Raw genomic sequence first — 51532 nt, forward strand, 5'->3', positions numbered from 1 at the left:
GTCATGCATGCACAGTTTCCCGTCAATCTAAATTATTCTTTTCACAATATGAGAAAAGACCAACTAAATATATATATAAAGTACCTCAACTTTTATAAATTTACATTCCTCCTCCTTCAGCAATAAAAAGTAGACGTAGGTCAAGTCGGTGATCTGATCGACATGACTTGCTTTGTTTTTTACTGGCAGGTGAACCTCAAAACGCTGGTATGGTGTCAGCGGATATTTTCAGGATGACGCTTCCACACACGGTCCTGAAACAGTAATCATGCGCTTCTATATTGTAGCACGCGGTCGCCATCTTGTTGAAGTAATAGTCGCCCATTGATCTGGACATGGTGGTCTTAACCTCCTTAAGACAATTGTAGAATTTGGTCTCATCTGTGCATTTATACAGTCGTAGGCTGTTGATTTCCACGAGTGCCGACAAAAAGTGCTCCTTGCAACATTTGTTTGTAAGCTGAAAATATGCAAATGAAATTTTATTCTAAATCTTTTTTTTACTTGCAACGCAACATGGAATGTTCCCCTTATCTTGGCCAAATATCTATATCCCAAACGTGTAGTCATATGTAGAGAGTAATGTAAATTCTTGACGATAATTCTGTAGCGGTCGACTTCAGTTAAAACCTAGGATATTATGTGTCTAATGCCAATAAAAGGTTTAATACCCTCAATTTCGAGTAGAATCATATAAACTTCAAATCCAAATTGAAATTTGGAAACAGTTGCAATACGTCAATTATAGATCCTCCGGCATAATATATACGCCATTGCATTGCCTGCATATGCAATGTTCCAATCACTAAACTACGGCTGGTAGCTGACCGGAGAGTAAGTTAAAGTTATAGTAAACGTGTATGTCAATATAGTCATGCCATGCAGGGAGAGATCTATGAGGGTAAATTGATTATGGTTTTATGGAACTTCGCTCGCTCGATATTGGATAATTTTTAATCCACTTTAAAGTAGCTCTTTAAAACTAGATCAGTGGAGCAAATTTGTCAATTAGCTCTGGCAAGGATTGGATCTACGCCTTTGCAACACCGTAGTAGGTAGTAACAGGTGTCTCTAGCGCCTTCGTTAGGATATTTTTACGTTTCCAAATACATGCATCATAGTATGTATCATACCAGATATAGAAAAATATATGTCATTATATAATATATATATATATATATATATATATATATATATATATATATATATATATATATATATATATATATTATAAAACAATCTTTCTGTTGAAACCATGCAATTTGGTTAATGGACATACTAACAAGGAATACAAACAACTTCGGATAGAATTTTGTATGACAACTGCATGCCCCTAAAATAGACAAACAATTCTCAAAGTTTGGCGACGTAATGTCCCTACAAATTCTGCTAACGAGGGCCCTTGACGAGGGTCGAAACGTCGAGAAGTGTTTTTGAAGAAGGTCGAAACGTCAAGAAGCTGTTACTCGCATTTGATGCATAGTATATAATCGTAAACAAATTCTAATTCTAAAAAATCTAAACATCATTTAGATACACTATTAATTTAAATCATTTCCAGCTTATATAGAATTTAAAACAAAATTTATTTCATGCAGGAAGAAGCATAAAGAAGTATTAATCGAGTTTGATTACAGGTTGAATATTAGTTTTGTTCTGTATTTCCGTGCAGCTTTGGAAACACAAGAATTCGATTATAATTTTCTCATTTTCCTAAATTCCCATGTATGTGTTGCTTTATATACTAAACAATCTTTTCAACCGGCAACTGATGGGCCGCAAGTGTTTTTATCAAATTGATCAACACAGATATTTAGAATGCATATGTCGTATGAATGAAAACAAATGAAGAATCCGTTATTATAGTAATAAACTGTATCATGTATTGCATCTTTTTTTATAGGAGCTTCGACGCCAAAATTATTCGTTATTTAATTATAAAATAATAGCGAGGCGTCTTTCTTCACTCAATAAATCGAAAATGGGAAAAAAATAATCTAAAGTGGAAGCACTGGAAGACTAGTTCACTGGATACGCCTGAACTGCCGCCTGCGATGCCAAAGATGACGTAAATAACCAGCCAATCAGAACAATGAATCAAGCTCGTACCAAAATAGTGTCGGGGGACATCAAACTTGACTTCTGATTAAATAACTGAAATATGCTATCCAATTGTTTATTCGTTTCGATGCTTCTTCCTGCTCTATCTAACTGTCAGTAACCGATTTTCGTTCTATGTATATTTAAAGTATTGAATCAATGAAGTCCTCTAAAAAATAATCGCTACGAACGGAGGCAGTATCTGGTGTTCAAAATCGCACTCTAAGACAAATTAAAAGGAACATTGAAACCTACACCAAGAATTCAAAAGATTTCTATTTAAAAGATCTAACGCATTTGAACGGTAAGTGACTAGAAAGACAAAAATTTGACACATTTCATGAATCTTATATTTCGGCTTCAAAATGGAGTTCCAGTCGGTTTTAGCTGTTGTCATTCTTGCGACAACAGCTCTAGAACAAACACGAAGACCGAGTTTTCTAGCACTTCATCTCCATCAATAACAATGATCAGCATGTATATATACGACTTCGCTTGATCACGAATTCTTTGGGGTAATCATACTCCCACTTAACACTGTCAAGGTTTCTGTTATCACAGTTGGAATCCTCCATTGGTGAATCATAAGTTTTAAAGAACTTGCTGGAAATGTTTGTGAAAGCCTTAGAATCTATTACGGTTAATAATTTCGTCGTCGTCCTGTTACGGTTTACCTGGGCAAAATACCAACAGTGCTTAAATAAACATTGTAACTGGTCTTACAAAAAAACCCCAGTTGACTCAAATATTTGGCAAATAACTTAGCGAATCAATCACTCAAAAAGTCTATGATTGGGATCCCGCGATGCTTTTGGTAAAGCCAGCAGGATGTTTCATTTGAAACCGAGCTAAAACTATCAACATTTAATTGTAATGAATAAGAATGGGGGCATAAAGGTGGGTTTTTTCTACGGGGTGAAATCTTTCAGATTGCAAATTTTTTTGCTGAATTTTCTTTCGGCTGAAATGGATCTCCCTCTGTTGACCTCTCGCAATCAGGGCCGATAAAATTGGGCGAACATATTGTTGGATCGAAAATCACCATGTTCAAAACTGCCTGAAGGAAGATTGACATTTAGAAGTGACCAAGTGTACACGATTAGTGCAAATTAGCAGCTTTCACTACCATTAATGTACACGCCGTTTGAATCCGGTTACCTGTCATTTGACAATTGCAATTTACGATCGAATCACATGTTTATGACAGCAACAAAGTGGTTGATATAATTAGCAAACACAATTTCACGACATGATATGTATTGAATGGTAGACATACTGGAGATCTTATATATGACAGTGCGAATGATCACAAATAACACCCATCCGTGAACTAATTGGCGTGGGACCGTGGCTATAACGCTTAGGCTTGCATCTTTGCTCGGTACGTTTTGAAGCTGGCTGTACTAACAATCTTCTAGGCAAACGTACAATTTGCTAATTGGTGAAACAGTTTATACACTGCCTTTGGTACATGCATGCATGGCTTCTACATAGCAGTGCACATTACACATCAGCAAAATCTCACACAAACAATTATAACTTAAGCTGAACTAAATCATTTTGATCACTGCGATTAAATGCTTTACATTAAATTTACATTCTTTTTAACTATACACCTATAAGGAGCACAATAATGTGTGTAGGAACAGAGGAATAGACCCCACCCAAAAAATAAGAGAACGCTACCAATTCATTGCATATAACTCAATGCTCGCTGCCTATATGCCTTCTGGTACGCGTCAATGGGTTGAACTCCAAATTGAACTCTAATTTAATTGTTTAATTATCGTTGTTTGTTGGAGCCCATATGCAATGCCCATGACAAATAATACTCAGTAGGGAAAGGGTGGCACTTCCCGTTACTCATACGGAACCAATAGGGGGAAACATGCTCTATGATGTGCATAACGATGTATAAGCACCATTTTTATTTTCAGGTAGTTCCGATCTAACTGCAGCCTAATTGCAAGCCTTCCGCCCACCCAAATTTCTATGATTCTATTTTTATGTTGTGTTTATTTAAAACCAGACCCTTGCATTGAAGGATTATTCACCAGATCCTTCCAAAATAGGATATAGGGCTTATATAGGCAATTCTTGTTATTGCAGCGGATTGTCTTTTATACCGATCGAACCTCATGTGAAATTATTAACCCCATATCTTTAACCACTAAAACTGACTAATTAATACCTTACAGACTAACACAAGTAGGCAAATCTGAAGAACAAACTCGAAGGCATCGTATGAAGCTATCTGCAACATAACCTTATCGACTTCTCCAAGATTCTTCTCTTAATTGGAGTATACAAGACAGTGGTCATTGATACAACTGGAATGATTAACTACAGATCATAAGAATTTCATACTAAAGTTTTTTTGGGCAGGATATTAAACTAGATCTGCTCGAAAAATACCAATACAACTGGCATTACATGCCATTTTTCTTAAATGAAAAATTCTATTGAAATATTTTTTTTAATATTTCCCTTCGACTATTAATAATAATAAAGCACATCGTCAGTGCATGTTTAGTGTTTTATTTTTTTTCATCTTGCACAAAAACACAAAAATGCAGGATCGATTCAAGGATTTTGAACTCAGGATCAATGTCAGTCTCTCGTTAAAACATCTGGATCGAGTCATTTCCTAGCTGTATTCCATGTGTTTTATAATAATATCGCTGTATTTTATGTGTTGTATTAGTAATTGAATATTTCCTTTCGCAAATTCCAAAGTAATTATCAAAGTAATTATGCCCATGGCTACAATTGCCACTTGTCCATGCAGTTATATATGCTCATGCAAAGTGATCCACAGTGTTCTCTAAGTCACATAAATTTAGTGTGCATGGAGTTGTACCATATATAGGAATGGGGCAGTTACGAGGTTAAGATCAGGGCTAGTTCAGAGCTATTGGTGATGTATTTAGTGAATATAAATTCGGATGTCAGTAACTAACAATCCATTGATAATTCAATCATACAAAAAAATAGAGGTGGAGCTAAATAATAAAGAGCGTGAAATCGCTCATGTTTGATCAAAAATTATTAGCTTTACCATTAAGGATTCGTATTTTACTGACTGGCGCACTTATGTACCTCCTGCGAATGAATAAATACACAATTCGCAGCCCAAAGCAAACGCAATGTAAGTAAAGGAATGTGAACTTTTGTTGCACTTTATTAGATCAATAATTACGATGAATGATTTGAAAATTTATGGCGAAGCAGGCTCGTGTTTAATTAATTTGAAATTAAGTTCAGCTTTCAGCACAGGCAGACTTTACTTCAACGTTACTACATAAGGTTATGTAAAAGCAGGACGCACTGGGCATATTTTGAATAACTTGTATGGCCATGCGGAATGGATATCAGGTATTAAAGTCGGATGCAATTAAAAGACTTCTTTATATCTCAATTCCCAAAAGATAAAAAATCAGGATTAAGAATACTTTTTAAGACAAACTGACCGGTCTTATTTGTGCTACGCAGGACGAATTAGTTTTATATGAAATAATAAGCATACATGATTCCCAAAAATCAAATTGCTCGATGACTATATATAGTCAAATACAATCATATATTCAAACTAGGCCGAGATGTATATGGGCATACGTGCAGCAGTATTTAAAAAAATTCAGATGGCACCAAAAAAAAACAATGACCAATCAGTATATTTCACAGATGTTTCCTTGCCACTGGCAAAGACCAATCATTACAGGAAATATCGGAAACGTAATTCAAAAAATTCTAAAGCTATCTCAATGTGTCCAAATTCTTATAGATTTTTGTACATTTATTACATTTGATACAATTATGTAGTTATGCAATTTTTTAAACAGAATTTACGTGTATTAATTGATTAGTTACTTGTAAAAACGTTGAGAGATCGCTCGAGAGAGAATTCGCGTGGGATTATTGAGTGAATTATTAATTTATTCGCAATTCTTGTGAGAGGTGGTAAGCAAAACACACGGAGCATGCGCAGTCACTTACTCCTCGATAAGATCAGACGCCAATTTATAGGCAATGCTGAATGATTCATTAGCTTTTGTTTTATTTGCTGGACAAATCTTAATGGCCATTTCAACTTCAGTTTCAGTCCTGTTTACTAAAACACGAATTGTTAATTGGCTGTTGACAGTTAAATAACAGTCTTTTTTTCAAATGGTATATGGCATGCAAGCATTCTCATGATATCATGGAACAATTCATGTCAACAACAGTGAAAGATAGAAGGAAAGATGAATACAAGATCACAATGATTATCTTAGTAGGAAACATGTACACACGCACCCTTCGCCAATCACAACTATATAAACCCTTTCTGCGTGCAACTGATTCTTCAAGGTTTGAAACCAATATTGGCGATAAGAAGATAGAACAGACTCGCTTTTTTAGAAAGTTAATAGGTTTTTAAAAAACGTGAAATATTGATAATTTGGAATCTAGCTATATATTTTCAAATCCATTTGTGTTCTTTCAAATTCATATCGTGGGTAATAAAAACAATAGGACAGCATAGTTATGGCTTCTGAGGTTTTTATCGACTGTAATATTGTTGTCCAAAAGACGTCCGCAACATCGGTGAACTGCAATTATACGACATTGCATAATTCAAAATATTTGCACGTTTCAAAATAAAGATAACTGCATGCATAAATACTTGCGTGCGATAGAAGAACACGGTGCATGAAATCGCAATCTGAAAAAGTAAAGCCAAATCTTAAATCAATGCCCAGCATGATGCAAGCAAAAGTCATAACAAAATTTTATTTTGAGCACTCAATAGGGAAGCTAACATTCTATCTTTAATCTAAAACATGCTCAGAGCAAATGAAAATCTCAGATCAAATATGAATAAAGTGCAAGATGTCTTAATACGATATATACATGAATATATATATAGAGGTGGATTGAGTGGCAAAACTGCGAATTTAGGAATTGAATTAGGAAATGAAAAGGCTCTATCAAAAAGAGTTCAGAGTACGAAGCAAAGCATGCATGCATGCGGGTTGAAAGGTTTTAGTCGATGTCAGCAATCAGGATAGCGTTATCATGCTGGCTGGGCAAAGAGGAAAAAGATGCATGATAAAAAATACTATATATCAAATCATCTCCAACATCAAAGAAAGGGTCAACATATAATAATAATTGCGACGGAAGATACAAAGAAAAACACACCATAAGTTTAATACTGTTATTTTCGTGACATCATGCATGCATGCATTTAGAATACGAGTCGCGTCATCAGCTTTCCTCCACAGTTGAAGGAAGGTCGCGACAGGGATAATCAGCTTGATACATATAAGATGCACAACGGATATATATACACTGAAGGTTTCCCTCACAAATATTCCTATTCAGTTCTAGACAATACAATGCTTCTTATATAGTGATTCTATATAAGCGGTTGCAGGAGAGTACAAGATTGCTCTTTAGTTTTTTCATCCATGCATATATGCATGCAGCTTTACGACAACAGTACGAAGGCAATTAGTCATTCTATCCTGAACCATGTCCATAAGTACTTGCGGTAAATTTATTGTTTGCTATACAAGAGATGTCTAACCAAAAATAACAAAGAATTAGATTTTCATGTTGATATAGCTATTAAAAGCGACCACTCGAAGAGCCTATCACTTTTATCTCGATAGCAATAAGAGGCTATATTTCGATCTCAATTCGCATCATGCCTATATATGGATGTATATTTTAGATTACCCTGAAGCTCTTTTCCCCTTCCTTTGTCACTTTACATCATTTTAAATATAAGAGCCGAAAAAAATTATCCACAATTGCAAGTAAGGGGATCATGAATTAAACCAAATTAATATTTCCATTTTTAATTGTTACCCTCTGTAAAATAAGAGCTGGTATCTTTCATAAATTGTCTGAATATATAAATATATATATATATATTTTGTCACCTGGAAATATATATAAATACGTAAATATCGATCATGTGATTGTACTGCAAATGTTAAATTTATGGGAAATCATTGGACATGTCTTGAAAATTTCTTAAATGCCACAGTTAGGCGAACAATATAGATTTGATAAACAACAGAAAAGTGAACGAAATAACCCATGTTTAATGGTCACGTTATTGCTATTTATATATTTGTATATATTTTGAGCGTATAAGCGTACATTGTTAAGCGTATATTTGTATATATATGCTTTGCTCAGTTGTTTTCGATAAACGGCATGAAGTTAATTGGTCACGAAATGAGGCTGTCGTTAGCTAAAATTTTTTTCCTCATGGAAATTAATATAGATACGACTGAGTATTTTCAGTATTTCCGTATCTGTTAACACGACCAAATCCTAAAGCAATAAAGGCTATTCAAGGGTTGCTTTGGCAACTCATGCAAATCAGGCAAAAATCTAGCTATATCGGCAGGAGCAACCGATGAATTCATGAATTGTTGGACAATGCGATTTAAAATGGAAACCGCTTTGAACGACTTCAAACGAATTGTAAATCTTGTAACAAATTCAAGCTAAAGTGGTCCAAGACAAAAAAAAACACATTTTTACTATCGTGTTCGTATTATTCGAGCCAGATATATAATTACGGTCATGCATATATTGGTTACTTTTGCAATTGTTGTTTTATATCGAGATTACGACTGACGCCATGCACTCATATATCAACCATGCATGTGACACGTGATGAAATACGTGGTAACTGGTCATATAAATTTTCAGACAACCTTTCCTAGATCCACAATTCAACTCATCTAACAGTTGCAAGTTCATATATACAATATAGCTATAGTAATACAAGATTATATGGCCATGCATTTATACGCGTAACTTTAAACGTCGGTATATATACCCCCCACATTCAACAAGTCGAACTTTCATTGCCTTTCATGGCAGCGAACGGCGCATTTTCAGATAAATATAGCAAGTCCACCAAAGGGAAAGTATAAAAAAGGTAATCGCGCCTGCATGTTGTATTGCACAATTCAACAGCGCGCCTGACGGGTTCAAGATAAGTTCATGTAAAGTGTAAATTGGAAAAAATGTGAAGTGTGGTTAATCAAAATACTTGATATAACGATATACACGTTATCAATGATGGGCACGCGTCGCGCAATTCATGTGGCTATATTTGTGGTTTCATTAATCCCGCGGATATATCGTCGACTTAAGATGTCGTGGCCCACACGGAATCTTCGATAAACAGAAACGGTTGTCTCCTAACTGTGTACATGAATGTGCATGCCATAAAAAATGACCTGTGAAAATGCGAAATACATGCAGGCCTTTACATGCATTCCTCTCAATTTGTCATTACCTCATAATATACACGTTTGCCGAAGCGCGTTTCATGAAATCATTCTTAGTTATATAGTTATCTTAGTTATATAATGTATCTAAGCCTTTGGTGCACGAAATGATACCAAACGTTTGCAATTGTTGATCGACGTTTCCGTTGTTTCGTTCGAGCATGAAAAAACCGGTGCATTAAAAGAGGCCAGCCTAAAATTTCGACCATTTCAAACAGCCAAAATACAAAATCCACTTCAGGCTGACAAATTAGACTGGTTGTGATAATCTATTAAATCGAAGTACTGACAGCATGACAGCATATATACATTGTAACTTTTCGCATGTCAGTCTGAACACAAGACGTTTCAAGATCAATGGCAGTACATATAGCAGTACACTAATAATTATAATTAAGGGAATGCATGGCTGAATACTTACGGCACTTGAACTGGGAGAAATTACAATGGCCAGAAATTGAAATCAGTTCAAGAACCAAAGTTTAAGCCTGATTTTCCACGAAGTATTTGTAATATAAGATATATATAGGTAATGATTTATAACATGTTATAAGAACCAGTTCAGCCTGTAAAAAATAGTGCTTTTTTGCGGGATTTTGCTGTAATAATGCTAACTATGGGTTTGGATTTATTCCCCGATGACTGAGTCACACACAATTCAATGCTACGTATTCGATTTGAAATCGTATAGTAAATGATATGCATGGTAATAAAAATTGTAATTAATACCATGAATGTTAAATGTTACGTATCTCGGTATGTTAACTTCTTCCAGGCACGGCTGAATGCATGTTTCATCTAATGCGTGAATGACAAACTCGCCGAACGTAGCCATAACAAATATTGTCAAGAAGACGATATATGCACTTCATTATCCATTATATATATAGTATATATCTAAAATTGGGTAGTATATATTTATATATATGGATATCTTCTTAATAATGACATGACGCAATTTAATTTATTCTTACGCTTACGAGCAATACATTCATGATCTTGGCTTGCATGCATGATACAGGATATAAACTCTGCGTGCGAAATGCTCCTTCAAGAAAGAAACGAGGAACTGTATGGAAATCTGTTCTTATATCTTGTCCAAAACATTTTCCATTCGTCCAGCCAGAACCTTGTCCATTTGCCACTTACAACGGGGAAGTTACAAATCACTGTGTATATACCTACATCTCTTCAAGTAAACTGTTTCATTCATTCAAATTAACGTGTATATTTCAAACCTTTACTATAGCAATAAACCGACGTCAGGGTAGCATCTTTTGAAATTCTTTACACACCAGTTTTTCAACAATGATATCGGTTTTAATGTTGAATGATTTCAAAATATTGATCAAATGTGCCTTTATCATTTATGCATGTACGTATGATTCATCAAACGAGGTGAGATATTTTAACTTCGATAGAACAATTAAACCTGTCTGAGACTACAAACTCAGTCGTTCATGCAAACTGTATTGTTTAATATTGACTGATCCACCGTTTAAGATAAATGGCCTCAAACAAGCTACCCCTGCATGGTGTGGAACGGCGTGGGCGATGCATATGCATACATGGCCAACTCTCGGTCAGCTTTCTACATATTTATTAGATTAACTGAGGTTGGAATTTAGTTCTATTTTTCTTATAAACAGTAAGCTTATTCCAAGCACCAACAATAAACAAATGAAAACTGGATAAGCAAACAAGTAGATTTTCCGAACTGGTCACATAAACAAAGCGATTAAACTTGTGTTGACCGACAAGTATACTGTTAAGCTGAGCATCGAAGAATATAAGGCGATTTCTTCTTCTGGTTAAGCCAGATGAAACATTATACAAACATCCTCGGTGCATGATTGCGTGAAGGAATATAGGTAAAAAAGAGGCATAAATATATTAGACACTCTTGGCATTCGATAATCAGGCTTCGCCGACTTTTTCTGACTATTTGAAGTTCCAACAACTCAATATATGTGTTCAAAGGCATGGATTGCGAAGAGTAGGTTACGGAGGATTACAATCATGCTACCAAAATTACGCCCTCTGTTGCAGCTTATAGAGCGAAGGGATCCGCTCAGTCGCTCATCGGAATGGCAGAGATGAGTGGCAGTTTTTGCCAACGTTTCTGGTTCGGTTGACAGCATGCACAAAATTCTCAAGCACTATACAGTCGGAAACAAAAAGCGCAAACGAGCGAAGATCTAGACCCATAATCAATGACAATGACGCAATTATAGCCTGACCTGCGTGATGTTTCAAGGGATGTATATTAACGCAGACCTGACAGATATTATTGAGTTAAATGTGAACTGCGTGTACAAGGTGGCCTGTCAATAAATGCGGTTTTCTAGAGCCAGCCAGATTATTAAAACTGACAAAACATAACACACGACCATAAATAGCATTAGCTTAGGCATGCTGCAAATTGAGGCTACTTCATTTTAAAAAGTTTTGCAAAAATAGTTTAGCTACCTGAAATCTTGAAAAGTTCATATTTTCGAAAGGCACCCCGACATGCATACACCAATTCACGTCTTTCGTGGCTTTTGGACGAACCCTGCTCTTGGCCTGTGACACTTTACTCCAAAGACTCGTCTTATTTTCAGAATCATGCTCTTCGATGTCGACTGGGTTGTCGGGCAACCACTCCCAGTATTCCGTAATGTTATCCCCTTCTATAACAGTCGCAAGACTGTAACTCGGTTTACAAGACAAGGTAACAAACACGGTGAGAATAGTACGTACGTAGATCTGAAAAATCATGCCTGGAGGATTATTTTCTTTTTGTTAAGCAATAAGAATTTTGATCTTTTTTCACCACCGCCACGAAACTTTGCTTCGAAAACCACCTCCCTCAATGCGCTGCTCGAAGTGTTCAAGACTTTTCTCCAACTAGAGTTTCACTCGAATGACGAGCCTTGACTTTACCCGCACCTATAATCGTTCATCTCAGTTGACTAACGTATGCACACGCTGATTGAGTTAATATATTTACCATTCACCCCGAAGTTCATTGACAGACACGATAGGATTAAGTGTAGAACAAAGGAAATTAGTTCGGTTTTATAGAATCCCTCCCATGTACGCATATTAACGCGCGATTTTATAAACTTTTTGCGCAAAAGCAAAGTTTATTTCCAGATGGCGAGTTATTGCGCTTTTTGATGCGAGTTATGTTTGAAATGTCTGAACGACTTGTATTGATGAAATGCCGCCAACATTTTTGCTATACTTCAAATTTCGCTCGCAAGTGCGACAACTTGAAAGACATTTGCATTTGGATGAGCCGATGAGATGAGGAATATTGCGTTATGACGGCTCAAATCGCGAACGTTTAACGTAACAAGACAACCCATTACGCGAGGAGTCTTCCCGTAAACGGCTCACTAGGATATACGCGCGCAGAACCCGAGTTGTTTTCGTACGACGGCTGGAAAATTGCAGTTAACCGAAATGAAGGTTGACATATTTCGACTTCCTGTATTAGTGATTTGATTAAGAGCGTCTAACTGGCGTGGATCACTGTTGAGCTGCAGTGCTAAAGCGTCAAAGACGTGAGAAGGCTCAACGCAGCTAGCAGACAGGGGGCTGTTTATCTTTAATTTTCAATTGACAATTTCTCAGTGTCATTATTTCATGCCCTGTGTTAAAATGAAAGTTTCACATTGTCAATTTTTGCCCGTTGAAAGATCCGGGTGTCTGTCGTGACTTCGCTCAGATGACCTTGGCATCGCATACTGCCTTGTGTCGCCTTCACGTTTCCAAAAAAATTCAAAAGCCTACATTTAGCACTCGAATGTCCTTGCATCTAGCACTGGAAAGCTTACGGGGCTCTACCTTGTGTAGAATGGCTTGCCTACAATGTCAATGCGATGGCAACCGCAATTCTGGAACACTCAAATCTCGAGTATTTCTGCACACTAATCCCGTCTACAGTTTTAAAGCCTTTAAAAATTAAATAGTGCAAAGATTATCATCTTCTCTTGTCAAACATAACCATTTATCACTCATTAATTCAAGCTGATGAAAACAATAATGATGCATGGCTCCACAGACATGCAGGCACGCAAAGCATTTCTTTCGAATCAATCGCAAAAAATAATCATGACTCTTTTTCGGGAAAACGATTCGATTAAATTTCCCTGTGAATCTGCGAGATTTTGCATCGTTTTCAATAATTTTTCCATTTTTGATTATTTCTCTCCCACTAATTAGTGTAGAGATATTTTAGGGATTAACTTTGAGGAATTTTGAGAGGTTTTGTAATTTTTTTACAAGAGTTCTGATAAGATTTTGTGGGAATATAGCTACTTACTTATGAAGACGTTTCACAATTTTTCGAAGGATTTTTCGATGTTGGATTACACTATCGAAATTTTACAAATTTGCCGGAATGGACGATTGGCCCTTTTCTATGGCACTGACTTGGAAAGCACGGAATTTTGATGATATATATGTATGCTATGTGTATTTTTAGAGTTTTTAGCTAGTGTGTGGTCATAGGCAGGTTAAACCGGGTTAAGATATTTGTAGTTTATTTTGGGTGCAATTAATGATACGACTTTTCCATAGCACCTGTTAACCGCTGAATGTGAGGTCTGTAGTGGAAAAACAGAAAAGGGGGCCCTTGACGGCAGTTTCTAAGGGCATACTGCATACATATACGAATTGAGAATTAGCTCTTCTCTAGTATTGAGCTTCAATAATACGTTTTTTTATATTTGTATAGATTTATTGCATGGAATTCGGCCATAGAACATATTTAGGTTACACCTTTTTGCATCAACCTAACCGAGTGTGAGGTCTAACTACAGGAGAATTATCAGATCAAGACTTGAACAATGAGTATACGGATTTCGAGCCAAACCATAAGGTTTCTCTTTATCGATTGAATAGCGCTATCCAGGCGAACAATACAATCGAACCCACGTTTACGCCAGCTTATTGTATCAAAAGACATTTTTAGTTCAAGCAGTGTTAATTGTTAATACCGACGGCGATGGCCACACACCGACTCACACAAAACCAAAGTCATAAGTCCGGATCAAACGAGGACGCAAGTCCATCGCAAGTTTACTTGTGACTTGCGTGAGACTGGTCAAACGATAGACAAGCCAAACGCAAGCCATCGCAAGTAGACGCTCAAACGAGGTACAAGCAAACACAACTGCGCAAAACTGGCGTTTGATTCGGGCTAAAGGTTGCATGGATCACGAATAGGGCAGTTAGGCCCTATTATTATATTTTTATCAAAAAATACATGCAAATGAAAAACTAAGTTGTACTTTTATGAATAAAATGCATGAAATGTACTCCAGCTAGCGCATAGTCCCAGCTAGTATATAGCTCCTCTCAAAAAACTGTGTAGTTTTTTGGCTCACCGCAAGGTAAACTTTCAACTTGACAAATACTAAACATGCAGTTGTTATGTTAATATACTGTGCACGCAGAGCGATATACTAACAAGATCACAAGAGGACCGCAATCTGCATGTTTCTCATCCGCATTTTTGCACAAAATTTTTCCATATTCCTCTGCAACCGCATTTCATTGTAAAAAAAGCCTTGAAAAACATGCAATTCGGCGATCACAGCGCGACTAATAAATTCCTCTGAAACAGCATCGAACAACTTTCGAAGCCACATTATTTTAAACCAAGTTGAAAATGGATGAAATATACTGTATATATATATTGCAACGCTTCTCTGAGTTTCATGCCACAGAGTCATCAGCAATCATCAGTCGCCTGTGGCACGAAACTCAGAGTAGCGATGCCAAAATTTTTAACATAAATTAAAATATTTATATAAATTCGTTGTCGTCGAATATTGATACTTTTCGAGCGAGGTAATGAGCGTGGAAAATGATGTCTGGGTTCGCAGACTAGAAAGGGCCTTAAAAGGAATAAAAATCTACCCAATTGCTTACTTATAGTTATTACCCACATTTCCTAAAATAGATTTTCCTTTCTTTTCACTACCGGACTGCCTTGCGTGATTTGCTGGGTAATGAGGGTTATCCTTTCCGGGCTGATAATTTCAACAAATATAGAATAAAAATTATTCCGAATAAGGTGTGCGCAATACTAAATACACATCTACAAGTAACTGTTTTTATTGATTCTGTGTTATACTATTACGCACACCTTATTCGGAATAGCTTTTATTCTAAATCATAGGTTATTTTAATCGCTAAAGCGTTATTTATACTCCTAACGCTTTTCATGTCGCTACCCTTTGAAATAATGAAACCTACGATAGATGTAACCAAACGATAAGCTTGCGCCAACAGTTGACTGAAGACTATAATGTTAAAGGTTTCGCGATATAATTATCACGAAACAGCAAGCACATGCACTGGCCTGTAAGGGTGACCATTTGTAAGAGCTGGTCAATGGAACTAATAACAAAGTTGGAAGTTGTTCACGTGGAGAACGGACTTGACCGCGCCAATTTATATTTTGTCATAAACAATTCAAAATGCGTGGTTAAGGAGTCTCTATGCAGATTCTCTGAATTGTTACTGATGCACCTTTCGAACAACAGGGGCATTAAGCATTCAAATGTTTCGCTTGAGAACTGGAATTGAATGTATCTTTAAGGGAACATACCAAAAAGCAAAATCTAACTAGAATTTGTGTTTTATGTCTGGCAGTCGTTGTCATAGCAACAGAAAAGGTTCAAAATAGACGCTTTTTTAGTGCAAAAATAACGGGGGTTTTAAATAGAAAAAATCGCACTGTACGGAACTTATCATAAACTCTTCTATCGATAAAGCACCTATTATGTAATCATGCACCAATCTCGTGGAAACATCTCTGTTGCTATATAGAAACATTTGCTAGACGCACTGAGTACTTGATAGTTTTTGGTTCTTTAAAATTCCAAAAGATAAATTAAACGTTCGCACAAGCGAACTCACTCTCTCTCTCACTCTCTCTCGAAGCATCCTCGTTCCCAGGTTTTCCGCGTACTGCGTGTGCCGGAACGAGGATGGAGGTCACTGGATCGAACCCCACTTCATATATTCTTATGATGTGCATTTTTTTGTATTGCCGAAATTATGAACAATAATTATCTAGTCATCTGCAGGTGTTCATGAGGAGGAATGAGAGTTTGTTTGGGTGAATATGGGATCATTTTCCTTTGCCTTTCTTTCCCTTCTTCTTCTTGTTCGTGTTACTAGCAGAAGACTGGGAACCGGACGAGTCCCCTTGTTGAGATTTGTTTTGTCTACTCTTTAACTTTGGAATCGTTTCACCAAGAAAAATAAATAACTGATTTTCTAAATCAAACAAGATACCCTTGAATTAGAGCTAGGTCGCTCAGACTATTATTCAGTGCCTTTTGGAATACTATATCTATATAGATTGGTGTCCGTTTACGCGATTTTCCACTTTTGATAGATGTAAACGAGTGGGTAAGTTATTGATGTGGAAATCAAATAAGGGCCCTTATACGTCAACCGTCGTCAAAGCGATCATATTTATCCACTCGTATTAAATTTAAATTAAAACAAGACGCCGGCTTAGGCGTACACTCGTGCTCTAGGGATTGTGTTCTAGGGACTTAATAGCATTACTTGAGGGACACAATCATGGCGTGTTGTGGGAACCTATAGCGTAAGTTAAGGCTTTATGGTTACCCTGGCCTGGGAGGACTTACACGACAAAAATGTATCACACAAGTATAAAATAATACATTTACATTATTATCACAATTCACAAGTGCCGATTATAGGTAGCCTATAAACAATCCGCACGGCGTGACATATTACTGTTTCAATGCTTCTATTATATCCATATTGACTGCAAACTGCAGTGTTTTAGTTCCGACGAAAGCTTTCAAAAATCTAGTTGTAATAGTATTGATTCGCATTGTTCGTAATGTCAGTCGACGGTTCAAACATTTAGGTATTAATAAGTGTGATTTATAAGCATTTGTAGGTCTAAAACTGCGAAAACATCGATCATATATCTTGCTTTCATATAGGAATTTAAAAATATACATCGCACCAAGGAATATGCGTTAAATGTTGCACCGTAGTAATGTCTTCTGTGCAATATATTTTGCCGTATTGTTTGTAAAAGTGGCTTGTATTGTCGAATAATTACATTTCGTCATACATTACTGGGTCAAGTGCGCAATGCATTCTGGGTCATCGAGGTCCAAAACGCGACCGACACATGACGAAACCTAGACTCGTGCCCTCCTAGAGCACGAGTAATTAAAACTAAAGCCTGTTTTCCACTAGGCGAATTTATTCGCGCGAACAGATAAAAAGTAGGAAGCTATTTCAAATTTTCGCAGCGAATTTTTCAGATATCGCTTGTCGCGCGAATAAATTCGCCTAGTGGAAAACGGCTTTAAATCCATCAAAAGAAGAAAATCTCGTCTAAAATATTACGTCACAAAAGCAAACTATAATTATAAAAAAATGACGGCTGGGAGATGCTCTTACTTCTATTTTACAAAATAAGACTAAAGACCTTTGAAATAATTTTTTCCTTTGTTCCAGCAATTCTTTAGCGAGGCAAAACGTCCCATGCCTAACGGTACTGTATGTTATTTTAAAAAGACGAATTCGACGAACAGAAAAAATTTCAAGAGGCAAACAGCACGTTCAATCTGCCAACATGTCAATTGTGAAACTTTACATGCTGTAGTCAATGTAGACTCATATGTTACTATATGAAATGGTTGACATAAAATGGACATTGCATTAGTCATTTATATCGTCGTTTGTACTAAATAACTCAGCCACTAAATGCATTGTGTTTAAGGAATTTGCTGGAAAAATGTATACAGTTGAAATAATCCTGTTTATTCCATTTTGTAGATAGCCTGTTTAGTTTTATAACAAACATTTCAATTTTTTAGAAAGCGGTTTTTTCTAAGGGGACAAAAGTGTAAGAGCATATATTAAAACTTGATGTGTAAGAGAATGTCATTGCAACATTTCCGCATCCCTGACCATGACATTGGTCACCCCTAATTTTTAAATTTTCCGTATAAGAAACCCAGAATATTTGTGGGACGAAACCAAATTTTTAAAATGTTTTGAATGGCAAAATTTTTAATTTTTCCAATTTTATGTAGTATCTCTTTCCCTCCTTAAAGCTTAGAAATGGTGACTTCTTATTTCAATCCCATCTTGAAATTTTCCAGGGGATGACAAGGAATAGTAGCTAAGTGTTTCTTAGAAACAATAGGTTGGATGCCCCCTGAAGTTAATAGGTATTTCCCAATCAGATGAAGCCATTTCACATGTTGCCCCAGTAAAAGTGTAAAACTACAGCATAATGTGGCATAATAGTAGTGGCCAATTATGACGTTAATGCTAAATAGTTGGCTAATCAATTTCGCTGAATCGAAGTTTTTATGTTATCTGTATTTCAGGTATCGTCCTAATATAAAGCATAAATTGGTATCATTGCGTTCGATGAAGGAGAACGCTTCCTAGCCGTGTCATTTTGAGATTTGCGATGTCAGGTTTGCCTCGCTCTGATGTGTCGCCATAGTAACTGGAGAGCAAGTGCTCGCTTTATTTTGACATTTTTTTGTTAATCAAATCACTGCTGTTAAATTACTTATTTTGCGGGTAACCATTTGAATCACATACGCTGTGTGCCTGTGACGTTATAATGTTAACATTTTTGTTACTGATTGTTAACCGAAATCAACACATTTCGAACGCACATCACTATTCTGTGATTACTGCTGGTATACATAATGTCATATGCATTGCACTCTTCTCCTTAAGTGTAACCACCAATACTTTCCAATTTTGTGCATTGATTTCATCAAAGTGTGATTGCAATAAAGGTCATACAGTACTGTAAGTTTGAGAAATTTTCTCCCAACATGAAAGGATAATTTCACTTACTTGATATTAATGTTGGATTAACTGGCTTTCCATTTGAATCTTTTAGCTGGACTCTTACTCTTCCTTTGCATAAGGCATCTTTGGCACTGTCTCGAGGATACTGCTTATTCTGAGAACATACAAAAATACAATTGTTCAACAAAATCAAAGATTATGAAAAATTTCAAATACACCATGCCACTGTATTTATAATTCAATTCTTCCTATATAAAGTTTTAACTGAAAAAACATACCTCAACAGAGCAGTTGAAGCCTTTACTTTGGCAAACATCTCTTATCTCATTAACAGTAGGGTTCTCACAAGCCTAGAATTCCAGAAAAGTATTAAAAGATACCATTTATTACTCTGAAAGTACTGATTAGACTGGCCTGATTACTTTTAAAGAATCACACAATAATTTGAATCTACACCTTTTTTCTGGCAAACTATGCACTCGTTGATTTAACTCATGAAAGCATATTGGAAAATTTCAGGAAATATTTGATTTGATATTAGCTGTTTTCACAATTTGAAGACCTAATTGGAGTTGTGCCTCTGTATGTTAATAAATTTAAAACTTAAAGCAATATTAATATAGATTATTAATATAATAATAACATAGTTTTAAGAAATAATAATAAATATAAATTATAATATTATAGTTTTAGGAGATAATCAGAACCCCAAACTTTTTTCTTTTAACTTCTGAATGAATCATAGTCAAAATACTAAGTGGAATATATTTAGTCTGTATGGTAAAATATATTCACAATTTTGAACCCCTCCTCATTGCATGCATGGGAAATATAGACATCACATTAAGCCTACTATATCGCCCTTATGCCCACACTCCCTCCTCCTCTGCCCCTCTTTGCATACACTCCCTAGACACAGAACATACAAGAAAATAAAACATAACCATTTAAAATTGTCTCCTCCTACATATTGCATTGTCCTGCAATATTCATTGCCTGCTATTATTCTAGCTGTCCACCACATGTATGCTGATTAGCTTTCTGGCCAAGAAACATGATGAAATGATGAGTCTGCCATTGCCAATGAATTGCTGATTTGAGGGAGAGGGCACCTTGTGTTCTACTTCTACTGTATAATCCTTATACTGTGCTAATGTTGCTTCCTACCACCATGCTTGCTGGTAGAAAACAAGTTGGCAGCAATAAGTTTCTTTTCAGTGCCATTTTTTCATTTTTCAATTTAATTTTAATCAATAGCAAGCTAAGCCATTGCTCAGCTGCCAATTGAAAAGCAAAGCACCACCAGAACTTCCAAAAGATGGTAAGGTGGCAACTATGTGTCAAATATTTCACAAGACTTAATGATTTTCCAGTAACTATAAATCTTGTTTAAATGCCATTCACATACCTTATCTTTAGGTATTCTTCGACCTTCGGCAACTGTTTTCTTACTATTTATATATGATGGATACACTATTGACCATCTATTATATAAATGAAATATAGTCATTCAATTATTCAATGAACACGGTCCACGTACACTATATTAAAAAGCATAGTGACTCATCGCCTTTGCCGTAGAGGAAATATGAGAAAATGATCTCTTATGTTTGGAAATTGATATTTTCAGAAAATCGAGTTACCTTTCTATCTTTGAAGGATCGGTAGGTAGATGAGACATATTTTGATGGCGTTATATAAGCTTTTTAGAAAGAAAATACAAAACACGATCAGATGTTGATGACTCTTTATAGTATAAAGATTTTTTGATTATTGTACATGAAGTATTTCCTCTAGGCAAGTGTACTCAGTACTGCGTGCTCAGGAAAGGGCTTCACTGATCGAGATAGAGGGTGTGTGAGTCTCGGACTCTGGGTAGTGTATCAGTGCACAGTTGTCAATGTCAGTCATCAGGCCGGTTTCCAGTCAGGAAAATTATCCTCCGGATCGTATCGAGCAGGAAAGTTTCTTATCCGCGTGTTGTCAACCAAAACGCATTGTTTTATACACAAAAGGAACCATACTATTTGATCGGGTCCGGAGGATAATTTTCCTGAGTTGAAAGAGAGTCACTGAAAATCGTAAAACCACTGAAAATAGTAGATTCTTTATAAATCCCTAAAATTGATGCAAACTAGGGCTAATCCCTGAGATCTCTAACATATTCCCTAAAAAAAATTTTCAAGCGTCCTACAAAAAATATCCCTAAAATCTCTGACCAGTATATTTTCATTTCGTTTTGATTGGTTCTCCAAATAGGAGGCACTACTTTCTAAGCGTTTGTGGCCTTTAGTTTTGATGTTAAATTTATACTGACCGACTAACTAACTGACGGTTATTGTTTAACCCTCACTATACACTGGTTACGCGGCAAATTTAAAATTCACAGAAGTATCTTATTCACAATAAGCTATTTGCAGCCTTTAGTTTTGATACTAAATTTATACTGACCGACTAACTAACTGACGGTTACTGTTTAACCGTCACTATACACCTTATTCACAACAACGGCCGTAGCATCATATCTCCCTTCTTCTAGCGAGAGTAACTGCGTCCAAGTATTCGACAAAAAGCTGTAACAATCTACTCCGTTTGCTCCACCAGTCTCACCACCGATGACAACAAGTGTGTTTCCATGCAAGACAGCTGAACAACAAGCTCGCGTTGATGCCATCACTAAAAGAAGCTTACTCTTGCCAGTGTTGAGATTATATTCAATTATTCCACTGTCGTATTCTGCTTCCTCGTTGAAACCACCAATCAACAGCATACTTTCATCACGACGGACCGTCGCCATGCCGTAAACAGGAGATGATAATGGTGGCATTTTAATACATTGATTCCTTGTTATGTCGAATATTTCCACGTCAGTTTTGGTTCGCCTCCCACCAGCAATGAGAACTTTGTCGTCGAATAATTCTACTCCATGGACAGACCGCCCCTTCTTCATGTGGCAAAGTAGCCTGCGTTGCCAGCCGGCTAAACACGGTTATATCCGTCTGCGCATTAGCGAACAAATTCATGTTCCAGTACCAGGAAATGAGTACTGACTCCTGATTGGCTCGCTTTTGTGATAGTTATAACATCGTTTCTGATTGGTTATGGAAATTACACGGGCTGGCACCCTAAAAATCAAAATGGCTACATTTCCGGAGCGTGCTTGGAAAGAAGCCTTTTTATCTGTTCAGAAACAATTCCTCATCGATCACCTCCTACCAGAACAAGTATCTGCAGTTAAAGCTTTTATTGAAAAGGGAAATGTCTTTGTAAATTTGCCGACGGGGTATGGTAAATCGTTAATATTTCAATGCATTCCTATCGTGTATGATATTCTGTACTCGAGGCCTCGTGGCACTAGTGTAGTTGTTGTTATTTCGCCATTGAAAGCTCTAATGAAAGATCAAGTAGAATACTTAGCAACTTTTGGTGTTCCTGCCATTGCTATTGGGATGAATACGATGAAGAAACAATACAACAGGTCAAAAACGGGTATTTTTGATCGTGTATTGCTCTCCTGAATGTTTGTTGTCAACGAGTACTTGGAGGGAGATTTTCAACGATGCTGATTTCCGTGAAAAACTGGTTGGTGTAGCTATCGACGAGGCTCATTGTATTACTGAGTGGTACGTTATGTGAATGCTTTATAATTATATTAAAATATCTATTTATACTCGCCAGGCACATAGTCTTACATAGCTACACGTTAGCTAATGCATGCGAGGACGATCTTACCAGTCACCCCATGTGTCATAAAATTATTTGGCATAGTAAGACTATTAAATTTGGACAAATAACAATTTATTGATTACAACAGATAGTATACCATTTCTGCTCAATATGAAAGAATACTATTTGAGATTACGGACAAGTCGTTAAAAGTGTGTGTGTGTGTGTGTGTGTGTGTGTGTGTGTGTGGGTGGCTGATTCAACTATGTATTTATGAATATTTATCATCACTCCTTTTCCATTTTAGGGGTTTGTCAAATTCAAGCAAATGCCCATTCCGAAAGTGGTATGGTTGTCTAGGTGAACTCAGATCACTTATTCCACAAGAATGCAAAATAATGGTTCTAACAGCAACTGCATCAAAACTTACTACAGAGAAAATTTTGGATGCAGTTATATATCTCGATACAATTATGATACAGCAGAGTCCAGATAAAGTGAACATTTCATACACGAGACAATACCTTGATAAAATTACCCCATTGAAAGCAATTTGGTGCACTTCTTGGAGAATGTCAAAGGCTTGGAATAAATACACCCAGAACTATAATATACTGTCAAACACGGAAACAATTGTGCAATACTATTTCGTTTGTTTGAAGTGTGTCTTGAAGAAAAACTTTATCATGGTAGCAAAGATTATCGAAATCGTGTTGTTGACATGTACCATGCAGGCACACCAGAATCTGTAAAGGAACATGTTTCTGAGCAAATGTCAAATGAAAATGGTGTGATTCGTGTACTAATATCATCAATTGCTTTTGGGATGGGTGTCAATTGTAAGCAGGTAAGAAGAGTTGTGCATTTTGGACCCTCCAAAAGTATAGAATCGTATATTCAAGAGTGTGGTCGAGCTGGTCGAGATGGAGTTCAAAGCACATGCATGCTTCTATATAATGGCCTACTCTCTGTGCACTGTGATAATGACATGAAACATTATTTAAATCACGAAGGATGTTTGAGGGAAAAGCTATTGATTCATTTTGGGTACAAGGTGGACCACAAAAACTTTCAGTTTCTGCACAACTGCTGTAGTAACTGCCAGCAAAGTTGTTTGTGTGGCACATCCTCTTGCAGGAAACTTTGGAGTCCACAACTTGAGCAAGAATGTGACCTTGATTTATATACTACTGATGAACAGGAGAAAAGCAAGTTGACAAGAGTTGTGACCAAGAAAGACAAAAAACTATTGAAGGAAAAGCTTATCAATTATCAGAGAGAGATGCTAAAAGAATACAACATTAAAAATATGGTGACATGTCCAAATATGTTACTAGAATTTAACATGTTTCATATTAATCAAGTACTTGGTAGTTGCCATTCTCTATTTACTTTGAATGATGTTTTAAAATCTGTTGAAATATGGCGACATAAGTATGCTGTTGAAATCTTAAGAATTATACAGGATATTTTTGGTGACATGGAAATAGAAATACCTGATGATTTAGAAGACTCAGATGAAGAGGAAACTCTTACTACAGAATGGGAGGCTTTGAGAAATGATTCATCATGTTTGGAAATTGTAAATAGCCAAGATCTGGTTGCTATTGAATCCACCATGGACACTGATACTTCTTACAATAATATTTCAATATGACTTTGTTGACAATATATGTATTTTGAACAGTTATTAACAATATGAATATAATTATTTACAAAATATACAAGTAGCAATTTTTTAAGATCCCAAACCCATTAATTAAAAACTAAACATTATTTACACTTCATCTCGCTTTTCTGTTCAAAATCATGAATTTTTTATGATTGTTTATCCATGTAAACATTTTATGCATATCAAAGCCACTCAACAAACTTGGCTTAACATGTTTAAAAACACTGTATCTCCGTCCTGGTGTGCATGTGAAGGCATTATTAACTACTAATTCATTGACAATTTTCTTTAGATCCCCTTGAGTTGAGGTCTTAACATGTCTTCCTGCTCTTTTGAAAACTGATAAGTTGGTGTCAAAAGTCTTCATCAAAGATGAGGTTACCCCCAGTGAGTGACAGATTCTATCCAGGGATTTATCTGACGCACCTGCTCCTTGATTTTTTATAGCCTCTTTTACCAACTTGTTTAAAAATTCCAACTGCAGGTCTAATGGAATATTTCCACTGATTCCAGGTTTGCTTTTGGTAAAGCGGTTCCAAATTAGATGATGTGTACACTTGGGGCTCAATAAAGCATTTATCTGAAACATCAAATACAGTGCTTCCAGTGAATACTTGGCTGACCCTCCTTGATGTTTTAAGTACATTAAAAAAAATTTCCAACACCGAACAACTCTCTGACCATCCCCTTCTGATATTGCGTCGAAAAAGTTCAACACGAGCATGCCATAGTCACGAGTGATCTCTGGTATGACAACATATCATCATCCTCATGAACAGATGTTGCTTCTAGAATGTGTGCATTAGAGTCTCGCAATGACACAGGTGGATTGTGTTTAGCTTCGTGGTCTGTTCTTAACTTTCCAGCATGAGCAAATGTTTTTGTACAGCCAGGAGCCCGGCAAGGGAACCTGCCATGGATATCTGTTTGTAGATCTTCTTGGATTGAATTAACTGACTCTTCAACATCACTGTTACGCCTTTGATCAATAACAAATTCATCAATGACAAGTGATGAAATGTTATTCAAGTAGGATTTTCTCTCTTGTAAACTTGCACTTGCAGTTGTTGAAAACTTGTGTTTGCTTGGCTCTTCATCAATCTTCTGCATTCCTAAAAGATGCATAGCTGCAGCAATGATTCGAGCTTCCACTTCAATGACAAAAAATCTTCTACAAGCATTGGCTGCTGCAGTCACATCTTGCTTTACATTTCGCCTATTCACCAGGTTTCTGTCGCTAAACATGGTACACTTATCGCCAGCTGATGCAACATTGTATAGTTGAGAGAAAGCCACCTAATAAAACAGAATTTGGCATGGTACACTGTAATGATGTAAGATATTTTCATTTAAATACAATTATGGTAACCTTGTTCTGGACTCAATGAAAGTGTATTATATGCTTTAATTTTACCACAAAGTCGTTTACCTCCAAAAATTTGTTCCCAGCATGCCAATCTGCAATCTCAAAGTGCAAGCCTTCAATTCTTTCATCTGGCGTAAATCCATTTGCAACTGAGCTAAGCCCATTCACCCCACGCTCAACACTTAATTGGTCACCAACGACCCCTTGTCCAGCATATTGCTTATCTTTGTCTTCACCATAACATGGAACATACTTTTGAAGAGACTTCAGGATAGCTAGTATTCCGTCTGAGTCATTTTCATTATCATGCAACATACCAAGAAATGTCTATTAAAAAAATAAGTAAATATAAGCAGTCTCATGGTGTTGGCTTCTGTTTAGGGCAGATAATTTATCTATTTTCATATTTATCATAATTGGCTAAACTGCAGAATACCCTTTCACTAGTCACAGCCGCTACTCATAGCCACCACAATGCTGGCTACTGGCTACAGGTTTAATTAAGATATTTGAGAACGAGGTTATACAATAATGATGTAATGTTAAATGTATAGCAGCTATAAATTATTATTTCACTGGCTACTGGCTACAGGTTTAATTAAGATATATCAACTATCAGCTTAATTAAACCTGTAGCCAGTAGCCAGTGAAAAAAATAGACCTACATTTAGCATTACATCATCATTGTAATGCCTCGTTCTCGAATATCTTAATTAAACCAGGTGTAGCCATGTAGCCAGGTATTTAATGATTATTAAATATCAGTACTCATAGCCAGTAGCCGCTTTCTTCAAACACAGCTTCAAAAATGACAAGGTATTCGACTACAATTGCTTCGTCATAATTTATCATATATTCAATAAAATTAATAATAACTTGCAAGTGTGTTTTTCCATAACTTACCAAATCTGATTTCATACACATTTCTTTTGTGTACATATGGGGAATATGATGAACAGCAGCATCTGATAAGAATTCCAAACTTTTTATATTGGTAGAAATAACACGTCCCACCAGAGCAATATAGTTATCACGTTGCTTTTGATTATCACGACAAGATGGGAGACATTTACCATTCTGAAGTTTAAGAATCCCATCCTTAGGCTGCTCTTCACCAAGGTGATTCCCTGAAACACGGTTTTCAATTGCCATTACTGTTACACAGTGCTTGTCTACATTTTGGTGGTCCTCTGTCATACGGTGAACCTCTTGGTGATAGTCAATGTTGTCAAACACAAGTTTTCTTCCAACATCTTGAGTAAAACACCTGTTATTCTGTTGACCATGTGCATCTGGGTTTATTTGGGCTGCTCGTTGTTCCATAAACTCCCCTTGTTCTTTCACCGAATGTAAGATGTCCTTGTTGTAATCTTTTCCAAACTCGTCCAACTTCTTATATACATAAGTATGACTGGTTGTGATTTTCAGTGGACATAGCCGGGCAAGTGTATTCTAAAATTCATAAATTAGATATTACTTGAAATATCCCTTTTAATGCATTGAGGTTAATAATTAACCATCCTATGCACATTATGATGAGAAAAAACATGTGACCAAAATCAACTCCCGCCCCTCCCCCACCCTTACATCCGGTAAAGCTATAGAGCTTTGATAGAGCAACAAAGGATACTTTGTGTGAGTTGCATTATTTGTTAGCACTTACCATCCAGTTAGAATGATAAAGAAATATGGTCAACAAAAGCTGAACGGCAGTCATATATCTTGACCTGTTCTTTAAACATATCGAAGCTGCCATTGCTACAGCTGCAAAATCTGGTTTATCTTTGGTTGATTTACTTCTCTTGTTAATACTTGCTGCTGCAAGAACAGAATGAAAAAGTGGTGCTCTGTCTTTTATCTCATTTGACAGATTTTCCATGGAAAATGACAGCATGCTTTGCTTGTCTGTTGCTCTGAGACAGGATGGGGTTTTCTTTGAACAAAGTTTAGTCACCTCATTTTCAATTTCTTTCACCATTAGTTGCTTAAGTTCTCTTTTTAGATCAGAGCTTTTCCACGCCGCATTAGCTATTTGTTTGTATGTACCCCTTAACAGCATCTTGCCAAGTGACTCAAGTTCAGAGGGGAGTTTTCGCTCAGCAGTTTTGGACGGCCAGTTTATCTTTACAGTCACATCGACTTCTCCCTTTTTTTGCTGAAAAACTACGGGCGAGGCAGGAATTTCGAGACGAGTATTTAACCCAGAATTTGGCGTGTTTTCTTTTACTGGTGTGGGCATGTTGTGGGCACAAATATACGCTGTCGTTTCGTCGGGGAGGCTTCGCCAGCAACTTGAGATTTGTTATCCTCACTTCGTCTCTTCGTTTCGGACGGTGTCTCGTCGATCTTGCAGGCATTTTGAATAGCCTTATCGATTTCAGACAACTGTTCTTTCAAACTTTTGCGTTTTTTCAGTTTCGCGAGACAATGCTTACAAATATACTTCACAGAACTTTTCACCGGGACAGTGAAAGGGAGATTTCTTAACGCTTCTTTCACATCGAATTTTCCTTTTCCTTCTATAAAATATCTTTCCGTGTGTTTAACTATATCTTTAATACACATGAATAATTCATGAATAAGTAGTCTTTTACAGTCTTTTACCAATATGGTTCTATTCTTCCTGAAGCCTGCGGGCAGGCTGATATTGTTTACTGCTTCAGTAACCAATCAGAAACGATGTTATAACTATCACAAAAGCGAGCCAATCAGGAGTCAGTACTCATTTCCTGGTACTGGAACATGAATTTGTTCGCTAATGCGCAGACGGATATAACCGTGTTTAGCCGGCTGGCAACGCAGGCTAGTGGCAAAGCAACTTGGATGAATAAGGAGGCACAAGAAGCAACTCGTATATTGTATCCAAGATCACGTTTCCACCACCGCTTCCGCCAATAATCAACAAACGATTCTCGTAAACGACGCATTTATGAACAGCAACTTTAACAGGAAGGTTGACGGGGAACGGCTTCCACTCTGACGAATTACCATTCAAATCCAGAACTTCTATACTATCTGTAGTATTATCAAGAGTGTGCGTAATGAACCCACCGCAAACAAGTAGTTGGTTCTCGAATATAACAGCAGCATGACCATATCTTGCTATTTTCAACTCTGGTAGCGGGGTCCAGGCCTGGGTGAACTGATTAAATCGCTCGACGGTAGAAAGAGGCTTCTTGGTCACGGGTTGTCGACCCGCAACGACGACAAAATTGCAAAACATAGGGACCGTCGCGCAGCTTTCTTTTCGATACGACTTTTCGAGCTTTTCCATTGTGGCGGTCATTCGTTTCATGCCTTCTCTCATTTCGCTCATCATTTCATTTTGCGCGGCTTTCACTTCTGCCAGCTCTTTCTTCATTTCATCGAAATCACGACGTAACACACAGCCGTGTGCCCGGTACTTGTGATGAGCCATTTGCTTGCCACATTCCATGCAAGTTGTTGATTTGTAATGGCATAACTCGTTCTCGTGTTGGTCGACATCTCGCTTGTTGACTACGTCATTGCATCCTTTGTTCGAGCAAGAAACAGGTGTAAAACCGCAGTCCCGAACGTGTGCTTGTAGAGCTCCGATCTCGATGATTGCCGTACAACCTCGCTCTGCGTGGTCACAAGTGAGCTTATAACGCGAGACACAGTCTTCCACAATTCTCGGTGCTTTTCTCAGCGTTTCTACGGTGAGTTTGTCTTGACAGACCGGACAAGTGTGCGAGGTCTTCTCTAGATGTTCTTTGATGCATCCGGAACAAAAATAATGTTCGTTGCTTTCACATTGTACCGGATCTTTTAAAACACAAAGACAAATCGAGCAAAGAAATCCTTCGTCAAAGGTCGATTTGAAACGATCTGTGTCGTAACCACAAGCCATATTTTTCTTCAGATGTCACATCACAAAATACAGCCTCGTCTTGTTGTTTAGCTAATTTTCAAAGCAAAACTTTCCACGTCTTTCTTCCCAAACAGAAAATAGAAACGATACTAAAACGCTCACAGGATGTGTACTGTATATAGTCCTTCCAGGAACATTCACATTAGTCCGAAATACGTCTCGTGACTTGAGGTCGTAACCTCTAGGGCTGCGACCGGATAGCCGCTCCTGTGGTAAAATTTTGTCCTCCTCTGATAATTATTTTAAGAAGAAGTGAATCATTGTTATGCCGTCAATATAAAAAAAAATCATCTTGCTCATCTAAATTGTCCATCATCATTATTCATTAATGCCACAGAATTCTGCAACAGAATGTTCTGCAGTAACTTTGTCTCGACCCCCATTGAATGCCCAAATTTTTGTTGGCCCCCTTCCTGAAAATCCTGGATACTCCTCTGGTCGAGCCCACGATAACTTACCAACAGTAAGCAAAACAATGCTTTCTGCAGAAGTCAAATTATGGCCTAAGGTTAAAGGAAATCGTAAGGAATTTGGGTACATAATTTAGGGAATTCTGAAAGGTAAGAGCCTGGCAGCCTGTATGTCCTCAGTTCAAAGATGTGCTGAATTATTTGTATAGAGCTAATAAATTTTTATTTTCACAACAAGTGTTTGATCATGAACCTCATGATAACAAGTATTTATTCATAAAATTTCAGAGAACATATTGTATGATTTTAGTATATATAAGGTACTCCCTTTGCACCTATATTGCAAATTGAAGAAGTATGTCGGATGAATTTATTGGTACAGATGTAACTAAAACTTCAGGGGACCAGAGCTCCCAGAGGGTGAATTCAAGATTTGGATTGGTAGCTCTTGGTGTTACGGGTACTATTGTTGCTGGTCTTTTTGTTGGTACATTACCATTCCTAACTCCTGCACTCCGACGGATATGTCTTCCCTATGTTCCTGCAACCAACACCCAGATCCAAAATATTCTCCAAATGTGCAAGGGAAGGTCAGGACTCTTAGTTGATCTTGGCAGTGGTGATGGAAGAGTGGTAAGGGAAGAGCTGCCATCAATTGCGCAGAGCATGTTTTCATTGTTTTGAGTTTCCAGCAATACAATATGATCCCCACCACGTGCTTTCAAATCATTACAGTGTATGCCTGTATGGGATGCTGAAATGAAACACTTTATCCTGCAATACTTGACATTAATGATATTGCTAGTATGAAATTAAACATAAAAGCATTAAGTATACTAATTTTTCCATCAATAGTATTAGCCTTCTTTCACCCTAAACATGGCTGTCAATCACCTTTCCTTTTTCATCATGGTAATGTCAAAGATTTTCACAATGTAGGTGATGGCAGCTGCACAAGCTGGATATCAATCAGTAGGATATGAACTGAATCTTTGGTTGGTGTTATATTCCAAATTAATGGCTAGACTCAGAGGACTTCACCATAAAGCATCATTTTTCAGAGCAGATCTTTGGAAGGTTGGTTATAGGGGTTACCCCAAACGCACTTCATATTTAATTGGTTCTAAGGGTGCACTAATATAGCATGTGGCTAGCTAGTCTGCTGGTGTCTTGAGGTTTTCTCAAATGACAGGCATGAAATTTCATTTTGAAATTTCAAGTGTTTTTCATTTTTCTGTTTCAATCATTTATGACTAATGCTTGCATTGCAACATGCTCAAATGTACATGCTGCCATCTTTTACATATATAGTCAATGAGTGTATTCTCATTTATTCCAGACAAATCTAAAAGATTTTGATACTATTGTTATTTTTGGAGTTGATGAAATGGTAAGTAAAAAACAAGTGGCTAACTTGAAAAATAAATTGCTTAATTAGACAGTCATACTGTTATTTCAAGCTATCTGATGAGGGCCCGGGCTAAAAGACCAAAGCCAAACGAAAACTTTGCACTATTAAGTACTTATGTGCACCATGGAAAATTACAAGAATATATTTACAATATTCAAATACAAAATGAGCGCAATAACCACCAGGTACCTTTCTTGTCTATAATTTCCTATTCCATATGCATATTTGCGAACATCCTTTAGATGCCCAAGCTACAAGAAAAATTTTCTGATGAAATGAAGTGTGATGCAAAAGTATTGGCATGTCGTTTTCCATTGCCTGACTGGCAACCTGAAGCTGTTATTTGTGCTGGAATTGACACCGTATGGCGCTACAGGAAGCGCTCTGCAAAACATTGAAATAAGTGTTTAGAGAAAATTTGATGAAACTAACATTCTATTACAATAATCTTCCAAAAAAATGAAGGCACTGACTGTGGGTACCGTATACCGATGGCAGACCGCCGAGTTCAATTTTTCGTGGAACGCACCTGCCACCAGTCGTCTATCTGCTCGTATGGAATCATTTTGTACACTACAGTATAAGAAAGTTCACCACATTTTGTTTCACTTTTTAAGACAAATCAAATTAATCAATAGAAAGGCATCCTGTGCTTCGGTCCAGTGAGCTACAGAGCTCACTGCTTCGGTCAGCAATCACTATTATACGCTATATGTTGACGAGTGAAGTTCACTATACTGAAGTTCAATAAGGGGTATTGCCTGGCACTTGGAATCTATGCGCACTCCTCATGCTACTACGTCCGAACAACGGTTAATCAGTACGATCTTAAAATATAAACCTACACTCAGTGATGAGGTAAAATCAGTTGTAAAACCATTTGTCGAAAAAAAGCGTGCGACACGTTAACCTTATGCAACAAGGTTTTTTTTCTTATTGTATGCTTTACATTCCTCCTATTTATTGCCTGGTTCACATTAATCGCAATTCATCGACGATGTCCATTTACAATGATCAATCATTAAGAGAGAAAATTTCTGCACTGACCACAGACGATGGACCGTTGAAAACTCCGAGTAATGCTAACCAACTACCAAGTTTAGCACTAAGTTTACAATGATGGTTTAAAAAATGCACGTCGCAAAACGACTCGTAAATATGTGTAGTATAATGAAACGTTCAAAATGTCTTATGTTATCATTCTAATTCAATATTGTCAGTAAAACAGATGATTCCATATATGGTAGCCTTTTCTTCACTGTTGTAAAATTCCGTCCTTTAAATATCGTTTTTCAAAGACTAACCAAACGGTGGCAATTCACCTTTCCCCGCATGCATATTTCGCCGTTGATTAACCAACACAGCATTTGTAGTTCATGAAATACTCATGCACAGTACTGCTTTTTATAAACCGTAGACAGACCAGTATAGACATATGTATACTGCTAAGGTAAGGTACAGTGTGTTGTCATACGGCGCTATAAGCTGCACGCGTCACCCAAACGCCGTATAACAGCCTGCTACTTCCTTCGTTGATTCACAATCCATTCTAAACCCGAGTACAGTCTAGAAAATGAGACGAGAACAGAGCATTAAAAAATAGGCGATATACTGTTGAAGGAAGTAATGAAGTATATACATATGATAAATAGATCAGTGACTAGATTCAGAGCACTGCATGGGATTGGGTCTGGAAAATTGATCTCGAGTATACTGTATGTAGAACATAAATTTGCTTTGCAAGCATTTGCTTTACTCCTTTAGTCAGTTTGCTGGCTCGTGCATTACAAATTAATGGTCTACGAAACATCCATCACAAGTTGATTGGATTCTCTAAAATTGGATCAGTGAATACAATAGGGCTTATTCCTAAACCTAGTATCTTTTATAAACATGCAATGTAGCTACGTATATTTTTTACCCATGCATCCTTTGTAATAATGTAATAACACCTACCCTTCTCCGGTTAGCGCACAACATGCCTACAAAAGGGATAAATCAGAAATGCTGTCAAAGAATATTGCATGCCAAAGGAAAAAACACTTTAGGACCTGGGGACTAGAATTACAAAATCCTAGCTGTCCTAGCAATCCTTGGCTTTATGCTTATGCTTGTTTATTTATTTCAAGCTTAGCACTGGCTGTCACTCAATCACCATTTTTACTTTTAGACATACACGTTCCTCGCTGTTCTCATGATATAAACAAGCACATTCACGAAATCATAAAAGTAGAACGCCAACCAAAATTGGCCTATGTTCGATATATACTGTTCATACTGTTCCAAATCTCCTGACTATATTTTTATGACGGCACACAAACCTGTATATGCCAGCCATGGTCTTTTATCGATGTTAGATTTAGTTGCTGTGAAATCTCTGCCGATGTCATTGAGCCCTGAAGCACAAATATGGCAGATTAAACTAATCTAAACTTACCCATGACCATGTGTTCAGGCTGGAGTTGCGGGGGGGGGGGGGGGTGTGAACTTAGAGTACATTCACCCACCAATGCCTTAGAACTGGGTGGATTTAGCACATAAAGAACACACCTTTAAGTCTTGTTTGTTCGCAAATAATAATACACTTGCATGTTTCAGTTGCTAAAAACAAGAAAAATATTTTGATTTTGTGAACCCCTAAAAAGCCATGAAACCAGAAATTATCGAAGGAGATAGGACTTACTTCATCCGCTAACATTCTATATATTTCTTCTTTTATCACAGCTAGTCTTTCCCTATCGGTACTATCTATTACTATAATTACAAACTGAAAAGGAAAAATACAGTCGATGTATAAAATACAATCCATGTATAAAATACTGGGCTCATAAATAAATACTGGGCTCATAAATAAATGGTCTCATACCATCAGAAATATATATACAGTGTATGTGAAGTGACATGAAGCTGAAAAGGCTTATAGCATTAAGCATTTGGTATGTAATTCCAGGCAATTTAGCTAAAAAAATGCATATTTTCTGAAACTCCCACAGGTGAAAATATATGCACAATCACACTTACTTCTGTATTAGCGTAATATGTATCCCACGAAGAGCGCAGGGCATCTTGCCCTCCAATATCCCACATTAGGAAATGCATGTTTTTCCAAACAATCTTTAATTGAACACATTAATAGGTATGATTAGAGCAAAATAATTGAGGCATACATTTAAGTTAGACCCTCATAGAAATTCGACACAGCTTCATATATGTACCTCTTCTACATTGCTTCCTATTGTTGGGGATGTGTGAACCACTTCATTCATTAAACTAAAAAAAAATATTCACGGTTGATAAAAAATTGTATCTTGAAAGGTTGATCTGTTGATGGTTTTAATTAAAGAAAGAAGCTGGAGGAACATGTGAGAACCTTAGTAAAGTGTGAGAACCTTAAAAATTAGTAAAATACAATTCATAGTTCTACAACAGCTTAATTAAATTACGTTGAATTGGTTCTTCCAGAAAACCAATGCTAATCATGCTTTCAACAAGCAGCACCTTCATCAAAGCCCTGCATCAAAATACAGGGCTCAAAATAACAACCGAAAAATCTCTGGTCAAAGTGACCGCTCAACCCAATTTTAGCTCGGTCAAAATCGCTTTTTTTCTTCTCACTAATTCACACAATTTTTGAAAATTGAGATGACGAATTCAAGAAGCATTTTTGGCCAGTAGTTGTCCGTTGACCGGCTGTTATTTTGAGCTCTGGAACACCAAGATATTTTTTCTCTCATTAGATCCTGTCACATTTCTCATGTTTCTTCAGGTACCGTACTTAGTTAGGTTCTTAGGTACTTACAATTGATAAAGTATTGTTGTCTTTCCAGCATTATCTAAACCAACTATAATAACTTTGTGTTCTAAACAGAAAACAATATGTCTTTTAATAAAACCTTTTTTAATGCTTACTAAGAATTAATAATAATCCAAGGTGCTAATAAGATTTGCAAGGGTGGAGAATAAGGAAATGTGTGCTGTTTATGTCTGATTTTTGTAAACAGCCTTTTTTACTTGAGAATTGTACTAAAAAGGAATGCAGTTAGTCTTTTTCACATGTAATACAGACTTATACATGAAAATTTAAAATAATTTTCATTTTTTCTATATTTTGCAACCAAACTTGCCAATTTTACCAACCAGTGCCGTAGCTAGAAGCCAAAATGAGGTGCATATTCAATACTAATATACTAGCTTATGCCTGACTGACTTACTAATAACTATTCCTAGTTTTAAATTTAGCCAGTTAGACAGAGGAATAATACATTTTATGCTTGATATACCGAGGTATAGAGCTAATAACACAAAGATAAAAAAACAAGTGCTTTACTTTACTATCAAATAAAATCATATGAAGTAAACCAAGTCTATCGTTTTTTTATCTTTGTATATGAAAACACAAGTTACTTAATCGTACAAGCTTGTAGCAAAATTAAATTTCGATGAGCAAAAAAAATTTTGATGAGGTGACTTGTGTTTACATCTTTGTGTTATGTCACTCTGCCACTCTATCCATAAGATTTTGTACGCAATATTTTCTGTTACAAGGATAGGTATATATATATATATATAATATATAATGATTGCTTTGTATCAATATTTAAATTAAAACATTTCCATGCCACCTGTATGATAAAACTAGAAATGAAAATAATTTGCAAATTAAAATAATCACCTGATTACAAGCTCTTTTTTACAAGCAGTGTATATAAGGGCTTTAGCTAAGGATTTTATCTACTCTTAAATACATACATTCCTGCACCTGACTCGTGTGAAATATATGTCTCATTGAAGAAAATCATGGTCAATTTCAAGGTTTTCAGAATTGCAATAGAATCAAATCAGGTTGAATCAATTTTTCTTCTGATAAATCATTTTCATACTTCATTAAGATTCTTTGATTTACAGCAGTTCATTATTACACCATGAAATTAGGTAACACACAGTTACCTTGCTATTAAGTAAGACAATTAACTTCATGCTAATGCTCAATGATTTCAATTAGGGAATGTTGCTATTAACCAAGACAAAGGGGACTATCCCTGGGTCCCAACGAAAGGAGCCATTTGCAGTGCAATAAAACTACCCTTTTTATTCAAAGATGGGCCCTTCATGTTACTATTCATACCCTCGGGTATAGAAGCCTTATTGAAGCAAAAAAATACCTATACAATAGGACTACATAATAGTGTTTATATAATGAATTAATGTGACATGCTTGTTGAACCATCGGCAAGGTTGATGATATATTTGAATACTGTAGTTTATAATAGTACCTAAGACTGTTATAAAGCCATATGAAATGACAGAAATGAAAGACAACAGGGTTTAGAAAGGCATGCCTCGCTTGACATCGATACAGACCTAAACCCGACTAACAAAGCGCGTGTATGGCCTTGTTTCAAGTCGAATTACAAAATATTTGAGTTCGGCATCATCGCCATTTATAAGTAGCAAATTTTTAATAGCCAGTTCGAAAAGAAAAAAGAGTTCAAATGAGAAACCGAGGATGAATAACACTTACCTTCAGAAGAGAAAATAAGACTGCATAACTTTGAAAACAAAAAGCCCATTTCACGAAGGGCTTGACTGATAAATCACAGGAGAATTGTAGCTTTATATTGTAGTCGAAGTTGTCATATGAAGTACATGCCAGCATTTGTCGATATTGTCTCGGATTTTAGTTCTTTGTGTCCCAATAAAACAGACAAGGCCCTCTTTAAATTATCCTTTACGCCAAAGATGGTTGATTTCCGTTCGTACAGCTGGGATGAATCTTTTCAGGATGCAAAATACAGCGACAAAACAATACTATAATTTTTCAATAACATATGCCCTTGCTTATCATACATCATCATCAATGACGTCGCGCCGGCCTCGGTTTAGGACCGAGCCGGAAGTTATTAAAGACCAATCCAGATTAATCGGCGAGATCAGGAAATCGCACTTGCATTAAAAATTTCTCAAGACAAGTCGTTTTAATTGGAACTCAGAACTCGTTTTAATTGAGTTGATATCGATTCGACTTTTTAACCTAAACCTTTCCGATCTTATCTGCATGTTCATTCTATTGTAAATTTTCGTTTGCTAGGCCCAATAGACCTTTTTCATAATGACGTCAAACGCGGAAAGTCTGATGTTACACAAAGTTTGATTGGCTCGACAGTTTTGTGGAGCCAATTAAATTTCGTGTAACATCAGACTTCCCGCGTTTGACGTCATTATAAGAAAGGTCTATTACAAGCAAAATTCGCTCATGGACTACAAGGTCGCAATTGATATTATTTCACCTTTTCGCAGGCATTATTAGCAAAGCTGCGCGATATTGCAAATCAAACTATCAAAGTAGGGACATCCGACATCACAAGGTACTGTGTACCCCCAAACTAGCCTCTTCCTATATACATGTATACACGCTTAATACCGCAGTGAACAGCTCATCAGTGTGGTCAATGTGTTTGGCATCACGACATCACCCACGCAGTCTTGTAAGAAAATGAGACTTATAACAACGGTAGGTGCAAAAAAACTAATGGATAAATTTGGTAGGTAAGAAAGGTATCATCAGTTCTTGTCAAACCAATTCGAGAATAAAAACCACCTGTCCCAATACACACGAGAAGGCAATGTTGATATGTCAAAACTGAGTCGATAAACTTCAAGGAGTTTTCCTAATCTAATTGGATGCTGAGGGCTGATGCTGTGGTTTAAAATTAACGGTAATGCGCAAACATTTTATCGTGGATCGATTATAATCAAATGGGTCATTGCAACCTCCCAAGGCAGACTTTTCCACCTACGCTGGTCCATTAAATTGCTTTAAAGAAGTAGTAGACTCTTCACCAAACATGACATACCAGGCTTACCAGCACATGAATCAACGCCTATGTTGTGCAGTTCACAATTAGAACAATAACTGACATTAGCAATGGCTACAAACTCCCGCTTGAAAATGTTCCCTATTAATCGCGAACAAACCGATTTTTTCAAATCACAATTAATTACATTTATAGCTACAGTATTTACTTTTATTAATAATATGATATCAGTGAAGTGTCACAATGATATCGCTCAGTGGAGTGTCATATTTCTGCAGCTGTGCATTGTACAAGTACATTTTTCTCCTTAGCTAAAATGTGTTTTATATCAGGCAATAAACAACACCAACGCGTGTGGTCAGCTCTCGATACGTTTAAAAAAGCCTCGTGCTTAAGTTTTAACTTTTAAACACAATCTCGTCAGTTATCAGAGCCCCAGCACACTGCTAACGTCAAAATTGGGACCAAATTAAATCAGAGCCCGCATTCCACAGTCAATTCAATCGAGGGATTAAAAGTGCCAATTAACGAACCTACTTAGATATTTCCAGTCAATTCGCTAGAACACGTGATATTTTGTATCTTACTAAAGTAAATTAGTCCAGTTTTAATGTTCCCATATTTCCATCTTACTCGAAACAAGTTGCTATAACATGTTATTATATGTTTTAAAGTTCATATTTATTACTCTACAACACATTACAATGAAGTTGATCAATGTATTTGCTTAAAAATGCTTGTTTTGGTATACTTTTTCCCAAATAGTTAGTCAGTCGTCGAAATGCAAGGCCATTGGCCAATTCAAACACAGAAAGTTGACTATGTTTTTGATGAGTTGATAAGTTGTATTGAAACACAATGACATCATTCACTATGTTCAATGTAATAGAGAAGTAATTACTGTATGTAACTACTTCTGAAGCTATATTTATTATATGTTCTATCAATTGACGTAAATTCATACACTATAGTCTATATGTATTGCTGTTATAAATATATATTTTTTGAAATGTTTATTGAAGTTCTACCCAAATCTTACAGGATTTCAGTAATTCTTATAGGTTAAGTAATTCTTATCAACTTTCACATCCAGGAATCAGTGTTGCTAATTGTAATTCTGTAAAAACCCCAAGTAAGCCCTCAAAATATCCCAAGACCTCCTAAAAAATCCCGATAATCCCTGTCCATAGCCCCCAGTCCTCTTCGCCATGTTACGCGCTATGGTTACGTTACGTACACGAAATATTTTCTATTTGAATCCAGTCCCTAACCGTCACCCTTTCCTAACCGCTAATCACAAAATCCGTAGAATAACGATATAACCAATCTGGCCTGTGACATAATATGAAGGCTTGGGGCGTCATGTTTAAGAAGCAAAACTCAACAAGAAATCAAATTATACACGGCTGAAAAACTTCAAAATAAGTACGATGAATAATGAAAAATTCCAAAACATGTGAAATTTGGGCAATTTCTAAATCACGGAGTTCCCCAATGTTATGAGCGGAAGCACAGAAGCTGCCGTGTAACCCTCTTTAATTAAAAGACAATATTTTGTCTGGTTCTAATTGAATATTACTTGGAAAAGCCCATTGCATGTATATCACATACATGGTATAACAATTATACAAAATATAACTAGCTATTAACTAATATACTAATATGCAGAAAGAACAACATTCTAACCTAAGGGCCTTTGCTTGAAGACTTATATATATTACATGGTTTTTAATTAAACTCAACATCAACATTTCAATGTTTTGAGTGTGGTATTGGAGTGACACAGTTCCTCAAGTCTCTTATGACAATGCTCCATTGCCTCAATATCCACGCTGTGGCCATATGCAAGTACGTTCAACATATAGCAATTATCTTTTGTACGAATCAATGTGGCCATGTTAGTCTCAATAACAAATGACAAAATATGAACAACTTTGACTTTAAAGTCTCTCATGGCAACTCCAATGTACGCGTCATCAGTGTGAAGAGGCTTGCGAATGTAGATATAACTCATTAAAATGTCCAACAAATCTGCAGAGAAGAGAATAAACGCACCAGCATTGAAAGGCGGCCATATTTTTTCAGGGAAATCTTCTTCGCTTACCTTCCATTTTCCATAACGAATAACATGTGCTTTATGGTATGTTCCCCCGCCATAAAATCGAGGGGGTGATCCCTGGGAAACGAGATAGTTTATAACGTTTGGTATGCGCACGTAAACATCATCGTCCGTTTTAAGAGTGTACCTCGTGCCCAGCAATGAAGCCCACAGCTGGCCCATGTACAATTTCACCATGTTGTTCCAATAATTATCATTAATGTCACCAATCAATATGTCATTGTGTGCTTTGGCTTCTTCAATGTTCTTTTTGTCATCCTCTCCTCCCGCCTTTCCAAGCACAAACACCAAAATCCACACCTTGTCTTTCAAATTGGGGTTATTCATGACGTTTGAATACTCGCATGTCTTTCTGTTTGCCCAGGTTTCGCGAATTTTCGCTCGGCGATGTCTGTATTCGTCGCCTTTTGCCCCAGAGTTGACAAGAATGACGAGATAAAAATCCATCCGCCCGCTGGCGCTCTGAATAGGTTGGTTTAATTTCCGGGTAGACGAATTTAAAATCTACATGGGGTTGACCGATTTCATCAGCAGGTGGCTTTCTTGAAGCAGGCTTGTTTCCACTGGTAGTATTGTACTTATTGTATGTATTGTTTGCGTCCAGAGGTATTATTCCAGTGGTTCGTTCATTTTGCGAAAGAACATACACATTCTCCCAGATGTATAGCACAAACAAAATTTGGAACCATACAAGTACAAAGATCACCCAGCATTTCTTTGTTCTACTGCGACAAGGATTACATATCCTCATTGGCATCTCAATTGCACGTTGCGGCTAAATAGGTAATAGATCAGTTCAGTTTAAATTAGTTGGATCGTTATCACCCAACCGTAATATTCAACTTCAACTTTAGCCAGCCCGACAATTTGAGTCATGCTATGCTAATATTTTGGTGTTTATTGACTGTGAAAGCAATGAATTTCTGAAATTTCCAAAAAAATGAATAATGATGACATAAAATTTCCATAGCATGACTAAATCGTCAGGCTGGCACCACTGTATATACAGGGTGTATCAAAAAAGAAGACCTTTAGAAATCAAACTATTGTTAGTATATAGGTAATAGTATTGAAATTTTCACACCAAATATAACTTTTTAATAGCTTTAATTCGACATACAGCCAAACGTCTGGCGTTAAGTATTTCAGCTCATAACTTAGAAAAACAATTTTGGCTTCAACCTAATATGGATGTTTTGTCAGGAGTTTGTCAGAAGTTAGCGTTCCAGTTTACCTACAGTTCAATGCCGCCCACTCATGGGTTGGTGCCACTGGTTTGTATCGACGTTAATTAAAAAGGCTGCGTGGGAGGATTACGTGATGTATCAAATATGGCTGACGGATGCTTCCACAACAGAGGATTAGGTAATGTATCAAATATAGCTGACGCATGCTTCCACAACAGAGTATTTAAGAGTGTCCACACACTAGTCAGTCCATAGTTCTTGCAGTAAATCGAAGTGAATACATTTAACACTTGTGGTGACAAAGATAAGCAAGATGGACAGAGACGCTCAAGAATACGAAGACCTAGCCAAACCACAATATAAATCTGGCTGTAATTTTATCAACGAAGTAAATATATTCCTAGGAGCCAGAGTGTTAGACATGGGTTGCGGTACAGGTAGTGTTACAAAACATATCGGCGACATCGCTGGCTCTGAAGGTCAAACGGTTGGAGTCGATCCCGATGCCGCAAGAATCAAAATTGCTGAGGAAAAATATAAGGAACAGGGCAATCTTCAATTTCACGTTGGCAACAGCGTGGATGGATTTCCACACGATAATGAGCCGTACTACGATTTTCATGTAAGCACGAATGCATTTCACTGGTTCCCGGACGAGCACAAAAGGTTATACATACAGAAAGCCCACCAATCGTTAAAACCCGGAGGAAAGCTGTCGATTTTGTGTACGAGACATGTTGGCCCGGTTTACACCGAAGCGTTCGAACGACTCAATTACCATCCCATGACTCAAGATGAATACGAAAAACTTTTTCAAGACGTAGGATTGTTTAGCAATGTCATTGTCAAACAAATGGATTATGTGGCACATTATGAGTCATACGAAGAATTTAAGCGTTGGGTCAAGGCGTCTACACATCACAACATCGACGATGTGGATCCAGCCGTTGCGAAACAAGCGATGGCTGATCGAGTTACATTTCACGACGATGGCAGGATTGACTCCAAAATGCAATGCGTTTCAATTACAGCTACTAAGTGAAAAGAACAGTCTTGTGTTTCAGACGCAATTTGTACTTCTTAGGCAATTATAATATGGATTTCAAACTTCATGTGCAATTGCATGTGTACTTTTATTTTATCTCATTAGCATCTATTAAATCACACTGCAAAGAATATACAGTGGGACACTTAAGCCCGGAAGCATTTTAAAAGATGTATCCCTACGCATACATTTTACCCATCATTCTCCCCCATTCTTTTGGGGTACTGCCGTCATGTTAGTGCATGTTACGCGCACGAAATATTTTATCTTTGAACTCCCAAACCGCCAAACTTCCTGACCCGTAAGTCTTCAGTGCATTTTAGCTACTAGCACTATAAATGCATATTATAATATATGACAGACACATTACAGTTTTGAAAGGCTTTTTGGCGCATAACTCGATCGAAATTAATCAATGAATAAATACTTTAGTAATTCAGTCCAATCTCCAAATCACAATATCGCAACTGCATCAACCGAGATGTTTATTGCCGTTACAAAATGTTTGATTGCCCTGCTAATTTTGCTATGCCAATTTGGGGGCCGGGGTGTCCCCCTTGAGCCTCAACCTATACCTTGATCCGCCACTGGTGGTTGACCAAGGGAAATAATAGGATTACTCCAAACGGAAACATGGCTCCATAACTGTGTTAAATGTAATACTTGCGCATTGTGATATGTAACTCTGTGAATGACCCTAACAAAGACAATAATACTGAAATAAATGCACTCTCACAAAAACAAGGAACTCGAATTTTGAGAATTGAGAATGCACTTGCGCCCCGTAAGTATCCTAATTTGTGCAGTAGGCAGAAAAAAGCAATTTTTTAGGGCCGTGAGGCATTGTGGTTGTGCGCAGTTCTATTGGCAACTCCAATATACGCGTCATCAGTGTGTACGGGCTTGCGAAGGTTGATATATCTCTTTAAAATGTCCAATAAATCTGCAGAGAAGAGAATAAACGGCACCGGCATTGAAAGGCGGCCATATTATTTCAGGGACATCTTTCTCGCTTACCTCCCACTTTCCATAACGAATAATGTAATTATGTTCCTCCGCCATAAAATCGAGGGGATGATCCCTGGGAAACGAGATAGTTTCTAATGTTTGGAGTGTATCTTGTGAGTCGTGCCACCGTTAATAGAAATTTCTATTAACTGTGGTCGTGCCCAGCAATGAAGCCCACAGCTGGCTCATGTAGAATTTCACCATGCAACCTCGCAAGCCAGAAAGAGCCTGGCTTACGAGGTTGTTTACCATGTTGCTCCAATAATTTCTCCGGCGTTAGCGACGGAGTTGAAAATTCGCCGTTTAACAAGATGATGTGGTCGTGTACGGGCGCGTTGACACGTCGTAGTTTGCAGAGGATTGAAGATTTAATATAACTATATAAGCGCGAATTCCAAAGACAAAGTGTAAGACAAAGCGAATATATCATGTGGTTTATTTACATTTTTGAACAATTGAACTTCTATACTTTTTAAAGTACGATGTGCTTCTGAATTTCGCGATCGAACAACATTTAAGTTCGCAAGGCATCTAAATGAATATGAACTGTATTGTTTATGTTCAGAAGCTTTATATTGAAGACTGGCAAGTGCACGGCACGCCGGAGTTAACGCCAGAACAGGCGTCTTGTTATCATTAATGTCACCAATAAATATGTCATTGTGCGTGGCTGCTTCAATGTTCCTTTTGTCACTCTCTCCCCCGCCTTTTCAAACACAAACACCAAAATCCACATTTTGTCTTTCAAATTGGGGTTATTCATGGCGTTTGAAAACTCGCATGTATTCCTGTTTGCCCAGGTTTCGCGAATTCTCGCTCGGCGATGTCTGAATTCTTCACCTTTTGCGCAGAGTTTACAAGAATGATGAGATAAAAATCCATCCGCCCCCACTGACATTTTGAAAGGTTGGTTTAATTTCCGGGTTGACGAATTTAAAATCTACACGGGGTTTGTCACGATATTATGATTGATGTATCCCGAGTTTACAATGTATCGTAATGAACAAACACGTTACAGGGTTGACCGCCGTTTATTTCATGAGCAGGTGGCTTTCTTGTTACTGTTAGTGATGATTTTCGCGTCCCGATAATTTTATTTCTTGCCTTATTGTAAGTATATGTATAGTATAAAGGAGATATGGATCCGGCGTTATGTCACATGCAGTCAGTGGTATTCTGTGCAGTATATGTGCCGGTGCTATCGGCGTTGCCACTAATTGCCACGTTTCAAAATATCTCGCTATTGTATTGACATTGCCATAGCCTAGCAGACTACTTTGTCATGTTAATCGTGCAAATGTTAAGTTATTATCATTATTCATTTCAATGGCCCGATTTATACATACTAGAGACGGATTCTATCAAATTTATTGTATTTTATTCTCGTCTTATTAGCTCTATACTTCGGTATATCGAGCACTCTGATCCTAAACTTAGATTTAAAATATCAAGGATGACATTCAGTATGGACGATAATTATATAGTTCGTATTCTGAGAATCGAAAATTAATGTATAAATTCAAATAAACTCAAAATATCCTCAAATAATGCTTAATGCATTGATCAAGAATGACTTGCAGAGAAAAATCTGTTGCATGGAAAGAAGCGAAGTTATTCCACATTTTGTACGTGAGATACCCGGCAGAATTTTCCTGAGTGGAAACTAGCCTTAACGGCCCTACGTGTATTCACTCGCAGCATTTCACTTATTAATTTGGTTAGTTTGGAACACGCACACAGCATCTTAGGACGCTATGTTACAAAAAATAACTTACTTACCTCAGCAGTGACGTTTTAAACATTTAAAGGCGGTTCTAAGCAATTCTTCGCAGTGATACTTTGCCTATAAAGTGTAATGCAAATTGCAAATTCATAAGTGCAAGCGCGTTGTACTATTGCTTGAGTCAGGATTCAACAGTGTTTCCACAAGGCACCTTGAAAATATCCTTGATTCAGCATTAAAATTTCTTTAAATTTCCTTGAAGCAAAATTTATTGATTTCCGCCTATTAATTTTTAATTGAACTAAACACAAAATACTTGATCTCACAATAATGGTGCCCTGAAAAACATGTATTAATTTTCATTTTTGCGTCTTTTTTGAGTTTTTCGAAGCTATCTCAAATATTCCTTAGATTTCCTTAGATTTTCTAAGATTTCCTTAGATTTCCTTGATTCTTTTTTTTTCCTTGAAACCGGTTTTTTAGCCAAAATTTCCTCAAAAAAGGAAATTTCCTTGAAAGTGGAAACCCTGGGATTCAAGGCAGGACTCGAACCAGGACTCGAGCCAGGACTCGAGTCAAGAACTCGAGTCAAGGACTCGAGTCAATCAACCCTTCTCACGCAATGCGACCAATTCGCCATATTTGGATGACATATAGTTGATTTTATAATAAATCATTTTATGAAATAAAAATTGGGGGTAACATAACTCGTAACCAACAGGTAATTGCTGTCTAAAATATCGGATGCAAATCGTTAATTTTCATTTCTGACCATGGCATGGGGAATAAAAACACATTGTGTTTCTATTATCCATTGTTTTAACTTTCAAATTTTTACGATTTAATGGTGCATGCACCGTAAATCGTAATGGTAAAAGAATTAGCCTTTCTAACGCTATGCGACCAATACAATGTTGCTGACTAACTAGAAGTTTTGCATAGTTCTGTTTTTGAATTCATTTAGCGATTTAAAAATTGTGGACTCAGGAAATGGTATCATAAAAAATCACATTTAACGAATTCGGAAAAATTCTAGTCTACTTAAAACCTGCCGCACACGAGAGCAACTAGCCGAGCTAATAATCACTCGTGTCTGTTGGCGTAAGCAAATTTTTCTCTTGTGCGGACAAATTTTAAGCGCTTTTGTTCATTCGTGGCACTTTATTTTGGCACGAATGAACAAAAGCGCTTAAAATTTGTCCGCACACGGGAAGAACCATTAAACTGGGAAGAACCCGCTTACGCCAACAGGCACGCGGGAAAGACGGCAATAGAAGTTTCCATCAGCCAGACGTAGATGGGTCATTAATTCGGAGCTTGTCGGCTCGAGTCCTTGGCTCGAGTCCTGACCTCGAGTTCTGACCTCGAGTCCTGACTCGAGTCCTGGCTCGAGTCCTGACTTGAATCCTGCCTCGATATTTAGGTACCCTCCTTATGCATAATGACGTATCAAGCTGTGACGCTTGCAGGGAATTTTGGTTTTAGTAATCACGGCGAAAAATTCAAACTTCAAAATTGTCTACTAAGACCGTGACTATTAAGACCAGAATTCCATGCAGGTGTCACTATAGCTATTGGCCGTGTCGTGAATCGTATACTCGCTAATACGAGTATGTCTTGGCAACGGTCATTAGTCGATGAAGAGATAAAATGGGAAGACCATATCAATAGCATCAGCAAAGTTTCAAACGGAATGGGAACTGAGATAAAATTAATCAAGTCTTGCGCTCTAAGAGGATCATTTACGCAGTAATTTTTGCTACGTTGATTAATTAGTTTTACTACCCTCCAACGGTGTTAAAACTTGAAATAATCTGCCAACTGACTTCAATAATCTTATGATTTCTAACAACGTTTTCAAAAATAAACTAAGGATAACAGTACTTTTCAATCTCTTCAATTAAAATTTCTAACCTTTATTATTTTATCTAATACTTATGTATATATATTTTAGTCAATTTAGATGTTGTAGTTTGTATATAGATTTTTACAACTGTTTTTTTTATATATATTTAAAAAATTATTGTTGATATTAGCTACCCTGCTGTCCGTGCATGTACATATAATTAACTATATTAGAATTACTTGATATTATCATTATACGGATAATATAATATAACCTGAGGGCCTTTGTAAGGATCGAGGCTTGTTTCTTAATAAATTAAATGTCAATTAATTTCAACATTTCAATGTTTTGAGTGTGGTATTGGAATGACACAGTTCCTCAAGTCTCTTGTGACAATGGTCCATCGCCTCAATATCCACGCTGTGGCCATATGCAAGCACGTTCAACATATAGCAATTATCTTTTGTACGAATCAATGTGGCCATGTGATGCTCAACAACAAATGACAAAATATGAACAACTTTGACTTTAAAGTCTCTCATGGCAACTCCAATGTATGCGTCATCAGTGTGAACGGGCTTGCGAATGTAGATATAACTCATTAAAATGTCCAACAAATCTGCAGAGAAGAGAATAAACGCACCAGGATTGAAAGGCGGCCATATTTTTTCAGGGACATCTTCCTCGCTTACCTTCCACTTTCCAAGACGAAAAACAGGTGAGCTATGGTATGTTCCCCCGCCATAAAATCGAGGGGGTGATCCCTGGGAAACGAGATAGTTTATAACGTTCGGTATGCGCACGTAAACATCATCGTCCGTTTTAAGAGTGTACCTCGTGCCCAGCAATGAAGCCCACAGCTGGCCCATGTACAATTTCACCATGTTGTTCCAATAATTATCAATAATGTCACCAATCAATATGTCATTGTGTGCTTTGGCTTCTTCAATGTTTTTTTTGTCATCCTCTCCTCCCGCCTTTCCAAGCACAAACACCAAAGTCCACATCTTGTCTTTCAAATTGGGGTTATTCATGGCGTTTGAATGCTCGCATGTATTCCTGTTTGCCCAGGTTTCGCGAATTCTCGCTCGGCGACGCCTGTGTTCGTCGCCTTTTGCCCCAGAGTTGACAACAACGATGAGATAAAAACCCATCGGCCGGCTGGCGTTCTGAAAGGTTGGTTTTACCTCCGGGTACACGAACTTGAAATCTACATAGGGTTGATCACCATTTACTTTATCTGGTGTTGGCTTTTTTGTCGGAGATGATTTTCGCTTTCCGTTAATCTTCATTGTTGGCAAGGAAAATCGCGAAGCAGGTTTGTTTCCATTGGTTTTGTACTCAGTATTGTAAGTATTGTTTTCATTCTGATATATTCTTTCAGTGGTTCGCTTAACTTCCGAAGGAAAATACATATTCTCCCACGTGTATAGCACAAACAAAATCTGGAAGCATATAATCAAAGAGATCACCCAGTATTTTGAGATTCTTCTGCGACAAGGATTACACAACATTTGCATCTGTTGCGCGTTTCGTTAATTCAGGTAAATAGATCAAAATTTTTTTAAAGGGGATCGTTATCTCGTACTGCCAGTAGTATTCTGTTAGAAGCGTTTTGAGTGACTTGCCACGTTTCCGATAAATGAAAACTAGGACCAAGGGTAGTGACGGCATTGATGAGCCGCCTTTGCGATACCTAGGTAACAAATGGATTTTTAACTTATGCTAATAAAAATTCAACTAAAGAAGAATCAGGATGAACAATAACCCCCAGCAAGGTTGGATTTTAAACATTGTATTTTCAGAAAAGATCTTTTTAATGTTTTTTTTTCTATATGTTCGGGCCACGTAACCTACAACATTACACGTTACCAGGCGAAGAATAAAAGAACACGTTAACGGTCGCTGGCTCTGTTGCATGGTAATAGGGCGATTTTTTCCAAGGCCAATTTGCAGATTCTTGGTTACTTCTATGAAATATATTTTCTTCAGGAATATTACCCATATTTCTTTCAAATGATCACATTTAAAAAAGATCTTAGCAGCACGTAATCCTCAAAAAGTCCTGCTTTTGGAAATAAGAAAATTTGGCACTTCAATTTTGCCAAATATTATGCACTTCAATATTATAAGAAAGTGGGGGGAGTTTTATATTTATTATAAATATTTACCGAAGGAAACACAAAAGAGGAACACTCTAAAAATGCTTACAATAGATGATAGCGTGATGTGTTATACGATATACATAAGTGGAAAAATTCTGACCAATTCACCACAGGTAATGACATAAAAAGCCGCGTGGGAGGAATGAGGATTATGGAATGCAATCAAATATGGCTGGCGCGTATGCTTGGACAACAACAGAGTATTGAGGATTGTCCACATGCTAGTTGTCCACATTGATTTGATCTATAAAATCAACAAAGATCAAACATTTTAGATTTTTTCAAAAGGCAGAATGGAAAGAGACGCTCAAGAATACGAAGACCTAGCCAAACCACAATATATATCTGGCTGTAATTTTGTCAACGAGGTAAATATATTCCCAGGAGCCAGAGTGCTTGACATGGGTTGCGGTACAGGTAGTGTTACAAAACATATCGGCGACATCGCTGGCTCTGAAGGTCAAACGGTTGGAGTCGATCCTGACGCCGCTAGAATCAAAATTGCTGAGGAAAAATATAAAGAACAGGGCAATCTTCAATTTCACGTTGGCAACAGCGTGGATGGATTTCCACACGATAATGAGCCGTACTACGATTTTCATGTAAGCACGAATGCATTTCACTGGTTCCCGGACGAGCACAAAAGGTTATACATACAGAAAGCCTACCAATCGTTAAAACCCGGAGGAAAGCTATCGATTTTGTGTAGGAGACATGCTGGCCCTGTTTACGCCGAAGAGTTCGAAAGATGCAACTACCATGCAATGACTCAAGACGAATACGAAAAGCTTTTTCAAGACGTAGGATTGTTTAGCAATGTTATTGTCAAACAAGCGGATTATGTGACACATTTTAAGTCATACGAAGCATTCAAGCGCTGGTTCAAGGCATCGGCACAACGCGATCTCGACGATGTGGATCCAGTTATTGCGAAAGAGGTCATCATCGATCGACTAACTTTTCACGACGATGGCGGGGTTGACAACAAATTGATACGCGTTTCCATTACAGCTAGAAAGTGAGAACAGAGTCTTACGGTGCACTAGACGCAAACCTAACCCTAACTCCCTAAGTTGTATTTCTTGGACAATTATAATATGGATTTCAAATTTAACGTGCAGTTGCATGCGTACTATAAATATTATTTCCTGTCATTAGGATCTAAATCACACAGTACAAAGAAAAACATTGTATCATATGCATGCATACACCACCCCCCCCCGTGATTTTTACGTGAAGCGTGAATGGTTGTTATTTTGGTCGTTATCGCAGGATTAAATTATTTTTCGGTGCGTGAAATCGTGAATTCAAATATTAGTGACAGCCGGGAATATTTAAACCTAAGCGGCGGATTTCGTGAATTCTTTTGCGAAATAGCGTGATTACGCGATCCAGGCTGCTCCAAAAATGGCTAGATCCCACAGAAAAGATCTCAAAAGCGTTTGTTGGGATGTTTCTGACTTGCTATTTATGTTTGTCATTTATTTTGTCGAATTCAATTAGGCATTGCTCTCTTTTAGCCTCAGCGTGAACGTGAAATTTGGACCTGTTTTGCGTGAGCGTGATGCGTTATTTTGGGCCGTGAATGCGTGATTTCGTATAGTTCTTTGTGGGCCCCAATACACACAAATCACATTACCCATCAATTTCCACCGTTAGCCTGGGCAGTCTGTGACATTTAATTTAGCTTCTAACCAAAACCAATGCGATGCATAGAAGAAATGCATCTGGCAACACGAGAATGCAACTCGTAGGTTGTGTGCTGTCTTAGTTTGAAACTTACACGTAGTATGGAAGATTGACATGTTGACACCCTTTCTTGGTTACGTAACGCATGTATATAAGTCTGTCAATCTAAAGTATCAGATGTCAGTAAATTGTGTAATTCAAACAGAGCGAGAACGCTAAAGAAGAGTGCAGTAAATTTACACGGACGAATTACAATTGTTTATTCAAGTTTGGTGTGTGT

The 51532-nt window shown here is 37.1% G+C and overlaps 9 protein-coding genes across 10 annotated transcripts in view; 3 read left to right on the forward strand and 6 right to left on the reverse strand.

Annotated features, from left to right (window-relative positions):
* LOC114527883 overlaps positions 1–12343 on the reverse strand; it is a 12498-nt gene extending 155 nt beyond the window's left edge. The window contains exons 1-2 of the mRNA XM_028549595.1: positions 11871–12343; positions 1–460 (exon numbers count right to left, since the gene is read on the reverse strand). The exon at positions 1–460 is cut by the window's left edge and continues 155 nt beyond it. Coding sequence (XP_028405396.1) covers positions 197–460; positions 11871–12161 — 555 coding nt within the window. The 5' untranslated portion in view covers positions 12162–12343 and the 3' untranslated portion in view covers positions 1–196. The remainder of the gene's footprint in view (positions 461–11870) is intronic.
* A 1797-nt stretch (positions 12344–14140) lies between these two features.
* Positions 14141–21715, reverse strand: LOC114527895 (signal recognition particle 19 kDa protein-like). Its single transcript, XM_028549608.1, has 5 exons — positions 20882–21715; positions 20647–20722; positions 19517–19588; positions 19284–19392; positions 14141–16682 (listed from the first exon to the last, which is right to left on the reverse strand). Exons 1-5 carry the CDS (start codon positions 20917–20919, stop codon positions 16534–16536), a joined length of 444 nt encoding a protein of 147 aa, XP_028405409.1. The 5' UTR covers positions 20920–21715; the 3' UTR covers positions 14141–16533.
* Positions 21716–25287: 3572 nt separating this feature from the next.
* On the reverse strand, positions 25288–28170 carry LOC114527803. The gene is made up of 5 exons (XM_028549496.1): positions 27897–28170; positions 27606–27760; positions 26846–27394; positions 26006–26269; positions 25288–25872 (listed from the first exon to the last, which is right to left on the reverse strand). Exons 2-5 carry the CDS (start codon positions 27696–27698, stop codon positions 25288–25290), a joined length of 1491 nt encoding a protein of 496 aa, XP_028405297.1. The 5' UTR covers positions 27699–27760; positions 27897–28170.
* A 1547-nt stretch (positions 28171–29717) lies between these two features.
* Positions 29718–32431, forward strand: LOC114527893 (protein N-lysine methyltransferase FAM173B-like). The gene is made up of 5 exons (XM_028549606.1): positions 29718–30394; positions 30555–30877; positions 31184–31321; positions 31584–31634; positions 31898–32431. The coding sequence occupies exons 2-5, from the start codon at positions 30602–30604 to the stop codon at positions 32051–32053; spliced, it is 621 nt and encodes a 206-aa protein (XP_028405407.1). The 5' UTR covers positions 29718–30394; positions 30555–30601; the 3' UTR covers positions 32054–32431.
* Positions 32432–32575: 144 nt separating this feature from the next.
* On the reverse strand, positions 32576–37493 carry LOC114527894 (ADP-ribosylation factor-like protein 5B). Its single transcript, XM_028549607.1, has 9 exons — positions 37177–37493; positions 35455–35515; positions 34871–34925; positions 34677–34769; positions 34339–34422; positions 34206–34256; positions 33977–34051; positions 33612–33637; positions 32576–33221 (listed from the first exon to the last, which is right to left on the reverse strand). Exons 1-9 carry the CDS (start codon positions 37223–37225, stop codon positions 33176–33178), a joined length of 540 nt encoding a protein of 179 aa, XP_028405408.1. The 5' UTR covers positions 37226–37493; the 3' UTR covers positions 32576–33175.
* Positions 37494–39116: 1623 nt separating this feature from the next.
* On the reverse strand, positions 39117–45698 carry LOC114527886 (beta-1,3-galactosyltransferase 1-like). Of its 2 annotated transcripts, none has more exons than XM_028549599.1 (2): positions 45609–45698; positions 39117–41364 (listed from the first exon to the last, which is right to left on the reverse strand). In XM_028549599.1, exon 2 carries the CDS (start codon positions 41034–41036, stop codon positions 40215–40217), a length of 822 nt encoding a protein of 273 aa, XP_028405400.1. In that variant the 5' UTR covers positions 41037–41364; positions 45609–45698; the 3' UTR covers positions 39117–40214. The 2 variants fall into 2 exon arrangements, with proteins under 2 accessions (XP_028405400.1, XP_028405399.1); XM_028549598.1 differs by lacking the exon at positions 45609–45698 and adding an exon at positions 41828–41907.
* LOC114527887 (uncharacterized methyltransferase Aflv_0758-like) lies at positions 41866–42994 on the forward strand. The gene is made up of 2 exons (XM_028549600.1): positions 41866–41954; positions 42181–42994. Exons 1-2 carry the CDS (start codon positions 41921–41923, stop codon positions 42816–42818), a joined length of 672 nt encoding a protein of 223 aa, XP_028405401.1. The 5' UTR covers positions 41866–41920; the 3' UTR covers positions 42819–42994.
* A 1931-nt stretch (positions 45699–47629) lies between the features above and the next one.
* Positions 47630–48690, reverse strand: LOC114527805 (beta-1,3-galactosyltransferase 1-like). Its single transcript, XM_028549499.1, has one exon. It carries the CDS (start codon positions 48688–48690, stop codon positions 47731–47733), a length of 960 nt encoding a protein of 319 aa, XP_028405300.1. The 3' UTR covers positions 47630–47730.
* Positions 48691–49856: 1166 nt separating this feature from the next.
* LOC114527806 (uncharacterized methyltransferase Aflv_0758-like) lies at positions 49857–50585 on the forward strand. The gene has a single exon (XM_028549500.1). The coding sequence runs from the start codon at positions 49857–49859 to the stop codon at positions 50583–50585; it is 729 nt and encodes a 242-aa protein (XP_028405301.1).
* Positions 50586–51532: the final 947 nt, after the last annotated feature.

This window comes from Dendronephthya gigantea, unplaced genomic scaffold, assembly GCF_004324835.1.
Source record: "Dendronephthya gigantea isolate DGI-Jeju-01 unplaced genomic scaffold, DenGig_1.0 000047F, whole genome shotgun sequence".
Classification (NCBI taxonomy): domain Eukaryota; kingdom Metazoa; phylum Cnidaria; class Anthozoa; order Malacalcyonacea; family Nephtheidae; genus Dendronephthya; species Dendronephthya gigantea.

Excerpts from the sequence above, each read along its gene's own strand:
- LOC114527895 (XM_028549608.1), bottom strand. The coding sequence starts at position 20,919 with ATGTCTCATCTACCTACCGATCCTTCAAAGATAGAAAG. Across the intron at positions 19,589-20,646 it reads GAAGAATACCTAAAGATAAG|GCTTGTGAGAACCCTACTGT; the intron begins GTATGTGAATGG and ends CTGGAATTCTAG. Across the intron at positions 16,683-19,283 it reads TAATCCAACATTAATATCAA|AAAATCAGTTATTTATTTTT; the intron begins GTAAGTGAAATT and ends TGTTTGATTTAG.
- LOC114527803 (XM_028549496.1), bottom strand. The coding sequence starts at position 27,698 with ATGGCAGCTTCGATATGTTTAAAGAACAGGTCAAGATATATGACTGCC. Across the intron at positions 26,270-26,845 it reads TGTGTATGAAATCAGATTTG|ACATTTCTTGGTATGTTGCA; the intron begins GTAAGTTATGGA and ends TTTTTTTAATAG. Across the intron at positions 25,873-26,005 it reads CTGGGAACAAATTTTTGGAG|GTGGCTTTCTCTCAACTATA; the intron begins GTAAACGACTTT and ends CTGTTTTATTAG.
- LOC114527893 (XM_028549606.1), top strand. The coding sequence starts at position 30,602 with ATGTCGGATGAATTTATTGGTACAGATGTAACTAAAACTTCAGGGGAC. Across the intron at positions 30,878-31,183 it reads GCAGTGGTGATGGAAGAGTG|GTGATGGCAGCTGCACAAGC; the intron begins GTAAGGGAAGAG and ends TTCACAATGTAG. Across the intron at positions 31,635-31,897 it reads TTTTTGGAGTTGATGAAATG|ATGCCCAAGCTACAAGAAAA; the intron begins GTAAGTAAAAAA and ends AACATCCTTTAG.
- LOC114527894 (XM_028549607.1), bottom strand. The coding sequence starts at position 37,225 with ATGGGCTTTTTGTTTTCAAAGTTATGCAGTCTTATTTTCTCTTCTGAA. Across the intron at positions 34,257-34,338 it reads ATAGAATGTTAGCGGATGAA|CAACTGAAACATGCAAGTGT; the intron begins GTAAGTCCTATC and ends TCTTGTTTTTAG. Across the intron at positions 34,052-34,205 it reads CGAACAAACAAGACTTAAAG|GGCTCAATGACATCGGCAGA; the intron begins GTGTGTTCTTTA and ends TTTGTGCTTCAG.
- LOC114527886 (XM_028549599.1), bottom strand. The coding sequence starts at position 41,036 with ATGGATTTTTATCTCGTCATTCTTGTCAACTCTGGGGCAAAAGGCGAC.
- LOC114527887 (XM_028549600.1), top strand. The coding sequence starts at position 41,921 with ATGGCTGACGGATGCTTCCACAACAGAGGATTAG. Across the intron at positions 41,955-42,180 it reads CTTCCACAACAGAGGATTAG|GAGCCAGAGTGTTAGACATG; the intron begins GTAATGTATCAA and ends ATATATTCCTAG.
- LOC114527805 (XM_028549499.1), bottom strand. The coding sequence starts at position 48,690 with ATGAAGATTAACGGAAAGCGAAAATCATCTCCGACAAAAAAGCCAACA.
- LOC114527806 (XM_028549500.1), top strand. The coding sequence starts at position 49,857 with ATGGAAAGAGACGCTCAAGAATACGAAGACCTAGCCAAACCACAATAT.